Source organism: Triticum urartu, chromosome 5A (assembly GCF_056163025.1).
Source record: "Triticum urartu cultivar PI428250 chromosome 5A, HENAU_Tu73, whole genome shotgun sequence".
NCBI lineage: Eukaryota > Viridiplantae > Streptophyta > Magnoliopsida > Poales > Poaceae > Triticum > Triticum urartu.
Genome location: NC_141877.1, coordinates 564,872,579 through 564,944,476, shown reverse-complemented (window position 1 = coordinate 564,944,476; position 71,898 = coordinate 564,872,579). Strand labels below are relative to the sequence as shown.

The 71,898-nt window shown below is 47.1% G+C and overlaps 3 protein-coding genes across 4 annotated transcripts; 1 reads left to right on the top strand and 2 right to left on the bottom strand.

The window, feature by feature from the left end:
- Window positions 1–33,104: 33,104 nt before the first annotated feature.
- Window positions 33,105–34,868, bottom strand: LOC125510589 (protein DUF642 L-GALACTONO-1,4-LACTONE-RESPONSIVE GENE 2). The gene is made up of 3 exons (XM_048675808.2): window positions 34,564–34,868; window positions 33,949–34,461; window positions 33,105–33,871 (listed from the first exon to the last, which is right to left on the bottom strand). The coding sequence occupies exons 1-3, from the start codon at window positions 34,628–34,630 to the stop codon at window positions 33,318–33,320; spliced, it is 1,134 nt and encodes a 377-aa protein (XP_048531765.2). The 5' UTR covers window positions 34,631–34,868; the 3' UTR covers window positions 33,105–33,317.
- Window positions 34,869–47,461: 12,593 nt separating this feature from the next.
- Window positions 47,462–53,699, top strand: LOC125510587 (uncharacterized). 2 transcript variants are annotated; one of them, XM_087521729.1, is made up of 8 exons: window positions 47,462–47,538; window positions 47,869–48,335; window positions 48,416–48,649; window positions 49,604–49,818; window positions 49,958–50,130; window positions 51,734–52,269; window positions 52,428–52,500; window positions 52,978–53,699. In XM_087521729.1, exons 2-8 carry the CDS (start codon window positions 47,955–47,957, stop codon window positions 53,460–53,462), a joined length of 2,097 nt encoding a protein of 698 aa, XP_087377855.1. In that variant the 5' UTR covers window positions 47,462–47,538; window positions 47,869–47,954; the 3' UTR covers window positions 53,463–53,699. The 2 variants fall into 2 exon arrangements, with proteins under 2 accessions (XP_087377855.1, XP_048531764.2); XM_048675807.2 differs by having other exon boundaries at window positions 47,485–47,771.
- Window positions 53,700–55,955: 2,256 nt separating this feature from the next.
- On the bottom strand, window positions 55,956–57,457 carry LOC125505969 (C-8 sterol isomerase). The gene is made up of 3 exons (XM_048670863.2): window positions 56,671–57,457; window positions 56,436–56,588; window positions 55,956–56,329 (listed from the first exon to the last, which is right to left on the bottom strand). The coding sequence occupies exons 1-3, from the start codon at window positions 57,394–57,396 to the stop codon at window positions 56,063–56,065; spliced, it is 1,146 nt and encodes a 381-aa protein (XP_048526820.2). The 5' UTR covers window positions 57,397–57,457; the 3' UTR covers window positions 55,956–56,062.
- Window positions 57,458–71,898: the final 14,441 nt, after the last annotated feature.

The following is a 71,898-nucleotide window of genomic DNA, read 5'->3' as shown; positions in this document are numbered from 1 at the left end:
CCATAATCGAGCATGTCAGTTAAGTCCTCTACTGTGGCGATGAAGTGGGTGGTGGGTGGGACGTAAAGTTCCCCACTCTCGGCCCCTAGTACGGGCTGGGCGTAGTTCGGACGTTGCTCCTCTGTAATCACAAGGGATCGCATAAAGTCCAGAGCCTCGCTTAAAGGCGAGGTTTGTTGAGGGAGAAAAGAATCCATGGAGTATGGCGGGAAGGGAATTCCTCGGCCGAGCACACACGATGCTGACTCCGAGAGTTCGGAGCCAGCGTTCGGGGAAGAGTCCGGCTTAGTGATGGATGCCGGCGACACTACTTCCTCCGGCTCTCCCGTACTAGGCCTAGTGGCCACAGATAGTCCGGCAGGCTTAGAAATCCCGTCTTCAGTACTGGCGAGGTGCTCCAGCTCTAAGGCCAGAGCGGAGGTTGGGGTCGTGAATCCTTGGCCAAGAGAGTTGGGGCGTAGCTGTCGATCTACTCTAGATGGCCAAGCGAGTTGGCCCGAAGTGCAAAGCCGCCAAATACGAAGATCTGGCCGGGGAGAAAAACCTCCCTTAGGGCAGCATCGTTGTAGATGATGGATGGAGCCATCGAACCTTCTGGTGGCGACATAGTGGAACTCTCAATGAAAGCACCAATGTCGGTGTCAAAACCGGTGAATCTCGGGTAGGGGGTCCCGAACTGTGCGTCTAAGGTTGATGGTAACAGGAGACAGGGTACATGAAGTTTTACCCAGGTTCGGGCCCTCTTGATGGAGGTAATACCCTATGTCCTGCTTGATTGATATTGATGAGTATGGGGGTTACAAGAGTTGATCTACCACGAGATCGTAATGGCTAAAACCCTAGAGGCCTAGCCTGTATGATTATGATTCGCTCTACGGACTAAACTCTCCGGTTTATATAGACACCGGAGGGGACTAGGGTTGTACAAAGTCGGTTACAGGGAAAGGAATCTTCATATCCGCATGCTAGGCTTGCCATCCACGCTAAGGAGAGTCCCATCCGGACACGGGAGAAAGTCTTCTGTCTTGTATCTTCATAGCCCATTAGTCCGGCCCATGTCACACAGGCCGGACGCCCGAGGACCCCTTAATCCAGGACTCCCTCAACTGGCAAAAGCTTCACGGTACTAGAGAGGCAAGCAATGGTGGAAGGGTGAGAGTGTGTATAATCCATGGACTCAACATTAGTCACAAAGAACTCACATACTTATTGCAAAAATCTATTAGTTATCGAAACGAAGTATTACGCGCATGCTCCTAGGGGGTAGATTGGTAGGAAAAGACCATCACTCGTCCCCGACCTCCACTCATAAGGAAGACAATCAAAAAATAAATCATGCTCCGACTTCATCACATAACAGTTCACCATACGTGCATGCTACAGGAATCACAAACTTTAACACAAGTATCTCTCAAATTCACAACTACTCAACTAGCATGACTCTAATATCACCATCTTCATATCTCAAAACAATCATCAAGTATCAAACTTCTCATAGTATTCAATGCACTTTATATGAAAGTTTTTATTATATCCCTCTTGGATGCCCATAATATTAGGACTAAATTCATAACCAAAGAAAATTACCATGCTGTTCTAAAATACTCTCAAAATAATATAAGTGAAGCATGAGAGTTCAACAATTTCTTCAAAATAAAACTACCGCCATGCTCTAAAAAGATATAAGTGAAGTACTAGAGCAAACGACAAACTACTCCAAAAGATATCAGTGAAGATCAATGAATAGTCAAATAATTATGTAACTATGTGAAAACTCTCTAACATTTAAGAATTTCAGATCTTGGGATATTATTCAAACAGCAAGCGAAACAAAATAAAATAAAATGACGCTCCAAGCAAAACACATATCATGTGGTGAATAAAAATATAGCTCCAAGTAAAGTTACCGATGAACGAAGACGAAAGAGGGGATGCCATCCGGGGCATCCCCAAGCTTAGGCTCTTGGTTGTCCTTGAATATTACCTTGGTGTACTTGGGCATCCCCAAGCTTAGGCTCTTGCCACTCCTTATTCCATAGTCCATCGAATCTTTACCCAAAACTTGAAAACTTCAGAACACAAAACTCAACAGAAAACTCGTAAGCTCCGTTAGTATAAGAAAATAAATCACCACTTAGGTACTGTTGTAAACTCATTCTGAATTCATATTTGTGTAATATCTACTGTACTCTAACTTCTCTATGGTTCATACCCTCCGATACTACTCATAGATTCATCAAAATAAGCAAACAACACATAGAAAACAGAATCTGTCAAAAACAGAACAGTCTGTAGCAATCTGGAGGTTTCGAATACTTCTGTAACTCCAAAAATTCTGAAAACTTAGGAAGAGCTAAATAATTTGTATATTGATCTACTACAGTTGGAATTGGTATTTTACCGCTCTCTGGTAAAAAATGAAAATTATTCTCGTGAGCACATACTTTATGTTTTTATCAGCAAGATCAAAAAACAATCACCCAAGAAGATCCTAAAGGCTTTACCTGGCACAAACACTAATTAAAACATAAAAACAAAATCATAAAAAAGGATAGATGATTTATTTATTACTAAACAGGAACAAAAAGAAAAGAACAAAACTAAAATTGGGTTGCGTCCCAACAAGCGCTATCGTTTAACGCCCCTAGCTAGGCATGATGATTTCAAAGATGCTCGCAATAAAAGATAAGAATTGAAACATAAAGAGAGAATCATGAAGCATATTACTAACACATTTAAGTCTAACCCACTTCCTATTCATAGGGATTTTGTGAGCAAACAACTTATGGGAACAATAATCAACTAGTATAGGAAGGCAAAACAAGCATAACTTCAAGATTTAAGCACATAGAGAGGAAACTTGATATTATTGCAATTCCTACAAGCATATATTCCTCCCTCATAAAAAGTTTCAGTAGCATCATGAATGAATTCAACAATATAACTGTAACATAAAGCATTCTTTTCATGAGCCACAAGCATAGAATTTTTATTAGTCTCCACATAAGCAAAATTCTTCTCATTCGGAATGGTGGGAGTATCATAAGAAACTTGAATACTATAAATTGTTGCCACATTAAAAGAGTAATGTTCAGAAAAAGGGTAATCATAATCATGAAAAGTTTTATAAATATAATCACCTCTACTTTTTATAGCATAAGTGTCATCACAATAATCATCATAAGTAGGAGGCATGCTATCATCATAATAAATTTGCATATCAAAACATGGGGGACTAAAAATATCATATTCATTAAACATAACATCCCCAAGCTTGGTACAAACATTAATTGCAGCAAATATATTCTCAAAAACATCATCTTCATCAAACATAGCATCCCCAAGCTTGGGCATTTTCATATCATAAGCATAATCACTCTCATCATTAATAGTATGGACAGCACCAATAGTATAGCAATTATCATCATCACAAGGAGTAATAGGAGCAACATCATTTGGGAGAGATACCTTTTTACCTTTGCTTCTCCGTCTTTTCTTTTTCTTCTTCACATCATGTGTGGGTTTAATCCTCTTTTTAGAGCTCCTTATTAATGAGATTGGTTGAATAGGAGGCTCCTCCTCGTTACCTGATTCATCATAAGAAATAATAGGAGGATATAGGGAAGTCTCTTCCCTTTCATTAGTATTCTCTTCATCCTATATTTGTTTTATTTTCTTTATGTAATTGGAAATATAAGGATTTTCAATGCAATTCACCGCACAATACATATAAATTTCCTCTAGATCAAAATTAAGAACTCTGTGAAGGGAAAATTCTGGAATAACCTTAGATATATGTTTCATTTCTTCATAACCCAAGAGCAAACTAAGTTCATTATGATGTAAAATGGAAATCAAGTCATCACAATTTTTGGACACGATACGATCATGAAACAATTTGCATAGGGTACTGAAATGATCACGTTCATTGCAAAGTTCACAAGTAGGGCCAAGAAAGTTTAAATTTTCAGCACAAACATCTAGCCTTTCTTGCAACCATTTAGTTTCCAAATACTTATGCCTCTTGCAAATTCTATCTTCCCTGTTTGGTATGTAATTGCAAACTCTATGCACTCCACAAAAATCGACATGCTTATAAGAGATATTTTCATCAGGACTAGTGCAATCATCATTAGTACTATGGATATTCAAAGAGTTCATACTAATAACATTGCAATCATGCTCATCATTCAAAGATTTAGTGTCGAACATTTTATAGACTTCTTCTCCTAGCACTTGAGCACAATTTTCCTTTCCATCATTCTCACGAAAGATATTAAAAAGATGAAGCGCATGAGAAAAACTCAATTTCATTTTTTTGTAGTTTTCTTTTATAGACTAAACTAGTGATAAAACAAGAAACAAAAAGATTCGATTGCAAGATCTAAAGATATACCTTCAAGCGCTAACCTCCCCGGCAACGGCGCCAGAAAAGAGCTTGATGTCTACTACACAACCTTCTTGTAGACGTTGTTGGGCCTCCAAGTGCAGAGGTTTGTAGGACAGTAGCAAATTTCCCTCAAGTGGATGACCTAAGGTTTATCAATCTGTGGGAGGCGTAGGATGAAGATGGTCTCTCTCAAACAACTCTGCAACCAAGTAACAAAGAGTCTCTTGTGTCCCCAACACACCCAATACAATGGTAAATTGTATATGTGCACTAGTTCGGAGAAGAGATGGTGATACAAGTGCAATATGGATGGTAGATAACGGTTTTTGTAATCTGAAAATATAAAAACAGCAAGGTAACTAATGATAAAAGTGAGCACAAACGGTATTGTAATGCATTGAAACAAGGCCTAGGGTTCATACTTTCACTAGTGCAAGTTCTCTCAACAATAATAACATAACTGGATCATATAACTATCCCTCGACATGCAACAAAGAGTCACTCCAAAGTCACTAATAGCGGAGAACAAACGAAGAGATTATGGTAGGGTACGAAACCACCTCAAAGTTATCATTTCTGATCGATCTATTCAAGAGTCCGTAGTAAAACAACATGAAGCTATTCTTTCCGTTCAATCTGTCCTAGAGTTCGTACTAGAATAACACCTTAAGACACAAATCAACCAAGACCCTAATGTCACCTAGATACTCCAATGTCACCTCAAGTATCCGTGGGTATGATTATACGATATGCATCACACAATCTCAGATTCATCTATTCAACCAACACAAAGAACTTCAAAGAGTGCCCCAAAGTTTCTACCAGAGGGTCAAGACGAAAACGTGTGCCAACCCCTATGCATAAGTTCATGAGGTCAAGAAACCCGCAAGTTGATCACCAAAACATACATCAAGTAGATCACGTGAATATCCCATTGTCACCACAGATAAGCACATGCAAGACATACATCAAGTGTTCTCAAATCCTTAAAGACTCAATCCAATAAGATAACTTCAAAGGGAAAACTCAACCATTACAAGAGAGTAGAGGGGGAGAAACATCATAAGATCCAACTATAATAGCAAAGCTCGCTGAGGGAGTCCTGGATTAGGGGGTCTCCGGACAGCCCGACTATATTCTTTGGCCGGACTGTTAGACCATGAAGATACAAGATTGAAGACTTCATCTCGTGTCCGGATGGGACTCTAATTGGCGTGGAAGGCAAGCTAGGCAGTACGGATATGGATATCTCGTCCTTTGTAACCGACCTTGTGTAACCCTAACCCCCTCCAGTGTCTCTATAAACCGGAGGATTTTAGTCCGTAGGACAACATACAATCATACCATAGGCTAGCTTCTAGGGTTTAGCCTCTCCGATCTCATGGTAGATCAACTCTTGTAATACTCATATCATCAAGAATAAATCAAGGAGGACGTAGGGTTTTACCTCCATCAAGAGGGCCCAAACCTGGGTAAAACATCGTGTCCCCTGCCTCCTGTTACCATCCGCCTTAGACGCATAGTTCGGGACCCCCTGCCCGAGATCCGCCGGTTTTGACACCAACATTGGTGCTTTCATTTAGAGTTCCTCTATGTCGTCGCCGTTAGGCTTGATGGCTCCTACGATCACCGATAGCGACGCAGTTCCAGGTGAGATTTTTCTCCCCGGACAGATATTTGTGTCCGGTGGCTTCGCACTGCGGGCCAACTCGCTTGGCCATCTGGAGCAGATCGAAAGTTGCGCCCCTGGCCACCAGGCTAGGTTTGGAAGCTTAAACTACACGGCCAATATCCGTGGAGACTTGCTCTTCGACGGATTCGAGCCCCTGCCTTGTGCACCACGCGGTCACGATGAGTACGATCTAGCTCTACCATCGGACAGTGTTCAAGAAATCGCACCGGCAGCCGCTCCGACCCTCAATTCGGAGACAGTTGCGCCATCCATGGACGGGTGGATAGACCCCGTCACGGAGGCCGTATCCTTTGCGGTGATCGAACCGAATATCGACCTTACCCTTCACGACAGCCGTGTTGCTAAACTGCCGGATCCTTCTCCGGCCACGGACTCCGAACCGCCTGCGCCCGTTCCTGTCGAATCCGATTGGGCGCCGATCATGGAGTTTACCTCCGTGGATATTTTTTAGCACTCGCCCTTTGGCGACATACTGAACTCATTAAGGTCTCTCTCCTTGTCAGGAGAGTCCTGGTCGAACTACATCTGGCGGGATTGGGATGCGGATGACGAAGAAATTCACCGCCCACCCACCACCCACTTAGTAGCCACTGTCGATGACTTAACCGACATGCTCGACTTTGACTCCGAAGGCATCGACGGTATGGACGATGATGCGGGAGGCGAAGAGGAACCACTGCCCACAGGGCACTGGACGCCCACTTTGTCACATGACGTATACATGGTGGACACACCCAAAGAAAACAACGACGAGGAACAGAAGGATGCAGCGAAGGGTTGTTCCCTCGAGAAGCAATCAAAGCGGCGGCGTAAACGCCGCTCCAAATCCCGCCTCGGCAGAAATAACAATCATATAGACCCAGCGATAGAGCAGGGTGCACCATCGCCAGACCAGGGCAACACGGGATATCAAACCGAACAACCCGACTCCGTCGAAGATAACAGTCCGGACGACATCACACCGGACAGGCACCAGGAGCAACATAATGCCCATCAAAGGCTTGTTGCCACGGCGAGGAGTCTGAAAAAACAGAAGCAAAGGCTCAAGGCTGCACAAGACACACTCAAAATCAATTGGAGTGAAGTACTCAACACTGCAGCGAAGTATGGCAATAATCGCCACACCAAGAGCTATCCGAAGCGAAAGTTGCTACCTGAATTTGATGAGGAGGCCTTAGATCCTCCACAATTAAAAAATAAAATGGCCATCCAGTTGGATAGACGACCTCATAGCCAACATAAAGCGGCAAACGACGCCGCACATAAACCAGTACACGATCCGCGTAAGGGCTCGCATCAAAAGGACAGCGCAACCAGATCCATCTGTGGACCACGCAGGCGCGCTCCAACATAGAATGCAACACAACAAACATCCGAACACCACGCTACGCCCAAATACAGGGGTGCCGCACACCCTCTATGTTTCACCGACGAGGTGCTGGACCATGAATTTCCAGAGGGATTCAAACCCGTAAACATAGAGGCGTACAACGGAACAACAGACCCTGGGGTCTGGATTGCGGACTACATCCTCCACATTCATATGGCTCGAGGAGACGATCTCCACGCCATCAAGTACTTACCTGTAACGCCCTCCATGCGGCTATATCTCCCACGTGTCGAGGCACGACTTAGAGGCATAACCGCATTGAAAGCAATGTCGCAAGTTAGGCAATCATCACAACATCCCATGTAATATAAATAATAAAAGGGGAAGATACATAGTTGGCTTACACCCGCCATGTCAATCAAAGTACATAAAAAAGCATTACAACATTCAAACACTCATGGCCCGGCTACGGCGCCAAAATAAAAGATAACCCAACATGCGACACGGTCCCGATCACCCCCAACTGGGCACCACTACTGATCATCAGGGAAAGACATGTAGTATCGTTGAGAGTCCTCGTCGAACTCCCACTTGAGCTCAAGCGCGTCACCTGGAGCGGAATCATCAGGCCCTGCATCTAGTTTAATAGTAATCTGTGAGCCACAGGGACTCAGCAATCTCGAACCCTCGCGATCAAGACTATTTAAGCTTAATAGGAAAGGCAAGGTAAATATGTGGAGCTGCAGCAAGCGACTAGCATATATGGTGTCTATCCTGTTCGCAAAAGAGAGCGAGAAGAGGAGGCAAAGCGCGAACGAATAACTAGTGGGCAACCTGCGGCAAGCATTACTCCAACACCGTGTTCACTTCCCGGACTCCGCCAAGAAGAGACCATCACAGTAACTCACACTGTTGATTCATTTAAATTAAGTTAAGGTTCAAGTTATCTACAACCGTACATTAACAAATTCCCATCTGCCCATAACTGCGGGCACGGCTTTCGAAAGTTCAAATCCCTGCAGGGGAGTCCCAACTTAGCCCATGACAAGCTCTCACGGTCAATGAAGGAATAGACCTCCTCCCGAGACATTCCGATCAGACTCGGTATCCCGGTTCTTCAAGACACTTCGACAAGTCAAAACCAATCCAGCAACACCGCCAGAATGTGCCGACAAATCCTGATAGGAGCTGCACATATCTCTTTCTCAGGGCACACTCAGATTGTCCTAGGTACGGTAGGCCAGCCCAGAGTTGCCCCTGGTGGCCACCGGCAGCTGACAGGTGGACCAACACTCCGAGGAGCACTGGCCTGGGGGGGTTTAAATAAGATGACCCTCGGGCTCCGGGAAACCAAGGGAAAAAGAGGCTAGGTGGCAAATGGTAAAACCAAGGTTGGGCATTGCTGGAAAAGCTTTAATCAAGGTGAACTATCAAGGGGTTCCCATTATAACCCAACCGCGTAAGGAACGCAAAATCCGGGAACATAACACCGATATGACGGAAACTAGGGCGGCAAGAGTGGAACAAAACACTAGGCGAGAGGCCGAGCCTTCCAACCTTAACCAAGTATATAGATGCATTAAGATAACAAGGCAATATAATGATATCCCAACAAGTAAATAAATGTTCCAACAAGGAACGGTCTCCAATCTTCACCTGCAACTAGCAACGCTATAAGAGGGGCTGAGCAAAGCGGTAACATAGCCAATCAACGGTTTGCTAGGACATGGTGGGTTAGAGGTTTGACATGGCAATTTGGGAGGCATGATAAGCAAGTGGTAGTCATCGTAGCATAGGCATAGCAAAAGAGAGAGCATCTAGCAAAGCAAAGATAGTAGTGATTTCGAGGGTATGATCATCTTGCCTGCAAAGTTGTCAGAGTTGACTGGATCCTCGAAAGCAAACTCAACGGGCTCCTCGTTAGCGAACTCGTCTCCCGGCTCTACCCAAACAAGACAAACAAGCAAACGTAACACAATCAACCACATGCAAAGCTCAAACAATATGATGCGAGGATGGTATGCTATGAGGAATGTGATGCGGGATGCATATGCAAGATGTGACAAGGAATGCATGAACCTGGCCTCAACTTGGAAATCCAAGTGTGCCACTGGCAAGATGAGATGAAATCTCTTGAAAACGATATAAAGAACACCGGAATCGGAGTTACGGTTTGGAAATGGCAAGCAATTCAAATATGGCCACGTTCTGCGATTTACAGCAAGTAGCCATCTAAATGCGACAAGATGAACATGCTACAACACTCAAACATGGCATAAAAATACATGGCAGGGATGCATTCAAGAAGCTTAACAAAAGTCTAGCACTGAGCTACGGCCAATTCATCCATTAACAGGTCCAAACAAGCATGGCAAAAATGCATTTGACAAACAGATTTCAGACTTAGTGAAATTAACACTTGTCTGGAATTTCAGATCAGATAGCACTCTTCGAAGCATGAAAACTATATGCTACAGGACCTGAACATGGCAAAGTAAAGCATGGCATGGAGCTACTCAAAGAGCTTAACAAAATTCCCTTAGTGACCTTGAGCCAAAAGGGATCAGAAAATACATTTGCAAGCATGTGAACATGGCAAAAACATAATCAGATCACAGACTTAGTGAAAAACTGGAGCATGCTGAAATAGATATCAAGTAGGCGTGTTTACGAGCTCGATGCACTCACTACAGAGCAAGTCATGACAATCTAAGCATACACCCATCAAGAATACACAAAATTCAAGCTAGACATGGCAAGAACAATACCATACCATGCACGAATCAACTACAACATCCTCGGCAAAATTGCTAACAAGTAGACAATATGCCCAGATTCACGAAATGACAAAAGTAGAGCTCGATTGACTCAAGCTAGGGTGCTCCATAATTGCAAACAAAGACATGTATGGATAGATCACTACAAGATTAACAAAACATCCTTACTGATCATCCTCAAAAGAGGCACGGATCACTAGGAAACAACATGAACATATGGCCATATGAGATAAACAGCTCAAGGACTTAGTGGAAATGCTAAGTCCCTGAAATCAGCATTAACAAATGCCTCACTTTGCAAGCTTGTGCTAGTCACCACACACATCACAAAAATACATGGGTTGCACCTCTGGAAATATAGCAAAACCCTTAACAAAACATATGTAGAGCTCAGGGGCATATCATGCACACATTAATCATGGCAAAAATGACAAATATCTAAATGGAGCAGCAGATCTGACAATTATCTCAAATAGCACTCTTCCAACAGCATTTCGGGCATCAAGATGAACTCAAATGACAATGATGCAATGAGATGAAATGAGGTACTCTCTGAGATGAACATTTTGATATGCTATATGCGTGAAACGGAGCTGCGGATGCAGAGTTATAACACGATGAACAGGAGCAAATATTAGGGTTTCGGGCAAAGAAAGTCAAACGGATCCGATCCAGATCTGGATCCGGCGCGGGTGGCACTGTAGCAGGGGTGCGCGTCCCGAGGATGACCGGCCGAAGTTCGCTCGAGCTCGCCGGAGATGTCGTCGGCCGGAGCGGGGAGGAGGAGGCCGGAGAGAGGCAGGAGCTCCTCGGGCGTGCGACGGCGCGGGGGCGTCGGGCTCCGGCGGCCGGAGCTGCTGGGTCGGGTCGCCGGTGACCTGGCACGGCGGCCGGAGGGCACCGACGACGGAGAAGAAGGAGGCGGGCGAGGAGGCGCGGGCGGCGGGGAAATGGCAGTCGGGCGGCGGCTCCCTGGGCCGCGGGGGCTCGCAGCGGGCCGCGCGGGCCGGCGTGGCTGCGTGTGGCGGCACGCCACGTGGCGGCCCCCGGTTGGCTGCGGGCGGCGGCGGACATGTCCGGTGGCGGCGGGCGATTTTTTTAGGGTTTAGAGAGAGGGGATCCGAGATTTGGAATGGGGGGTATATATAGGCATAGAGGGAGCTAGGAGAGTCCAAATGAGGTGCGGTTTTCGGCCACGCGGTCGTGATCGAATGCTCTAGATGATGGAGAGGGTTTTGGTGGGTTTTGGGCCAACTTGGAGGGGTGTTGGGCTGCAACACACACGAGGCCTTTTCGGTCCCTCGGTTAACCGTTGGAGCATCAAACGAAGTCCAAATGGTACGAAACTTGACAGGCGGTCTACCGGTAGTAAACCAAGGCCGCTTGGCAAGTCCCGGTCCAATCCGGAAATGTTTAATCCCCACACACGAAAGAAAGGTAGAAATGACCACCGGAGGAGAACGAAGCGCCGGAATGCAAAACGGACAACGGGGAAAACGCTCGAATGCATGAGATGAACAAGTATGCAAATGCAATGCACATGATGACATGATATGAGATGCATGACAACGATAAAAACACACGGAGAAAAAAACCCGAACCCGAGAAAATAAATAACTTAAGGCCGGAAATGGCAAGAGTTGGAGTACATATTGGGTAAATCACATCCGGGGTGTTACAACACTCCACCACTACGAAAGGATCTCGTCCCGAGATCTAGGACTGAAAGAACGCCGGGTACTCAGAACGGAGGTGATCCTCGCGTTCCCAGGTAGCTTCATGGTCGGAATGGTGTGACCACTTGACTTTGAGGAATTTGATTGACTTGTTGCGAGTCTTGCGTTCAGTCTCTTCAAGAATAGCAACCGGGTGCTCACGATAAGAGAGATCTTCTTGGAGCTCAATGTCCTCGAAGTTGACGGTGCGGTCAGGAGTCTTGAAGCACTTTCGGAGCTGAGAGACATGGAACACGTCATGAACATTTGCAAAGTTTGAAGGAAGCTCGAGTTGATAGGCGAGATCGCCTCTCTTGCTGACAATCTTGAAAGGTCCCACGTATCTAGGGGCAAGCTTCCCTTTGATACCGAAGCGACGAGTACCTTTCATAGGAGAGACGCGGAGGTAAACATGATCTCCGATCTCGAAAGCCAAATCACGGTGCTTACTATCATAGTAGCTCTTCTGGCGGGATTGGGCTGCTTTGAGGTTATCTCGAATGACTTTGCACATTTCCTCTGCCTCTGTGATTAAGTCATTACCCAAAAGCTGACGTTCACCGGTTTCAGACCAGTTGAGAGGGGTACGGCACTTCCTGCCATACAGAATTTCAAATGGGGCCTTGCCCGAACTTTCTTGAAAACTGTTGTTGTAGGAGAATTCAGCATAAGGAAGACAATCCTCCCACTTCATGCCGAAGGAGATCACACAAGCCCTGAGCATATCTTCAAGAATCTGATTGACACGCTCGACTTGACCGCTAGTTTGAGGATGGAAAGCTGTGCTGAAGCGGATGTTGGTGCCCATGGCCTTCTGAAAAGAATCCCAAAACTTGGAGGTAAAGATGCTGCCACGGTCTAAAGAGATCACTTGAGGAATACCGTGCAGAGAGACAATTCGAGGGGTATAGAGCTCCGCCAATTGAGCTGCAGTGATTGACTCTTTGATAGGCAGAAAGTGAGCCACTTTAGTGAGCTTGTCGATGACAACGAATATAGCATCATTGCCACGCTTGGACTTTGGAAACCCAGTCACGAAGTCCATTTCAATGTGGTCAAACTTCCATTCTGGAATGGCAAGAGGTTGGAGGAGACCAGCTAGCCTTTGGTGTTCTGCCTTCACTCTTCTGCAGACATCACATTCATTCACGAATTGAGCAATCTCGTGCTTCATTCGAGTCCACCAATAAGCCTGCTTGAGGTCCTGATACATCTTCGTGCTCCCAGGGTGGATGGAGAGGAGAGAATTGTGATCCTTGTTCATGATCACTTTACGAAGTTCACGTTTGGGCACAACAATATGATCCTTGAAGAAGAGAGTATCCTTGTCATCAAGGCGGTAGCACTTGTATTTGGGTTGACTCTTGCCGATCCCAATCTTCACCTTTTTCACCATAGCATCAAGAAGCTGAGCTTGGCGAATCTGGTCTTCCAAGGTAGGAGAGACTTCAAGGTTGGCGAGGAAACCTTGAGGAACAACTTGCAGATTAAGTTTGCGGAAAGCTTCACAAAGCTCGGGTTGATAAGGCTTGAGAATCAGACTGTTGCAATAAGCCTTCCTGCTCAATGCGTCAGCAATCACATTGGCCTTGCCTGGAGTATACTCGATACTCGGATTATACTTTTGAATCATTTCGACCCATCGAGTTTGCCTGAGGTTGAGATTAGGCTGAGTGAAGATGTACTTGAGACTCTTGTGGTCGGTGAAGATGTCCACTTTTCTTCCCAATAAGAGATGTCTCCAAGTCAAAAGAGCATGCACAACTGCCGCCAACTCGAGATCATGAGTGGGGTAGTTCTTCTCATTGGGCTTCAATTGGCAAGAGGTATAAGCAACAACTTTCTTCTCTTGCATCAACACTGCGCCAAGACCTTGGAGAGAGGCATCACAAAAGACCTCGTACGGCTTGGATTCATCAGGCGGAGTCAAAACTGGAGCAGTGATCAATTTCTCTTTCAAAGTGTTGAAAGCAATGTCACACTCCGGAGACCAAACGTACTTGACGTGCTTCTAGAGAAGATTTGAGAGAGGCTTCGCGATCTTAGAAAAGTTTTCAACGAATCTTCGGCAATAGCTTGCGAGACTGAGGAAGCTACGGAGTTGCTTCACGTTCTGAGGAGGTTCCCAATTCACAATTGCAGACACCTTCTCAGGATTCACCGCAATGCCCTTGGCAGAGATGATATGACCAAGATAAAGAACCTCATCGAGCCAAAATTCACACTTGGAGAACTTGGCGTAGAACTGATGTTCCCTCAGCTTATCGAGTACCAAATGCAAGTGCTTGGCATGATCTTCTTTGTTCTTCGAGAAAACCAGAATGTCGTCGAGATAGACCAGAACGAAGTCATTGGTGTAGGCGTTGAAGATGAAGTTCATCATGCGAGAGAAAGTCGGAGGAGCGTTGACGAGGCCAAAAGACATGACAGTGTATTCATATGAACCATAGCTTGTCCTGAAAGCCGTCTTGGGAATATCTTGCTCACGGATTCGAATCTAATGATAACCCATACGGAGATCAAGCTTGGAGAATACTTGGGCACCTTTGAGTTGTTCGAACAGCTCATTGATGTTGGGAAGTGGGTATTTGTTCTTGATGGTCTTCTTGTTCAATGGACGGTAATCAACACAAAGTCGGTCCGTTCCATCCTTCTTCTTCACAAAAAGAACACCACAACCCCACGGATAAGAACTAGGCCGGATGAGACCCATTCTCTCTTGAATATCGAGTTGCTTCTTCAGCTCCTTCAACTCTTCAGGTCCGAGCTTGTAAGGACACTTGCACACTGGTTCCGTGCCAGGCTCAAGATCGATGACGAATGCAACTGGCCGGTGCGGAGGCATTCCTGGGAGCTCTTCTGGAAAGACGTCTTGATATTCGCAAACGACTGGAATTTGCGAGATAGCATCCAGTTCACCCTTCTCATTGAGAGAAAACAGACGGATGGTATCATCACGAGCGGCAAAGACAATTACATCCTCAAACGAATGAGTCACTTGAATCTACCTGGCTGCACAATCAAGATGTGCCTTGTGCTTAGAAAGCCAATCCATCCCGAGAATAAGATCAATATCCGAGTCACCAAGAACCGTTGGAGAAGCCAGAAACTTGTAGTCACCCAAGGTGATAGTAACATCCGGAACGATGGAGTTAGCATGCATGCGCTTACCGGGAGAGACAATTTCTAACGGACTAGGCAAAACTTGCGAAACCAATTCATGCCTAGATGTAAACGGTCTCGAGATGAAACAATGCGATGCACCAGTGTCAAAAAGAACTCTTGCGGGAATATCATTAACAGGAAGGTTACCCATGATGACATCTGACGAATCCTCTGCCTGAGCTGCGTTCATCAAGTTGACCTTGGCGTGCTTGGGGTTATGCTTAACCACAGCTGTACTTGCCGATCTCACAGGAGGAGGAGGAGGAAGACGCCTCTGGTTGAAACACTTGTTGGCATAGTGACCCTTCTGTTGGCACTTGTTGCACGTGACCTCTGAAAGCGGACGGTGGTACGGAGCACTCGATCTTGGAGCTTGAGACGAAGTCTTGTTCTGAAAGCCAGGGTTGGGTGGGTGGGAAGATCCACTGCCACCTTTGCTCTTCTGCTGATACGGCTGATGGAATGGAGGAGGAGGAAGCCAATACTTCTGCTGCTTGGCCACTTGAGTAGAGGAAGAAGGAGTAGCATCTCTGACTCGCTTCTTGGAAGCATCACACCTTAGTTGAGCGGCCTCTTGCTTCAATGCCATGTTGTAGAACTCATCGTACCTCAAGGGCTCAAAGAGAACAAGAGCTAGCTGGATTTATTCTTTGAGGCCACCCCTGAACTGGTATATCATGCTCTTCTCATCAGGGACGTCCTGCTTGGCAAAGCGGGTGAGCTTCTGAAACAACTTGTTATAGTCATAGACAGACAAAGAGCCTTGCTTCAGGTTGCGGAATTCCTCATGCTTGCTTTCAACCACGCTCTGAGGGATATGATGAGCTTTGAAGTCTTGACGGAATTCATCCCAGGTAATCGCACGTCCACCTCTGGAACCCTTGTACTGCTGGAACCATTCTGCAGCTTGATCTTTGAGTTGGAAGGAAGCGAACTTGACGAAGTCCTCAGGACTGACGTTACTGCACTCGAAATGCTTGCACAGATCCACGAGCCAATCGTCAGCATCGGTTACGTCAACACAATTGATGAAAGTCTTTGGCCCGTTAGCAAGGAACTGGTTCAGTGTAGCAAAGTGATTCTGATTGTTGCCTTGGTTTCCTTGGTTCGCTTGATTGCGCTCTTGAAGAATTTGCAAGATCAACTGTGTGTTTGCATTGGTTGCGGCCATCACAGCTTGCCATGCCTCCGGAGGAGGTGGAGGTGGTGGCGGATCTTGATTCTGATTCTGATTGGTGCTCTTAGCGGGAGCCATCCTGAAGAGGTTGACCACCGTTAGCACATAGACAGATAAAATGAAGCTGAAACCAACGGAATGAAAATTGCAACATAAAGTCTTCACATCCGAACAAAATGAACGAATGCATTCCTCTTGAAATGGTCACATATCCATAAATTGAGAAGCCACTTAGAATTTAGATAGAGAAATAAATCAACAAGGTACGGATCAAGAACGGATACTTGGTAAGAAATCCCAATCTCAAACCAAATATCCGTGGAAGAAGAGCTAGAGCTACAAGAATTCCCACCTATGAAACTCCTGAACCTTTCCGGTTATGCAATCAGGTGTTGGGGATACAGGGGAAGCATAATATCTCACCCAAATCTAGCAATTCCTACATCTAGCTGTATCCATCCTTCAACACATAACCGAGAAAAACTTCGGAAACCATCTACCTTAACCTTCGAAAAGCATCCGTTATACAAGTTATGGCGATACTCCCGAACTCCCGCCCCAGTACTGGGTGGCGTCGAGGTTATCTCACCAACGAACTGCATAAAAGAGATTTTCGATGTCGGCGTACTAAACTTAGGTATTCCAGAATTGCAACAATAAAATTATGACGACAACACCTCGGAGTTCAACTCCCCGGGACACTTCCACAAAACCCCTGACAGGAGGCACCAAGACAATGTTCTCGTCATAAAACCATCGGAACGATTCCAAGATACCCGTGTGATCCTAAAAAAAATTAGTGAAATTTGAGAAGAGAAGAGTCAAAACTCTACGTCAGGATGCCTTACCAGAGCGATGAGGAGACTGGGAAGTAAAAAGAATTCCTAAACTCTCCGATATATGATTCCTAAATGACTCAAAACATTTTTCTAGACACAACTCGGCCGCTAGAAACGATCAAGCAATGGGGCTCCTAAGGTCGGGGAAGGCTCTGATACCAACTTGTAACGCCCTCGATGCGGCTATATCTCCCACGTGTCGAGGCACGACTTAGAGGCATAACCGCATTGAAATCAATGTCGCAAGTTAGGCAATCATCACAACATCCCATGTAATATAAATAATAAAAGGGGAAGATACATAGTTGGCTTACACTCGCCACATCAATCAAAGTACATAAAAAAAGCATTACAACATTCAAACACTCATGGCCCGGCTACGGCGCCAAAATAAAAGATAACCCAACATGCGACACGGTCCCGATCACCCCCAACTGGGCACCACTACTGATCATCAGGGAAAGACACGTAGTATCGTTGAGAGTCCTCGTCGAACTCCCACTTGAGCTCAAGCGCGTCACCTGGAGCGGAATCATCAGGCCCTGCATCTGGTTTAATAGTAATCTGTGAGCCACAGGGACTCAGCAATCTCGCACCCTTGCGATCAAGACTATTTAAGCTTAATAGGAAAGGCAAGGTAAATATGTGGAGCTGCAGCAAGGGACTAGCATATATGGTGGCTATCCTGTTCGCAAAAGAGAGCGAGAAGAGGAGGCAAAGCGTGAATGAATAACTAGTGGGCAACCTGCGGCAAGCATTACTCCAACACCGTGTTCACTTCCCGGACTCCGCCGAGAAGAGACCATCACGGTAACTCACACTGTTGATTCATTTAAATTAAGTTAAGGTTCAAGTTATCTACAACCGTACATTAACAAATTCCCATCTGCCCATAACCGCGGGCATGGCTTTCGAAAGTTCAAATCCCTGTAGGGGAGTCCCAACTTAGCCCATGACAATCTCTCACGGTCAACGAAGGAATAGACCTCCTCCCGAGACATTCCGATCAGACTCGGTATCCCGGTTCTTCAAGACACTTCGACAAGTTAAAACCAATCCAGCAAAACCGCCCGAATGTGCCGACAAATCCCGATAGGAGCTGCACATATCTCTTTCTCAGGGCACACTCAGATTGTCCTAGGTACGGGTAGGCCAGCCCAGAGTTGCCCCTGGTGGCCACCGGCAGCTGACAGGTGGACCAACACTCAGAGGAGCACTGGCCTGGGGGGGGGGTTAAATAAGATGACCCTCGGGCTCCGGAAACCCAAGGGAAAAAGAGGCTAGGTGGCAAATGGTAAAACCAAGGTTGGGCATTGCTAGAAAAGCTTTAATCAAGGCGAACTATCAAGGGGTTCCCATTATAACCCAACCGCGTAAGGAACGCAAAATCCGGGAACATAACACCGATATGACGAAAATTAGGGCGGCAAGAGTGGAACAAAACACTAGGCGAGAGGCCGAGCCTTCCACCCTTAACCAAGTATATAGATGAATTAAGATAACAAGGCAATATAATGATATCCCAACAAGTAAATAAATGTTCCAACAAGGAACGGTCTCCAATCTTCACCTGCAACTAGCAACGCTATAAGAGGGGCTGAGCAAAGCGGTAACATAGCCAATCAACGGTTTGCTAGGACATGGTGGGTTAGAGGTTTGACATGGCAATTTGGGAGGCATGATAAGCAAGTGGTAGGCATCGTAACATAGGCATAGCAAAAGAGCGAGCATCTAGCAAAGCAAAGATAGTAGTGATTTCGAGGGTATGATCATCTTGCCTGCAAAGTTGTCAGAGTTGACTGGATCCTCGAAGGCAAACTCAACGGGCTCCTCGTTAGCGAACTCGTCTCCCGGCTCTACCCAAACAAGACAAACAAGCAAACGGAACACAATCAACCACGTGCAAAGCTCAAACAATATGATGTGAGGATGGTATGCTATGCGGGATGCGATACGGGATGCATATTCAAGATGTGACTAGGAATGCATGAACCTGGCCTCAACTTGGAAATCCAAGTGTTCCACTGGAAAGATGAGATGAAATCGCTTGAAAACGATATAAAGAACGCCGGAATCGGAGTTACGGTTTGGAAATGGCAAGCAATTCAAATATGGCCACGTTCTGCGATTTACAGCAAGTAGCCATCTAAATGCGACAAGATGAACATGCTACAGCACTCAAACATGGCATAAAAATACATGGCAGGTATGCATTCAAGAAGCTTAACAAAAGTCTAGCACTGAGCTACGGCCAATTCATCCATTAACAGGTTCAAACAAGCATGGCAAAAATGCATTTGACAAACAGATTTCAGACTTAGTGAAATTAACACTTGTCTGGAATTTCAGATCAGATGGCACTCTTCGGAGCATGAAAACTATATGCTACAGGACCTTAACATGGCAAAGTAAATCATGGCATGGAGCTACTCAAAGAGCTTAACAAAAGTCCCTTAGTGACCTTGAGCCAAAAGGGATCATAAAATACATTTGCAAGCATGTGAACATGGCAAAAACATAATCAGATCACAGACTTAGTGAAAAACTGGAGCATGCTGAAACAGATATCAAGTAGGCATGTTTACGAGCTCGATGCACTCACTACAGAGCAAGTCATGACAATCTAAGCATACACCCATCAAGAATACACAAAATTCAAGCTAGACATGGCAAGAACAATACCATAGCATGCACGGATCAACTACAACATCCTCGGCAAAATTGCTAACAAGTAGACAATCTGCCCAGATTCACGAAATGACAAAAGTAGAGCTCGATTGACTCAAGCTAGGGTGCTCCATAATTTCAACCAAAGACATGGATGGATTGAGCACTACAAGATTAACAAAACATCCTTACTGATCATCCTCAAAAGAGGCACGGATCACTAGGAAACAACATGAACATATGGCCATATGAGATAAACAGCTCAAGGACTTAGTGGAAATGCTAAGTCCCTGAAATCAGCATTAACAAATGCCTCACTTTGCAAGCTTGTGCTAGTCACCACACACATCACAAAAATACATGGGTTGCACCTCTGGAAAGATGCAAAAACCCTTAACAAAACATATGTAGAGCTCAGGGGCATATCATGCACACATTAATCATGGCAAAAATGACAAATATCTAAATGGAGCAGCAGATCTGACAATTATCTCAAATAGCACTCTTCCAACAGCATTTCGGGCATCAAGATGAACTCAAATGACAATGATGCAATGAGATGAAGTGAGGTACTCTCTGAGATGAACATTCTGATATGCTATATGCGCGAAACGGAGGTACGGATGCGGAGTTATAGCACGATGAACAGGAGCAAATATTAGGGTTTCGGGCAAAGAAAGTCAACCGGATCCGATCCATATCTGGATTCGGCGCGGGTGGCACTGTAGCAGGGGCGCGCGTCCCGAGGATGACCGGCCGGAGTTCTCTTGAGCTCGCCGGAGATGTCGTCGGCCGGAGCAGGGAGGTACTTGGGGCGTGGGAGGAGGAGGCCGGAGAGAGGCCGGAGCTCCTCGGGCGTGCGGCGGTGCGGGGGCGTCGGGCTCCGGCGGCCGGAGCTGCTAGGTCGGGTCGCCGGTGACCTGGCGCGGCGGTCGGAGGGCGCCAACAACGGAGAAGAAGGCGGGGGGCGAGGAGGCGCGGGCGGCAGGGAAATGGCAGCCGGGCGGCAGCTCCCTGGGCCGCGGGGGCTCGCAGCGGGCCGCGCGGGCCGGCGTGGCTGCGGGTGGCGGCGCGCCACGTGGCGGCCCCCGGTTGGCTGCGGGAGGCGGCGGTGGCGTGTCCGTTCAGGTGGCGGACATGTCCGGCGGCGGTGGGCGATTTTTTTTAGGGTTTAGAGAGAGGGGATCCGAGATTTGGAATGGGGGGGTCTATATAGGCATAGAGGGATCTAGGAGAGTCCAAATGAGGTGCGGTTTTCGGCCACGCGATCGTGATCGAACGCTCTAGATGATGGAGAGGGTTTTGGTGGGTTTTGGGCCAACTTGGAGGGGTGTTGGGCTGCAACACACACGAGGCCTTTTCGGTCCCTCGGTTAACCGTTGGAGCATCAAACGAAGTCCAAATGGTACGAAACTTGACAGGCGGTCTACCTGTAGTAAACCAAGGCCGCTTGGCAAGTCTCGGTCCAATCCGTAAATGTTTAATCCCCACACACGAAAGAAAGGTAGAAATGACCACCGGAGGAGAACGAAGCACCGGAATGCAAAACGGACAACGGGGAAAATGCTCGAATGCATGAGATGAACAAGTATGCAAATGCAATGCACATGATGACATGATATGAGATGCATGACAACGATAACAACACATGGAGACAAAAACCCGAACCCGAGAAAATAAATAACTTAAGGCCGGAAACGGCAAGAGTTGGAGTACATATTGGGTAAATCACATCCTGGGTGTTACATTACCCCTCAAGCTCAAAGGGATAGCTCGGCACTGGCTTAAAAGCCTCCCCGAAAACTCCATCGGAAGCTGGGAAGAGTTCGAAGACGCCTTTCGGGCAAATTTTCAAGGGACATATGTCCGATCACCGGATGCGGACGATTTAAGTCATATAACTCAACAGCCCGGTGAGTTAGCCCGAAAACTTTGGAACGGGTTCCTCACTAAAAAGAACCAAATAGTTGACTGTCCGGACGCCGAAGCCTTAGCAGCCTTCAAACATAGCGTTCGAGACGAATGGCTTGCCAGACACCTCGGTCAAGAAAAGCAGAGAACAATGGCAGCATTAACAAGCCTCATGAGCCGTTTTTGCGTGGGCGAGGACAGCTGGTTAGCCCGATGCAGCACCAGCGACCCAAGTACATCCGAAGTCAGGGATGGAAACGGGAAATCACGACGGAGCAAGAATAAGCACTGGAATAAAGAAGACAGCCCGAAGAGCACGGCGGTAAACGCCGGATTTAGAATCTCTCGGCCAGGGCAGCAGAAGCCGCCCTCCAAAGGCAACAGAGACAAATTGCCCAGCCTAAACAAAACTCTGGACCAAATATGTCAGATCCATAGCACCCCGGATAAACCTACAAGTCATACCCACAGAGAATGTTGGGTCTTCAAATAGTCCGGCAAGCTCAACGCCGAACACAAGGGGCAGGATACACCAAGTGAAGACGAGGACGAGCCTCGCAAGCAAAGCACAGGGGAATAGAAGAAATTCCCACCAGAAGTCAAAACAGTCAACGTGTTACATGTGATAAAAGGGAGAAACAAAGCAGCACCTTTAGAGGAACATGCCCCAGGGCCTATCACCGTGGAGCTCCGCCACTGGTCGTCCCAACCGATCACCTTCGACCATCGGGATTACTCGGCAAGTATCCGGCGTGCAGGATGGGCTGCCTTGGTATTAGATCCAATAATTGATGGATACCACTTCACCCGAGTCCTGATGGACGGCGACAGTAGTTTAAATCTGATATATCAGGACACAGTCCGCAAAATGGGGATAGACCCAACAAAAATTTGCCGCAGCAATGCTGTTGGAAATATGCCCTAGAGGCAATAATAAATTAGTTATTATTATATTTCATTGTTCATGATAACCGTTTATTATCCATGCTAGAATTGTATTGATAGGAAACTCAGATACATGTGTGGATACATAGACAACACCATGTCCCTAGTAAGCCTCTAGTTGACTAGCTCGTTGATCAATAGATGGTTACGGTTTCCTGACCATGGACATTGGATGTCGTTGATAATGGGATCACATCATTAGGAGAATGATGTGATGGACAAGACCCAATCCTAAGCCTAGCACAAGATCGTGTAGTTCGTATGCTAAAGCTTTTCTAATGTCAAGTATCATTTCCTTAGACCATGAGATTGTGCAACTCCCGGATACCGTAGGAGTGCTTTGGGTGTTCCAAACGTCACAACGTAACTGGGTGGCTATAAAGGTGCACTACGGGTATCTCCAAAAGTGTCTGTTGGGTTGGCACGAATCGAGACTGGGATTTGTCACTCCGTGTAACGGAGAGGTATCTCTGGGCCCACTCGGTAGGACATCATCATAATGTGCACAATGTGACCAAGGAGTTTATCACGGGATGATGTGTTGCGGAACGAGTAAAGAGACTTGCCGGTAATGAGATTGAACAAGGTATCGGGATACCGATGACCGAATCTCGGGCAAGTATCATACCGATAGACAAAGGGAATTGTATACGGGATTGATTGAATCCTTGACATCGTGGTTCATCCGATGAGATCATCATGGAGCATGTGGGAACCAACATGGGTATCCAGATCCCGCTGTTGGTTATTGACCGGAGAGTTGTCTCGGCCATGTCTGCATGACTCCCGAGCCCGTAGGGTCTACACACTTAAGGTTCGATGATGCTAGGGTTATAGGGAAAGTATGTACGCGGTTACCGAATGTTGTTCGGAGTCCCAGATGAGATCCCAGACGTCACGAGGAGTTCCGGAATGGTCCGGAGGTAAAGATTTATATATGGGAAGTCCCGTTTTGGTCACCGGAAAAGTTTCGGGTGCTATCGGTAACGTACCGGGACCACCGGGAGGGTCCCGGGGGTCCACCGGGTGGGGCCACCAGCCCTAGAAGGCTGCGTGGGCCAAGTGTGGGAGGGAACCAGCCCCAGGTGGGCTGGTGCGCCCCCCACCAAGGCCCAAGGCGCAAGGGAGAGTGGGAGGGGGCAAACCCTAAGTCCAGATGGGCCTTAAGGCCCACCCTAGGTGCGCCCCCCTCTCTCCCCCCTTGGCCGCCACCCTAGATGGGTTTTGGGGCTGCCGCCACCCCTAGGGAGGGAACCCTAGATGGGGGCGCAGCCCCTCCCCTTCCCCTATATATACTTGAGGTATTGGGGGCTGCAAGACACACGAGATCATCTCCCTCTTGGCGCAGCCCTACCTCTCTCCCTCCTCGTCTCTCGTAGTGCTTGGCGAAGCCCTGCTGGAGTTCCGCGCTCCTCCACCACCACCACGCCGTCGTGCTGCTGCTGGATGGAGTCTTCCCCAACCTCTCCTTCTCCCCTTGCTGGATCAAGGCGTGGGAGACGTCATCGGGCTGCACGTGTGTTGAACGCAGAGGCGCCGTTGTTCGGCGCTTAGATCGGAATCAACCGCAATCTGAATCGCTGCGAGTACGACTCCTTCATCCGTGTTCTTACAATGCTTCCGCTTAGCGATCTACTAGGGTATGTAGATGCACTCCCCTTCCCCTCGTTGCTAGATTACTCCATAGATTGATCTTGGTGATGCATAGAAAATTTTAAATTTCTGCTACGATCCCCTACAAATGCTACCTTTAAAGGAGTAACGCCAGGCCCGGAGGCTCACTGCAGGGGCTCCCTGCTACTAGAGGTTATAGTCGGCTTCCCCGATAACTTCCGCAGCAAAAATTTAACTTTCCACGTCGCTCCGTTCCAAAGTGGCTATCAAGCACTACTCGGACGCGAAGCTTTCGCTCGCTTTAATGCAATACCGCATTACGCTTCCCTCAAGCTCAAGATGCCTGGTCCACGCGGCATCATTACAGTAAATGGAAATATTGAGCGCTCCTTGCGCGCCGAAGACGGTGCGGCCGCCTTGGCCGCCGCACACTAAATGGCCTCACCAACTCAAGCATTTGACAGGTCGTTAAGACCACGGACACGGCTAGAGGAGTCTGGCTCAGCTATATGTAATTAATACAGGTTTGATGGCTATACCCCTATTACAATACAAGGGGCTCAACGCGCGCGCAAAAGTGACAATAAGGCTCACCTTTACTCATTTTCAACTATATATTGTTTATTTAGAATAACTTAACTTTTGCATGGTAACTTTTCAATTAAGTTCCTCTCTTTTTCAGATGACCATCGTGCTACACCCGTCCAGGATACGGCACAACGGAGACACAGCGCAGACGTGCAACAGGGACCCGTCCCAAGGATTCTTTGTAGATTAAGACCCTGCGTAAACCTTTTTATTGTCTCTTGTTGATTTACATCCCTCGGATTCTCAGTACAACCGAGAAGGATGCTGACGTCTTGGCATGTGGCCACGCTAGAATAATGCACGTACCTGGACACCAGGGGCTTATTACAAAGGGTACTGTTTAGACCCGGTTTACACCATAAAGACCGAATACCTTAGGGAGTGTTCGGCGAGTTTGGCCTTATATGCATCAGCTCCGAATCATGTCTTTGGTCAAATGTTGGGTCTGCCCGACTCCTGTGTTTTGCTGCCTTACGTTCCGCTCTATCGGCTAAGGCGACACCAGGAGAACTACTGCGATTGTGCCCTGGTTCATCCGGACGAGCACCTCAGTAGAGAAAGCCGAAAACTGACTGTCATGATATAGCGTGAGACTGATCAACCACTCAATGACTTATTGGAATCTTTGGGATTCCTCCGCATGAACGAAGGGTCGTTTCCCGGCCAGGCATGTATGCACCCCGAATCCGGACGAGTGCGGAGCCACCAGGGGCTATATAGTAGCCGCGCTGTCAAACTCCTATGGCTAAGTGAAAGTGTTAAAGCATTATAGTCCGGTTGCCTAGTTCGTTGCGCTATCACCTCCTTATTAGGATCAAGATGTTGGATTAAGTGTGAATACATGTCTTTTGCGAACACCCCCGCATTATATGCGTGGGGGCTGAAGCCGAGGACTGCAATCTTTTAGGTTATATACATGTATACATAAACGGCCGCACAGGAGGCATCACAATACTTTCGGGCAAAAGTATAAATACAACCTTGATAAATTCAATAAAACGTTGTTTTTACAATGGGAATACATGTCACTCAAACATAACATTCTTCGAGCACTGGGCCTCTATCGAACGAGCACCCTCAAGAACTTCTTCAAAATAGTGCTCGGCAGCCACTCGGCCTATGGCCGAACCCTGCGCCGCGACAGTGGTGGCATCCATCTCCGCCCAGTATGTTTTGACACGGGAAAGGGCCATCCGCGAGCCTTCTATGCACGTCGACCTCTTCATCGCATTAATGCATGGCACCGCACCAAGGAACTGCTGCACCAAGCTAAAATAGTTGTTCGGCTTTGGCCTTTCCGGCCACAGATTATCCACGACAGACCTCATGGTGAGTCTGAACAATCTATTGAGTTCGGCCCATTAGGCAAGCTAATCAGTCAATGGAAGCGGACGCTCTGGAACGTTAAATTGCGACCAGAACAGCTTGTCCACTTCACGATCTGTTTGATCTCAGAAGTATTCGGCCGCATCGACAGCGCTCGCCGCCAAGTCCAGATATGCGTCGGCCGAACTCCACAGCCGATCCAGAGGGGCATACCGCAGATCGCCGAACTTCCTCCGCAGCATAAAGAGCTTCCCAGCCACAATATCCCCGGCTTCACGCAGTTCCTCCTTCTTTTCTCTCATTGCAGAGCGGGTGTCTTTGGTCGCCATTGTGGCCTTTTCGAGGTCCGTAGCCTTCGCCCGGCTTTCTTCTTCAAGAAACTGGCAGCGGTCGGCAGTGTCTTTTAACTTCACAGCCATTTTGGCCATTTTCTCTTTGCTCTCACTATGTGCGGCCTTCTCGGCTCTCAACTCTTCGACCGCCTTCAAAGAGGCCGCATTACTACTCCTTGCTTGCTCCTTGGCTCGGGCAAGCTCCGCCCGCAGGGCCTCCACAGTGGCAGCTCCATCTGCAGTCACAACACATTAAAGATACTGGCATCACGCTGCTCTTACTATGTGACATTCACTATAAACATCACCTACCCTGTGCCTTGTCAAGCCGCTTGTTAACAAGCTCGATATCGGCATCCGCTGCATCCAGTCGCCGCTTTAGTTCGGCAACCCCATCAGTCTGGCTAGCCACCGGAGCTTCAGACACCTGCACATAAAGGTGGTCTGGTTATTACCTGGGACTACGATCCTCTGTTCGCCGCCGTTTTCGACGACAACCAGAGTCTCAGAGGCTACTATCTACACAGGGCACACCTAAAAATGTGCGGTTCTACCACAAATGCATATCATTTCACGTACCTCAAAGCCCGTCAGTAGACTCATAAAGGCTTCATGCAACCCGCTTTCGGCGGACGAAATCCTTTCAATCACCGTACCCATCAATGTACGGTGCTCTTCTGAGATAGTGGCTCGCCCTAGCAGATCCCTCAGTGCGTCCGACCGCATACCAGACGGTGTCGGATTCTTTTGGTTGCTCTCTTCAAGAGCCGGATACTGGGGACTTCGGGCGACCATAGGATTATCTTCAGGCCTCACCGGATCAGGGGTGACCCTCGGCGACGACACTTCAAGGTCGCCCGCTTCTTGAGCTGGGGAGTCCGGGGGAGGCGTTTCGCTCTCCATCATCTCCGGAAGAAGATCTCCCAAAGACGAGCTCTGCTGAGAAGGGCTCAGATCCGAACTGCAAGATAAATGCTTCGGTTATTTTTCTCAGATGTAAGGTAGTATATCTTCGCTATTAAGTACTTTTTGATTACTTACAGCTCATTAGAGGGCTGATCCCCGCATGGACTTTGTGCGGCAAGATCACCCCCCGAGGCAGGACCCTCTGGTGGAGTTTTCTTCTCCCGTTTGGAGACCTTGGTTTCCGGATCTTCAGAGGTAGTCCTCTTCCTCCCCCGGGGCGATGGAACGTCAGATTCTTCCCCTTGGTTATCCTCCCTCACGGAGGCGCTCGTTCCCTCGGTTGGAATAGGTAGCGGTGGAGGCCCGCTTTCGCCCTCTTTATTCCCCCCTTCATCTTCCTTTGAGGGCACCGGGCAAGGTGCTGGCTCGAGCATCTTTTCCAGCACCGGATTGTCCAAGCCTTCGGGAAGGGGGGCCGAACACCGGATCATCTTCGCCTTTGTTATCTAGTCCTGGTCAAAAAGCGATTCTTCAGAATGACGTCATGATGAATGAAAGACAGTGTGTTTGGCTAGAGGATTACTTACTTGGGCCGCGGTGCGGTTGCTGCTCAGGCCCACGTCCTCGGAGGTGTCCGGACACTCTATTTGGGGTCCGAAGAACGACTTGTACATCTCCTCGTGCGTTAGGCCGAGGAAATTCTGAATAGCGCGCGGTCCTTCTGGGTTGAATTCCCACAAGCGGAGGGGCCGGCGTTTGCAAGGCTGGACTCGATGAACCAGGATGACTTGCACTACCATAACCAAACTAAAATCTCCCTCGAAGAGATCTCGGATGTGGCTCTGCAGTATGGGCACATCCTTGGTTGGACCCTAGCTCAGCCCCCTGCTGATCCACGACATCAGTTGTGGTGGAGGGCCCGAGCGAAAGGCGGGGGAAGCTACCCACTTGGCACTTCTGGGAGCGGTGACGTAGAACCACTCCCGTTGCCATAATCCGGACATCTCTGGAAAGAAACCCTTTGGCCACGGAGCTCCAGCGATCTTGCTTATTAATGCCCCTCCGCACGCTGCATGCTTCCCCTCAACCATCTTCGGCTTCACATCAAAGGTCTTGAGCCACAGGCCGAAGTGAGGGGTAATGCGGAGGAAGGCCTCACATACGACAATAAATGCCGAGATGTGGAGAAAGGAATCCGGGGCTAGATCGTGGAAATCAAGCCCGTAATAGAACATCAAACCCCTTACGAAGGGATCCAGAGTGAGGCCTAGTCCTCGGAGGAAGTGGGAGATAAACAAGATGTCTTCATTGGGTTCAGGAGTAGGGACGACCTGCCCTCGGGCAGGCAGCCGATGCGAGACTTTGGCGGTCAAGTATCTTGCCTCCCTCAACTTCTTGATATCCTCTTCTGTGACGGAGGAGGGCATCCACTGGCCCTGGAGGCTGGATCCGGACATAATTGAAGGTTCGAAGCACCGGACCTGGGCTTTGGGTGTTAGAACTCGAGGCGGGGGAAGGATTCGATTGAGCACGGGAGGAAAAAAGTAAAAGCCTTGACCCTTTATAAAGAAGGTGAATATCAAGCGTCCTCCTCGTGGCCGTTTGGGACTTGCCTAAAATCTAGGAGTCCTAAACGCGGTTGGGTTACCCACGACCGTATTGATGAGAATCCCGTAATAAGGGGGACACGATCTCTGCTTTGACAAGACGTGTCAAGAAACTGCATCGCGTTATGTGCGGGGCTAGTTAAAGAAAAACGGTTCGAACAATCACCAAGCCATGGCATGATGTCATGTTGCCAAAACGTGTCGGCAGATTAGATTTGTGGAAATGTTATTCTCTCTATGGTGGTATGTGGAACTTATTTTGCAGGGTCGGACACTATCCTTTTATTCGAACTCTTCTGTGGTGTATCCGGAGGAGGAACCCGCCTTGCAATGCCGAAGACAATACTGCGCGCCGGACTGATCGTCATTGAAGCCTGGTTCAGGGGCTACTGAGGGAGTCTTGTATTAGGGGGTCTCCGGACAGCCGGACTATATTCTTTGGCCGGACTGTTGGACCATGAAGATACAAGATTGAAGACTTTGTCTCGTGTCCGGATGGGACTCTACTTGGCGTGGAAGGCAAGCTAGGCAGTACGGATATGGATATCTCCTCCTTTGTAACCGACCTTGTGTAACCCTAACCCCCTCCGGTGTCTATATAAACCGGAGGGTTTTAGTCCATAGGACAACATACAATCATACCATAGGCTAGCTTCTAGGGTTTAGCCTCTCCGATCTCGTGGTAGATCAACTCTTGTAATACTCATATCATTAAGAATAAATCAAGCAGGACGTAGGGTTTTACCTCCATCAAGAGGGCCCGAACCTGGGTAAAACATCGTGTCCCCTACCTCCTGTTACCATCCGCCTTAGACGCACAGTTCGGGACCCCCTACCTGAGATCCGCCGGTTTTGACACCGACACTCGCGATACATAAAGATCGTGTTGAATCAAGAACACGTGAGAGAGAGAGATCAAACACATAGCTACTGGTACATACCCTCAGCCCCGAGGGAGAACTACTCCCTCCTCCTCATGGAGAGCGCTGGGATGATGAAGATGGCCATCGGAGATGGATTCCCCCCTCCGGCAGGGTACCAAAATGGGTCTAGATTGGTTTTCGGTGGCTACAGAGGCTTGCGGCGGCGGAACTCCCAATCTAGGTTATTTTCTGGAGGTTTCTGTATTTATAGGAATTTTTGGCGTCGGGAACAAGTCAGGGGGTCCCCGAGTCGTCCACGAGATAGGGCGGCCCGCCCGGGGGTAGGGCGCGCCTCCCACCCTCGTGGACGGCCCGGGACTCTTCTGGCCCAACTGTTTTACTCCGGGGCTTCTTTTGGTCCATAAAAAATCGTCAAAAATTGGCACATCCATTGAACTCCGTTTGGTATTCCTTTTCTGTAAAACTCAAAAATAAGAAAAAACAGAAACTGCATTCATCGCAAACGTTTTGCATCCTTTTTAACGGTTTTTTACATCACCGTTTGTGATTAATGCATCGCACACAGTTTCGTAAAAGGGTCTCTGATCGTAGTGACGCGTTAGCAGCATCCTGCAGTAGTGGTTTAATCTTGCGGTGCTCTATCCCACTGACAGAAAGGGATAATACACGTATTTGTATTATTGCTATTAAGAATAAAATGACGGGGTTATTCATATTGATTGGGTTTACTTTGTCTACATCATGTCATCTTGCTTAAGGTGTTACTCTATTTTCATTAACTTAATACTCTATATGCATGATGTATAGCGGTCGATGGGTGGAGTTATAGTAGTAGATACAGGCTGGAGTCAGTCTACTTGTCTCGGACATGATGCATATATACATGATCATTGCCTTAAATATCGTCATATCTATGCATTTTTCTACCAATTGACCAACAGTAATTTGTTCATCCACCGTATGCTATGCTCGAGAAAGAAGCCTCTAGTGAAACTATGGCCTCAGGGTCTACTTTATCATATATAAACACAAAAATACTCCACTGAATTTTATTTCTAATTTATTTTTGTAATTATCTGTCTACCACCACAAGATTTAATCTTGCAAGTAACCGCCAAGGGGGTTGAGAACCCTCTTGTTTGCTTTGGGTGCAAGTATTTACTTTTATGTATGTAGGTGTTATTCATTAGGCTTTGTGTGATTCTCTTACTAGATTGATAATCTTGATTCTTAACTGATGAAAATATTTATCTTTATTATACTGCATCTCTCCTTTTCTTCGGAGAAATTCCAACACAGCTCACAAATAGCAATGACGCTGCCGTGGTTCTCGCCGATAGCCAGAGAGACTGCTTCGGCCTACGCTAGCCTTGCCCGAGTCGTGTGTGCTGGTGGATTTGGCCAACGCTAGCCTTGCCCGAGTCGTGTGTGCTGGTGGATTTGGCGAAGCTCTCTGCGTCGGCCGAGCGTGTCCCGACGGCGGTAGGCGCAGGTGTGAATAGTGGACGTGGCCGTGACCATGCTCACCAAGGCATCCGCGTACTGGGTGGCCACGGGTGTGATCGGCCTATTCACTAGGCTATTCTTTTCCCAAGCTTTCTCTTAGGATTATTATTTTTCAGAAAAGAATAAATGCTCTCTAAGCACTTGAGTTGTGAAACAACTACCTCTTCGGCTCTTCTAAAAATTGTCAATCAATTCACATAATCTGTTTAGGTCCTAAAACCACCAAAAATACACCCAAGCCTCTCAGGAGTTTTTGCATTTGAGTCACACCAAAAATTCAGAAAATTTTGGCTGGGTGCTAGCCCAATTTCAAGGTGTTTTTAGTTTGGTAAGTCCAAAAAAGGTAATTCAAGAAAGAATCGGGAAAAGGCAAAGAAAAAAACTCAAAATTCAGGATGTTACAATGGGTATATGCGGGTACGCCATTGCCTCCCTGTGCCATATCCGGCTTAACCGATGGGCACAATATTTTTCCATTTATAAACGTATGGATATTTATTTTTCCAAACCCTTATCCCAATAGGATTTTTACTCGCCGGGTTCGCTGGTTGTGCGTATCTATTGCCATGTTCATGCTAGACTTTGCCCTGTGATAAGGAAAGGAACGCGAGTGGTGTGGAGTGATTTGTATAGGGAAAGAAGTGTATAATAAAAATACATTCGTCACATGCGCTCATATATACGTGCATACACTCATCCTATAAACACACACACGCACACCCTACCTCTATGTGGACTTCCAAAAGACGGAGCCGACATATCATCATAGGATTGATGAAGTCACCAAAAGCGCCTCGTAGTCGACAGGGATGTCTCCTCCCTGAACGTGCATCTCTGAAAATCCAGAAATAAATGTGAGCATCAGGACTTTTTTTCGAGAGTACGCCTAGGCATACCATAGCTTAGAAGGCAGAATATAAGTTACAAGAAAGCCACCACTTGATGCAAACAGCGAGTGTAGCACGAACAACACACACGGCTGGACCAAGGACAAACACCAGGCAAAGCGAGCTACAACACCAAAGAGCCTATCCAAAAAAGATACACCAAACCGCGTCTCGGCCGACGCCGGGCATCTCCGAGACCACCAACTGCTGCAGAACTTCACTTGTCGACGCACCATCCACCTTAAGCGCCTAAGAGAAAGTGACAGATGGATGGCAAGCACGATCCGCTCCGGAAAGCCACCATCTTGGAAACACCGACGACGGGGGTACATAGCACCACGACGGATCAAAAGAGGACAGTGGCGAACACCGGAAGAGAGCAACGAGGAGCCAACGCGTCTCAAGCACAATGCTCCCAACAGAGGAGCGACGTCGAGGACGGCGCCATTGTGCCGATCGAAGAGCCGAATCAAGGCTTTCGCCTTGAGACATCCACCAACTCCAAGAGAGCGAGAGGAAAGGTGAACACGCTAAGCAATGCCTCCAAGGAGGAGAATGACATCAAGGGTGCCATCATCGCCGGCCAGGCAGAAGTTGTGCAAGATTTGCATCCACGCGTAGCCCATCTCCACACCTTCATGGAATTGGGTCACTGTCCAAGAGACCTCACACCGCCGCCACCGCTGACCGACTACCCAGCGACGTAGCTGCAAAGCCGAGGACTGACGACCGACCGCCCGGCAGGTCTTGAACCCGTGAGCATCATGATTTGAAACCTGATGGGTTGAGATACCACTGTCCACCTAGCCATCCAACCACATATTGTTTCGCATAAAAGACATTCGTCCTAGAAGCCGCTTGTTACGTTCATGCTCGTGAATTAAACTGATGATTTGATCTGTTTTCTGTATGCTCCATGAGTATGCAGTAGTTTGTTGTTACGAAACAACGCATGGAGGGTCGACTATTTCTTACGAAAAGAAGGAACAGGAGTGATTTTCCACTTCCCAGCAGCCGCTCTCCCGAAAAAATCACACTCTAGCAGCACGTGCAACGCATCAGCGGAGCAACCGGCGAGCATGCGGGCGTGAAATGCAGACGAGCGAGACGTCGTCGATGACGGGCCCGCAGAGCGTGCCGCTGCCGTCGGACGTGGTGTGGTAGCCCGAGCTGTAGAACACCACCCGCGTGGTGTTGCCGTCCGCCGTGAAGTCGAGCGCGTCGCGCGTGTACCCGCCCGTGCCCTTCGAGTTGTACGGCACGCTCTTGCTCCCGCGCGCCGTGGCCACCTGCACGCGCATGGGCGACGCCACGCACCCGTTGGCCGCGTCGCCCACCGAGAACTGCAGCCTGCACGAGCTGCCGGGGACGGTGGCCACCTCCTGGACCAGCGCGACCTCCACGCCGGCCACCAGCTCCACGGCGCGGGCGCCGTGCGGCACCCGGAAGTGCGCCGAGTCGATGTACTTGACCACCTTGGAGTAGGACATGACCATCCAGCCCGGCAGCGGCGAGGTGTCGTCTTCGTCCATGGGCGGCACCAGGACCCCCCACGGCGAGCCAGGGGTGATGTATGGCCCCTCCTCGAAGTCCCCATTTATCAGCATGTTGTCTGCACAGATCACGTTAATTCCGTCGCAAAGAATCGTTTACTAAGCACAGACGAGATCATCGGAACTTTGTTCTCGCTGCGGGTGGCTCGAGGAGGATTGAGCGCTCTAATGGCGACGCAGTCGATGACGGGACCGCACGCGGGGTCCTCCGCATGGTCGTCCCCGTGGTGGATGATGAACGACACGACGCCCTGCTCGGCCTTGAAGGCCCAGGAGTAGGAGTCCCAGCCGCTGCTGGTGTACACCGTCTGGACGGGGAGCTCGTCGGCCACGACGTCGTCGCCGGGGACGACCGACACCTTAAGCCTCTCGGACTGGGCGCAGGTGCGCGCGGCGCTGAAGGTGATGGAGTAGTACTTGCCGCGCGTCACGCTGAGCTGCTGCCGGATGGAGGAGTCGGTGCCCAGCTGCACGGCGTGCCGGCCTTCCGGCACCGTCAGGACCATGTCGCCCTGCCTCGCGCCGGACTCGATGTACTCCACGAAGCCGGTGACCTTCCAGTACGGGATCGCGTTCGCCGCCATCACCGTCGAGCCGTTCATCTGGGACCTGTTGGGCGCGCACTCGAAGTTCCCGTTCAGCAGCGGGCCTGCAGCTCGCATGGCATCGCGTGTCAGACAATGCTAAGACAATGTACCTAACCTAACTGATTAACCATGCTAGGAATAGCGGTAGCTTTGGAGGCTCTCACCGTCTCCGCCCGAAGCAGCAGCTCGTGCGGCCGCGCAGACGAGCAAGAAGAGGGCGCCATTGAGCATCGTCTCTCCAGGCTCCAGCTATGACGATCCTATCGAGTATCGACGGAGTTACTTGACCGTCGAGGAGGTGGGATCTTATAGGCCGGCCGCTGAGGCGTCGGCCCTATTGGGTTGGGCGTCGCCGAACGGAAGGTTCCGTTTATTCCCATGGTCGGCCGGCGCAATTGCCGGGGACGAGGGTGAGGGTGGGGGTCGTGGCCACCGGGGAAGGCACACCCGCATGGATGCGCGAGATCGAGGCGCCTCTCGGTGCTACTAGGGCGGGCATCTCGCCAGAGGCAAAATAGTGGGGTGTCGTGTCGGCCTCGGTTGGGTCTGGGTAGGGTTGCAACTAGGAACCACCGCGGCTAGGGAAGGCACACCTGCGTTGACTCTGCTCACATGGCCATTCTGCTTCTTTGTCAACGCTCCTCCTCGCCGCGCCGCGCGTCAGGGAGTGGCTATCGCGCGCCGCTGCGCCTGGGCACGTGCCCGGGCTCGATGCCGGCGCATACTTGGAATCCGGCGAGCTCCGGTGGCGTAAGATCGCCGGAATAGCCAACGGGGATCAGTGCTGAAAAAAAGAACAGTGATCGTTAGGGAGAATCGTTTACTTTAACTGGACCAGTTTTCTTTAGGGCCTTTAGGTTCCTGTGCACCGTAGCTAGCAGCAGGCCAGGGGCCCATCACATTCCCTGTTTGGGCCACAGTAGTCTGGCTCTCGCTGAAAAGCTGATTCGATTTTTCCGGGGAAAAAAACAGATTCGATCGCTGTTGTTCGTCTGCTCCAGATCGCAAGCGCGGCAACTGCGTGTCCCTAAGCGTCGCGTGCCCTGCCTCGATCAGAGACGGGCAGGTGGAGCACTGACGGCCGGCGAGTGCCCAACCAGCGAGGGGGGAGAGATGGCGCGGCGCGTGGCCGCGGCCCCAGTTAGGCCACACCTCCGGCGAGCGGCGGTGACAATCTTAAGCGAAAGCACAGGAGCTTTAGACAAACGGTCCTGGCCATGCCCGCCATCATTCACCGGAATGGTGGAGGCGAGTGCCCAACCTGCATACGTAGGGCCAGGAGCCCAGGACAACGAGGCAGAAAGCAACAATGGACAGCTAGGTTAGTTTTTCTCCGTAATTCATAGAGAATTTCTGCAATTAAACTAACTAGCACATATGTCCGTGCGTTGTAACAAGGAAAATTGATGTTTTCCACAAGCATAATGTCCCACAACATCGGATTCATTATGAAGAACATATTGTAACGCAACATCGTCCTTCTACAAAATGAACATAAAAAATACGTCGCAATTTAGTCGTGTTCATATTTTCTTTGCGGGACGTAATGTCCCACTGATTTCATTTAAATACAATCCTTTTTAATGACATTTAAGTATGATTCTTTCATTAATTACCATGAAGTCCTCACCCGTTTTAGGCCTCCTTTGGTTCAGACGATAGAAATGTTGTAGGAATAGGAAAATCATAGGAAGTGAGATGACATGCATCTCAATTCCTATAGAGAAAGAGATGTCATTTGATGCATAGGATAGGAATTTTCCATTGAGTCTTAGGCCTCCTTTGGTTTGGAGGAATTTTGTAGGATTTTCATAGGATAGGATTTCTATATGGAAAATTCCTTCAGAGCTCTTTGGTTTGTAGGAATGAAATCCTATTCCTATGGAGGAATTCTTCCTATCCTTCACATTTCATAGGAAAATAAGGCCTCTTTTGGTTCATAGGATAGGATTATCGTAGGAATAGGAATTTTGTAGGAATGAGATGACGTGTATCTCAGATCCTATGAGTAGGAATAGGAAACGAGATGTCATTTGGTTGACACCAAAGGAATTTTTCCATTGAGTCTAGGCTCATTTTTATTTTCTTATGAAATGTGGAGGATAGGAACCGATCCTATGTAGGAATAGGAATCCATTCCTATGAACCAAAGGGCTCTAAAGAAAAAAATCCTATAAAAATCCTATCCTCTAGAATTCCTATAAAATTTCTCCAAACCAAAGGAGCACTAAACATTAGCCTAGACTCAATGGAAAAAAATCCTATGGTGTGAATCAAAGGGCATCTCCTTTTCTATTCCTATGCATAGGATTTGAGATGCATGTCATCTCATTTCCTATGACTTTCCTATTCCTATGATTTTCCAATCCTATGAACCAAAGGAGGCCTTAGCTAATGTTTTTTTCCTCCAAAATATGAAGGATTGATTCCTATCCTATATAGGAATAGGAATCCATTCCTACAAACCAAAGGGCCTCAAAGGAAATTTTCCTATGCAAATCCTATCCTATAGAAATCCTATGACATTCCTACAAACCAAAGGAGGCCTATTAGTCGGGAATCAAATCCTTCCTTTTCTAGTAGCCCCAACACATTAAGGCCTATAGATCCTTTCTTTTAATTATCCTACCTTTTTACCTCAAATCCTTCATGTAGAATTTATTAAGACCGCAATCTTTCTAATAGTTATTCCACCGATTTACCCATAATCCTTTCTTTAATTAGCCACATTCATTTAAATATTATATTTAAGCCCACAATCCTTCCTTTATTAGCTCATTCGCTTAATTAGCTCTCCCTAAATATGAGCCTTGGACCTCACCCTTCCCCATCTACAGGAACGAAGGGCGATTTGTGCGAACCCCAGGCTCTCCACCTCGCCGTTGCCGAATCGGCGGCTCCATCGCCCTCCGCCGGACGCTCCTGCGGCGGGAGGACGGGGAGGCCCGATTTGCAGCGTGTACATAGTGTAGGAGTGCCTAGGGAGCCAGCCGGTGACGTCGTGGAGGCGGCGGTGCGACTGGATCGGCTTTTTGCAGGTGTTGGTCTCCCCTTCGACGGCGAAGTTCCGATGGAGCTCCGTGGTGGACCAGCTCCTTTTTTCGTGCTCGCTGCTCGGTGGAGAGGCCTTGCACGGTTCCCCCCGTGCCGGAGATCGAGGGATGGCGATTCCGGCAGTTGAAGATCTGGAGAAGGAAGGCGATGTTGAGCGGTGCGACGACGACGACGGCCATGGGTGTAGGTCCTCAGGGACCATTGATCGGAGACTTCTCGTTTCACCTGGGGGCTGCTTCGATCCAAGGCGTCAGCGAGCAGCGCGTCACCGGCTCGTCCACGGCGCCGGCGTAGTCGGGTTGCAGAGGGGCTTGGTTGTAATTTCCTTTTCTGTGTGGACCTTTCAGTAATTTGGCCGTTTTAATATCAACTCCTTTTCTCGCAAAAAAATAAATAAACATGATGACTGTCACTCGTATATTTAGAGTGAGTTGGGATTAGTAAATATGAAAGGTGCATAAGTCTTTGGTTGTTACATCTAAGAGATACACACGAGGTCTTGTGTTCAATTCTCACAATATTGATTTATTTTGACCCAATTATTTTTCGCGGTCTCTTTATGAAAGCCCATAAAAGACCCATCAACATACAAGTAACTGGCACAGATCCCTTAACATGTGTAAACCAAACGTAAAGGACTAAACCAAACCAAGAATACCTATTCCCTTTAATAGTAGGTATAGATATAGATATAGATATAGATAGATTAATTATGACCCTTTCCAGTTAGGCCTGATTATAAATTTGAAATTTTGCGACTTTTTTGGTCGTGTCATCAAGCTTGGTCATGTGAAAAGTATTTAGCGACTTTGTTATTATTTAATTTAATACATCTAGTATGGTCTATTATACTGCACATGATGTTACCAACAACTGGTTTTTGATAGACTATAGTGGAGTACTAGAAGGATTGGGCATGCTTTGCTGCGCCGTTGGTGTTGTTGGGTTAAAAAGAACTACTTCCTCTGTTTCAAAATATAATGTGTATTAGTTTTTTAAAAAGTTAAACATTTAAAGTTTGATCAAATTTGTAGAGAAATGTATCAATGTCCATAATATCAAGTCGATATCATTGAATTAAGCATGGAACAAATTTTCATATTTTATTTTTTAGTATTATGGATATCGATGTTTTTGGTGTGAACTTGGTCAAAGAAACAGATGGAGCATTTGGCTTGGCGGGGTGAGGGAGATGATAAAGTGCATTTTCTTTTTATTTATAATAATGCGGTGTTTTGGTAATCCTTTCGCGGTGTGATTATGAGTTTTTCATTAATCAACCATACCTATGCAGGGACGTTTTCTATGTCGGTGGCTACATGTAATGTATTGATGCTACAATATCATATATTGATGTTTCTTTTTTCTTGGTGGTGAGAGGATGCGCGGGGTTGATACCATCGATCCGGTCAAAATTGTGAACCAACCCTAAAATTGAATATTTCGATCAGATGGGAAAGCTCCAAAATTAGGAAGCATAATGAATTAAAAAATTGAATGAGAGGGCTCTTTGAGAGAGAAAATAACAATTGTTGGCCCTGTCAAAATCCGATGATCCAATTTCAAATTGGAGACCTCAATTGAGTTTTAGGCTTCACAAATTAGGGAGCATAAGGAATTAAATATGTGTTCAGGCTTCGACAATTTGCTAGCTCCGCCACTGTCCATGACTGATAGAACAGGTCCAGCAATAACTTTAACTTGTGCCTTTTTTATATGCATACTTTATACTCCATAAGACCATATGACATGACAATATGTTGGTGTAGAGCATGGCAAAGGAAACACAATTGCTTATTTATAGAACTGAGATTCTATTGATTGGTATGCACCACCGGCCAAAGCATCAGGTTAGGGCATCTCCAACATGGACCCTTAGAGCATATACAACAGGACCTCTCGAACCCACCTCATATGTCTGGATGGGTCGCCCGGTACAATTTTTTTTACCCAGGCGGACGTCTCAAACGGGCCTCAAACACCCAGGCTAACCGGCACCCCTCATATCCAGCCCAAATATGAGGTGCATATGGGGGCATCCGGGCATGCCCACCGACCCCGCTGCAGGTCGTAGCGGTCCCACCAACAGCGATAGAAACTCCTCCATCTCTCATCGGTGCAACCAAATTTTAGTCTCACATGGTTGGCCGAGGCGGACGCCACCCGGCTTAAATAGCTACGACAGTGGATGGCGGCAAGCTTGGTTGTTGTTGTGTAGGTCTATCAATTCTGGCATGTGTGATCGAGATATATTTGATACCAGATTGCATTTCATTGATCGATGATTGTTCATCCAGTGTCAAGTTTGTCTCGATCATATACGTTGATACCTCTACTACAATGATAGTAGATTTTTTTTGTTTTGATGCATGGACGTGATTCAAAAAAAGACAAGCCGACACCAATGTTCCCTATGTGAAGGATATAGACCTTGACTATGAATCTTCTATGTGATAAACATAGAAGATTAATAGTAAGAGTCCATATCCTTAACAAAGGATGCAATGATGTAAGAAGCTTATCCCTTTTGGACGATCCAGATATTTAAGCTGGTCGACTAGCTCATCAGTCGGCGAGGTGGGACTAATATGGGTGTGAAAATGTTAAGTATGAGTAATTTTCGGTGCCCAGCCGGCCCAAGACGGACAGGATGATCGACGTGCATGGCCCTACGTGTAACAGATGTTTTGAAAATAGGATACGTGGTTGTAAATTGTAAAATTTAAGGCACGCCCAGTCACCGTCCGCGGGCGCGTCCGGACGCGTCCGCGAGCATTTGAGGGTCCAAATTTGCAACCTCCGGTTGTAGATGCTCTTAAACCTCCTGCATAAGTCTGGGCCGTGGAGAATAGTTGTACCTAAATAAAGTTTACTGCTGCACATGAGCAGATCCACACGAAGCAGAGAGGAGGTGGAGTAGGCCGATAACTAGGGGAAGGAGCAGAGTGGGAGAAGCTTTAGGCCGCCGTCTCCACTGGATATGGTGTCTCCGCCGCATCTGTGGAGGCGCCACGGCTCCGCCTCGGATGGTGCAGCCGCCATGAGGAAGGTAGGTGTGGTGGCGCTCGTGGCTATGGTGAAGAGGAAGGGCGGTGCATGGGCGAAGAGGCAGGCGCTGCTCGTGGCAAAAAATGTGGGTCGTTTGAGCAACGGGAGGGAGGAGGGGATCTCCGGGAGGCGGCGAGATCGGTGGGCAGCGGCGGCGTCCATGTAGGGGAGTCGAGGTAGGGCGCTGTGTTTTTAAGGGGAATTGCTTGTGAAAATAACGCGCGACGACGACGTAGCGAGCGGATTCCCTTAAAACTGGCAGGAAAGGATACGATTAATGACGGTGATAAATAGTGGTGAATGTTGGCCTAATTTACTATCATCATGCATGGAAACGAATCATCAAGAAAAAGAATACTTCCTATTACTACGCTCATAGGAAGCTTCCTAATCTCTGCTACCAAACAGTTTCCGCCCAAACAAGGAAGGAAAGTTATGGACGTGATGCGGAAGGAAGCAAACGCTATGAAGATTAATTAATTTAGTTTTGATCTTTAGAGATTGATTGTGATTGATTCTTTTACATAAAGACATTACTAAATAACTTGCGTCAGCATGGAAAGTTCTGACCCGTTTAGTTTTTTTCATTGTGTGAGAGGGTGACGCGAAACTAAACCAGTGGGGTGGAGGGAGGGGACAAAAAAAGTCAAAAAAACCCGGGCGAAAGTGGTGGAACGAAAAAAACTTGGAAGCAATCCCACCAACTGCTCCATTTGGAGTAGAGACCTGGACCTCCTTTTCAAATTCCTATGCACGAAGAACGAGACTAAGATTGGTGGCAAAATTACATTATAATTATACTTTTCATGTGTTTGACTTTGATTTGTCCATTAGGATTCCTCTGTTTTTCATATTCTTATGAACTTTGCAAAATGTATGTGTTTTTCAATCCTCTGTTTTGCATCTAGTTTTTGTTTCTATGAGTTTTCTGTTTTGCAAAAGTCCACTTGAATTCCTATTATTTTTCTATGTCTTTTCTATTCCTATGGTTCTTTTTGAATCTTGTGAACCAAAGAGGCCAAGCTCATGATGATAGGAAGCGAGAGAATTAGAGATGCATTCGGTTACTAGAAGATGTCACATACAAGGTTCATGTATAAGGACCAATTAGGTCACTACTTTACTTATTATTTTCCACCTTCACGGGGTGATTGGATGCATGCTCCAAAGTTCGAGAAGCCAACCTCCCATGTTTTCACCGTAGCACCATCACCAACCCTTTTAATCACACCTTCTCCAAGAAGCTGGAGTCATTTGAGGATGTTGCGCCATCATAACAAATTCCCTCCTTGCTACTTCTTACAGAATCAAAGAGTGCGTATAGTACTTGTCCTTCATCACTCTTGCACATAGGGACTCGAGGTTAGCTAGTAATCTCCATCCTTGCTTAGTGAGCATAGCGAGTCTTAAAGCATAGAGATCTCTGTAACTGAATGCCCTTCCCCCTTCTCATATTCTTTGAAAGTCAATATTTCCCAACTAATTAGTGCATGCATGTTATTAGCTTTGTCCTAATTCGCCTAGTGCGTCTAGTGCCCTTGAGGGTTTTGGACGATTCTATGGACAAAATAATTAAGGGACTAATGTATTTGTGAGTTTACACATGTAGTAGTCCATAAGGATTTAGTTTAATAAAGAGTTTGTGATCCCTAAAATGTTGTGGTAGCATTGAAGAACATGATATGACTATTTGAATCAAATGATGATACTCAAGGAGAGTAAAGCTGAAGCATGGACTCTGTTACTTGTTTCTTTTGCTTCTACTTGAGTCAATAGGGCAACCCGTACTATCAATGCAGGACAAAGTGAAAGTTAAATTGAAGTCATCTAGCATGTGCTCAATCCAAACCTAAAATCTTCCAGTGAAGACTTTGAGATATCTACAACGACTGGTTTTGTCTTCTAAGTCAGAGATGTTATTCTTCTGGTCTCCTTACTTCATTTGCCTCGCAGTATAGCTGGTTGTCTTGTGCAGCAAGACAGGCCATGTGAATGACCTACTTTGAATTCTGATTGTTAGCCACATGTCATGTTGACATTGTGAGTGTGACTCCAATGGTCATATCAGAACCTCGGCTTACTCCACCCGCTATAAATAGCCCTACCTCAGCCTTAGATGGTTGGCTGCTTTGCGTGAATCAAGATAGTGATTCTCTGAGCAACTCTTTTTCCTCCCGCGGATCTGAGAAAATCCTAGTGGGGAAAAAATCCAAAGCCTAAAATGTTAAGTGATTGAGCATCACTAAAGAACTTTAGTTTTATTGAACACCCCTTGTGTCCAATGATTCGATGAGTGATGCTAAAATATGGAAATAATTTGTACTAAAAAGATACCATTTTCTCCCACTTTTACATATTATCTCTCATCAACGGTTTGGTGATCTACAAATAGAATTGATATCATCTGTGCCCGCATCAAGTTCTAAACTTATCATATTGCTTACCCCGTGCCCTTATCATCATCAACAAACGCAAGTTGAAAATTCACAACCAAATTGGTATATACAAGAACTCCTATTCCCCAATTGTTTTACTAGCATCAAATATCATAGGTAGCTCATTGTTGAAAATCCATGGGGACTCCTCTAATGCTTGTGTTCCTTGGAGGCTTGATAGAAGGTTAAGAATACATTCTCACAAAGACTTATGGAATCAGGGACACCTAATCCTACACAGAGAATTACCAATCCTTCAGTGAACGCCAACTATTTAGAGAGCTATTTCCTATCACATGAGGTTCCAACATCTCAACTTTACCACTTCCAGCCCATTGATCTTCAAGCCTTTCTTGGGCATCTGACAATTGCAACTTTTGTATCAAGCCCTTCACTGTGTCCATCATTGCTATCAAGGTCACACTAGAGAACAAAACTAGGGAAACAAGAGTATTACGAGCATGCACCATAGATTGTGTGGAAGGCTTTTGGTGGAGGAGGTGAAGGTGGGGTCCCATCACCGTCGTATGTAATTGATATAGATATGTGTTATTGACATCATATGACTCTAGACTAGTCTACATACATCTATATACCATATAACTCTCAACGTGCCCATCGTTCGATTGTAGTCACCATTGTCCCCTACCCAATACGTATCCACCACCCTCCTTTTGTAGATTTCTAGTTCCTTTTTAGGCGTGCAATATGCCTCTCCATGTCTCCCAAAGAACTCGAACTCCACTCCTTCTTTTGGCGCCAACCCCTTAAGTTCTTAGCAATTGTGCTCCCACCCTCACACGATATGCATTCAACCATGCATTGTGAACCGTAGCCTCACAATTTTCTTCTTGCAGCCACTTGGTGTTAGAAAAGCTCCATGACCACCCATCCTAATGTGCATCAGATCCTCTTCAACATGGATTGTGATGGGGTGGTGATCATTGTGACGAGGGTCACCACTAATACGATCAACATTAACCATCTTATAGTTTGGAAACCGAGTGCACCATTCATGTGTAGCCACCACCTCTCAAGACTCTCGTGAATGTACATGGCATTTTCTGGCTATGATGTCTACTTGTAAAAGGATCTTCCACAAAGCACACTAGGGTTTGAGCTACCCCGCCATTCTTTTCACAAGATAACAAGACTTCGCTAAAAATTCCCTAACGCATAGCCAGGGGAGCTTACTATGATGCTTAATATTTCTCAACAATATCTGCGTGGTTTCCCGCTCTTCCATCTTAGGTTATCCATAAAATACTAGTAAACCTCCGTTGGAACCTAAAAAAATTCAAGAATCACCACATCAACATGATATCTCGATATAAACTTGTTTTAGTTGTACAATTCCTCCAAAAATTTCCAAACAAACACTATGCCCCCGACAAATTTTAGCCACCAATTTGACAAGCCAAGATTCCACAAAACAACTATAGACTTCTCTTATCCACCTTTGTCCCAAAAAGGAAAGAAAATTGGGGCCCTCCTTCTAGGTATCCAAAAAACGTTGGGTCATTCCCCAAGCCGAGGTAGTCAGACTGGGCGTTTGGGTTTACCCAAAAATTCGGGTCAGGTAATTTGGGCTTTCGAAAATAATAGTCGATATTTGTCCAAATTTTTTTGATTCTAAGCAATTCAGATATCCAAAAAATCGGGTTTGGGTAATCCCGAATTACCCAAAATACCACACAAAAAACACCATGTTGCAGGGGCAGCGTGAGGGGCTCGTCGTTCAGCGGCTGGATTCTAGCCGGAGCAAGAGGTTGTCGGGGAGGTGACCCGCAGAGGCGGCAAAGCTCGATGGTCGGAGCTCATAGAGACGGCGGCTGGAGGCTAGAGCCGACGAGTGCGTGTCGTTGTGGTTGGTGCTGCATTTGGGAGGTTGGTCGGGCAAGCACAAGAGGAGGAGGGAAGCAACGACATGAGGGAAGCTCGACCGGAGTGGCCTTGCAGGTCACCTGAGCCAAGTGGCAACCATGCATGGTGGCGGCCGTTGGCTTGCTCGGCAAAGCGTGGGTGTGAGGAGGGGAGGAGGAGTGTGCATGACTAAGTGGTAAACGATCTAGGTTTTGCGAGGGTAGCGACTAGCAAGTAGAGATGCCGATTTGGGCCGAGAATTTTCTTGGTTGTCTATGCGTGCGGTAATTATACTGGGTTGTAGAACAAGTCAGGCTATTCAGGTTATTTTGGTACCATGGCCTTATACCTAAATTACCCAAAACATCGGGTTTCCAAAACTTCTATCGATGTAGTGCTCAGGTTTTTCGGGTTTGGGCAATACAAGTTTGGGTTTTTTGGGTTCAAGCTTCGGGTATCAAGTTTTATGCCCACTGTGATCAGGTAGTTCCAGGAGGTAATATGCATTGGTTCTCATAGGGTTGTCCATGCAACCCCAAGTTCAGATTTTCCGTTTTTCTAGACTTCCATGACTCTCTTTTCTTCTTTGCATCAACTTCCATGCCCTCGCATGTAATCGTGTATTTCTATTTAATGACCACATTCAAATTAGCACTGTAACATACCGTCTACCGGCCCTTTTCTTTTATACACCCCAAGTTTTCTTCATTTTCTTTACCTTCCTAATTCAGTACGTTGCATGCCCCATGCAAAAGGTTTTTGTATCCTTTCTCTTGACGTGCATGGCCCATGCAAGTCACTTCCCAAAAAAGTCCTTCCGCCCTCCTATCTCCATTCCTCTATCGCCTTCGCATCCTTCCCATGTGTTGGTTCACTAGGAACCATCTTGTCGTTGCACCACTAGCCTCTTATTGCATTGACAACTTTTCCACTATCATAGTTCCATTCGCTTGCTTCATATCCTTGAAAATTGTTAGCTTTTATGTTTCCAACTCTAGTTAGGCCCTTCCCTACCCTATTTGTCAACTTCATAATGCTCTCTCTCTCCCCCCCCCTCTATCTCTATCTCCCTCTCGTCGCTATGTTGATCAACATTCCAACATGACCAAGATCCATCGTCTTTTCTCCATGAGAGATTGTCACTGCTAGAGCCACAAACCCCACTACCGAAGCTATCATTCCTCATGGAGTCCTCCACTTCCGCTACCCCACAAATTCCTCTCATGCCATAGTCCCCACTTTGGAGGTATAATTTCCAACCATTTACCATATTGTTGCACCTCACATTTCTTCATTTTTATTGAGCAACCCTTAATTGTGTGACCAATAACCCCTCTCATCAACGGTTTAAACATCTAGGCCTTCACCCTAGGTCTGGTTAAAAGAGTGACCCTAATCAGAATGGCCAAATTCTTCCTTTTTAGTTTTTATTAAAAAAAGCATATTATAGTGTATGAGAATACATGCAAGAGGGTATTGCCCTATGACCATTCCAGCTTCACTAGTAGCGGCTTCTTGAACTTCTCCTATTGCTTTACCTCATTCACTTGTTCGCAATCAATAAAGGCAAGCTCAAAATTCACAACCAAATCAATATACATGAAAACTCGTACTCCTCAATGGTTTTAGTAGCATAAAAATCCCCCATCACAAGTAGATCATCGTCGAACATCCAAGGGCCCTCCTCTGATACTTTGTGTTGCTTGAAAGGCTTGATAGAAGGTCAAGAAGACTTTCTGATCGAGACTTTCGTAGTTAGGGGTAACATATCCTGCATAGTGTATTGGTCAATCCTTCAACATTGGCTTTACAAAAAGCAATTTCCACACCGCCTGAGGTTTTATTGTCCCAACATTACCGCTTCCATCCCAAGTGATCTTTTAACCTTTTTTCTTCGATCTGACAATTGCACTTTCTTCATCATGCCTTTCACTCCGTCCATCACTGGCATCAAGGCCGCACTAGACAACCAAGCGAGGAAAACAATTGTATTAGTATCGAGATTGTGTGAAGGGATGTTCATGGATTAGGTGAATGTGGGATCCCGACCCTTCCCTCACAAACCCTGACCAGGATGTTGAAGCGAAGACAAGAAATCGGGAGTATACAGATCACACGGACCAACACATCACAAGAACGGGATGAGTAATATGACAATGATCGGCCTATGGGGCGAAATCAACAACGAAGAGCGAGAACAAAACCCTAGCAAAAGGGTGGGTAGCCACGATTGTGCCAGCTTTTGTTGGTTCAGAAGAGTTTCATTGCTATCCACCACTTTGATACGAAGGACATGTGAAATAGTCGTCCTATGTGGGTTGTTGGTAACCAATGCCAAACACGATGGTTGTTGAGTGTGGAAGATAAGGAAAGAGAGAAGAGAGATATCAAGTCATCTCAAAGATTTTTCGGTGGCCTCGCCCCTATATTGATAATACCATTCATGCAATTAATATTTGCATATACATATGGTTGCTTGCTAAAAATTGACTAACTAGGGACAATCCATGGGTTGTCACCCACATACATCATATACGGTTAGACCCTAGGCTCTGGAGTATTCTACAAGGGCGTCTACATACATGCCCTAGCGCATTCTCAACGTGTCTCTTGGTTCGATTGCAGTTACCAGTGTCTGTACCCCCCACCCCCCACCCCCCTCGCCGTCCCCGTTCCCCTTGTTCATCAGGCTGCCCCGCCCCGCCCCGCCCCGCTCCTCTCCTCTCCCCCCATTCGCTGGTAAGATCACGCGAGTTGCAAATCTCATCCCCTCTCCATCGTTAGGTCCGGCAGATCTCTCCCCCATAGCCGCCCACCGCCGTGCCCTACATCCGCCGCCTTAAGAGTCGCCCGCCGCCCGCCCCAATTCCGCCCGCCCGCCCGCCGACCGCCTCAGCCCCGCCCGCCCTCGCCGTTCCCGTTCTCTCCCGTTCTTCCTCGTCGGCGCGTCGCGTTCCTGCCGTCTATACCCCGTACGCGGTCCTTGTTCATTCGTTTCTTGGTGTGGGGTTTGATTTTATCCAGCGACCGGTTAATAAGTCCCACTGAACCTCGCGACTTCTGTTTCAGCCGCTGCGCGCCCGGCACGCCGTCTAGATCCGCCCCTGGTGCCAGGGGTCGTCGGAGGGGTTCCGCTGGGGTCGGGACCTGGGGAGATGACCAGTATCTCCACCAACCAGTTCGGCTCCGGCGGCAGCAATGGAGGGTCTGCCTCCAGGCCGCACGGCAGGGATATGGTGATTTGGACCGAGGAGATGAACGAGTATCTCATCGATGCGCTCATGCACCAGCAGGACATTGGGAACAGGAGTGCCGAGGGCAGGTTCTTGACGGGCGCCTATGAAAGCGTCATCACCGGGGTCGGCGAGAGGTTCGGGGTGGTGATCGACAGGTCCAACATCAAGAACCGTCTCAAGCATGTCAAGGACATGTTCCATGAGTGCGAGAACCTTTTCGATAAGCAGAGCGGGATTAAATGGAACCCAGCGACCCGGAGGTTCCACGCCGACCCTCAAGTCTGGAGGGAATTCATTGAGGTCTGCGTGCCACCAATCAAATGTATATATGTGTTGCGTTTTGCTGACCTGATGTAATTTTTTTTGCTGTGATCTTGTAGAGAAAACCAGAAGCCAAGAAATGGATGACGAAGACTATTGACCATTACGATAGGTTATTGGAGTTATTTGGTAAGGATAGGGCACCTCCGGCTTCTGAGAACTCGAAAGGTCCTTCGAAAAAAAAGGCGCGAATAGAACCACCAAAGGATAGACCTCAACGTCAGCAGACGTCATCAAATGGCTTTGAGTTAGCAATCGTCCAAGGTCCAAATCAAGTAATGGATAAAAATGAGGTATCGATCCTTGAAGCTTAATAGTTTTCAACCAAATAGTGCATGTTATTTTGTTATGGTTGCTGATCAAAGCAAGCTTACCATGGTGTTGGTCTCAGTGCCTAACTTTAGGTTATCACTTTCTTAGGCAAACCACAAATGTTTGCTTCATTGGTAGATTTGTGGTCTACCATGTTTCCTTAGCGTTATGACCTGCATGTCTTAAATTCAGATGCCACTATTGTGTGACTTGTGATTCGGTTGCCGTAGTTAATATGGCAAGCCATGATTTGCCAAACAGCAAATGTGCCAAAGTTGGCTAGGACCGAGCAGGAGTTGAATCAGGGTCGTTTGCTCACTGGATGCTTATGGGAATATCAGAACATGGATAAATTGAAGCACAATAAGTTACGCCTTTTAGCTTTATGGTGTGACTTCTCTCATAATCTACATGTTCTTGTGCCATTCTGGTACAGTTGCCTGCTTGTACAACAAGTTGTTAATTTGTCAACCTATTTACCCGGGCAAGGTAGCTATCTGAATCGGCCTGTTTGTGTTTCTATATTTGAATATACTTGGTAATTAGGATTCTCCCATGGCACTTTCTATTTGTGAATGAGTTCGCCCTTTGCTCCTAGAAATGAAATTTCACCAGTATTGTTCGGCAGAGCGATACACTTACATAACCTTAAGGCCATGAATAACAACTTACTTGCTTCCATTGTATTTGTATTAATCTTAATGGAGTGAGTGTTATAGTATGTCTCAACTTTATATGGGGAAAAAGCTATTGTATTAAGAAATCCGAACCACCGTAAATATGTCCTAGTGGTAAATGAAATGGAACTTCCTTTTCTCCAATGTATGGATTTCAAGCATTTTCTTAACGTGATTTCTTGGGAAATGTATATCTTAATATCTCCTGAGTTAAGTAGAATTTGAGCTGTGCATTGATTAGATTCTTGTTTCTTTCAGCTGCCTGGTGCTGTGGTAGCAGAAAATAACATAATTGGGGAACTCGATTTATCAGAATTGTGCAAAAGCGAGAATGGCCTTGTTGCCATACCTGTTCATGGTAATGCATATGGCAAGGGTTTGCCCTATGCTCCTGAAAATTGGCCGTCTCCTGGAGATCAGTGGCAATGGAAAGTGGGGAGCAGAATTGCTGCAGGTGGGCACTGGGTGGACAGGTAAATGCTTTTATCAAGGCCTCAATAGGCCGAATTTTAATAGTCTTGCCCAAGCAAAAAATGCATAAATTTATAGAGGGTTAATTTCTCAATTTAGCTTTAGCATATTGACTTACGTTGTGGATTTAACTTTGTACAGATATCTTGCTCCACCCTCGCGTTTTCGTGATGCTACTGGTAAAAAGACGACATTCACAAGTAGACTAAAAGTTGGAGAGTTTATCAAGAGCAACTTTCCAGATGTTGATCCTAGCACATTTTTCTCTATGTTCATATGGAAGATCCCTGCTGCAGAAGGCGGTATTCAAAGAGGTTAGACTTTAAAACCACTGTAGCGTGTAGCATCTAATGAGTAATGGGTGCTTCTGTAAATCAATACATTTGATTTTTACCACTCCAGAGCAATTTCTTCCATGCTGTTCCTTTTTTTTAATGTTTGGCCATCTGTGTGACTTACTTTTGGAAGAAATTTAACTTGGTAGCACTAGTTACTATACATACCTGGGGTGCGAGGTTCTTTATTCTCTTTACTTGTATCTACTAAATAACTTCCTTGAATGTACACACTATTCACCTCGGTTCTTGTATGTCAGTATTAGCTTTTATTTTATATCTTTATGTTTTCGGTGGTTTGTTTCATAAGTGAAGTCCGTTGTTTTCCTGCAACTGTATACGGCTCTGTTACAACTAGCTTGTTGCAGCAGCTCCATCCTATGCATGTCCAGTCCATACTTCTATGCTTCATTGAATCTTCACCATTAACTTTGTTATTTACCACTTAGTGGACCTCTTACTAACAAGATAATCCATTGACACGACATTTGACTGTATATAAAGGATAACAACATGATTCGGCAACATTACCTATGGAATTACATGGGAAAGAATGAAGATAATGAGTATGAGGGTCACACAGACGTGTTGTTACGCATTCCACATCTGCAGTCGCTATTATGAATTGAATCTTCTTGTGCAATTATCTCTATTGTGCAGCCTATTAGCTGTACCCATATAAATTTGACAACGGTCCTTTTTTTAGGTCTATGGCTAACCAGGGAATTTCTTTAAGTTCAGTTAATTTTCAATAGATGCACATGTTTGATTTTATTATGTATGTGCATGTATCAGGATTAATTTTTATCCCATATTGTTTTTACATGTCTTGTTGGGCCCAGAAAATTACGAGGTGGCTGAGCTGGGCTTAAGTGGTTGCTGAGCTGTGTATATTTCAGCAATCTTTCCTCAGTGTGCACTTGACCTGGACCTGGGCTAGAGTCCTCATAGCCCTCTCCTTAGGCCCACCCTTGCTTGCCAACATGTCCACCCTGAGCGGTGGAGCCATTTGTCTGTATAACCTATCTCTTCCTCAAATCCTAAACCCTAGCCACCACTCTAATTCTTACATCTCCTTCCAGCCTACCACTTGTACTGATGGCTCCCTTCTCCTTCAACTTTGTGCGGCACCACCAATTGAAGCGGTGGCGCTTTCCGTCCCTCCCTCCCCTTGCGCAGAGCTCTGCTCGCGCCCTTGTCTTACCTATCACTCTCAACCCAAGTGACGGTGAGCTTTGTTCTCTTCATTCAAGCGGTGCTTTTCCCCCAATCCTAACTCAGATAAAAGGAAGCAAATCATTTCTCCTCATCCAGGACTGTCATTTAAACATAGCATCTGGATTAATCTTCTGCTTTACTTTTCTTTTTTAGTTTTCTTCATATGTAACCTGGAGAATGCGCGAGGATTTGTCTAGTAACGTAGTGGCATGACATAAGGGGGAAAACAGTTTCTTCATTTGATAGGCTGATTCGTCTGTCTTGATGCTAAAAAAAAAGAAGCATCATTGCATTTGCATATTTGCTGTTATGTCAATGTAGATTGTTCATTTTGTGCAGTTCCGTAACACCTTAATATGTGCAGGAGCTCTTCAAGTGGAACGCGTTGAACCTGAAGATGGCCTGGCGGATCCTGATGGACCATGCAAGGCTCGGAATAAGGCGTGCAATCTTGGGAAAGAAGGGTTTATTGAATCATCACCAGCAGGGAATTGTGACATCTGCTGCGTACATCCTGATTTCTGTCGTACATGCTGTTGCATTCTCTGTGGCAAGGCTGTTAACAATTCCTTTGAAGGTTATAGTTACATCAAGTGTGAGGCAGTTGTGGCAGAGAACTACATCTGTGGGCATCTTGCCCACCTTGACTGTGCTCTGAGGATTTTCATGGCTGGAACTGTTGGAGGAAGCATCGGGTTGGATGTGCAATATTACTGCAGGCGGTGTGACAACAAAACTAACCTGATGATGCATGTGGAGAAACTGCTGGAAACATGTCGCTCTCTTGGATCGAAGAGTGAGATTGAGCCAATCCTTAATATGGGCTTGTGCATCTTGCGTGGTTCAAGACAATTGCAAGCGAAAAGTTTGGAGGACTATATGGCATCAGTGATGGAAAAGGTGAGTGATGTATTTTATTAGATCTCAGTAGGATAGTTTGGTACCATGGTTTGGTTAGTACTAGCACTCCTCTGATTGGTGCTAATACTGCGCATGGGTGTACAACTTTGTTTTCAGTAGTCCAAGACTATGGTTTGATAGTGTATTGTTTAATGCAGGTGAATAATGGGGTTGATCTTGCTGAAGTATGGAATATGGAGGATGGTGATGGCATGCCAATACTGAATGCAGGTAAACTTTATTGTTTAGTGCAATTAAGAGAACTTTGAGGGCGAAATGTTTTTGTGGGATTTTCAGATAATCATAAAAGGTCCCAACCTAGTTGTAATGGTTAGGACATCTGGTGTTCAATGTAATTCCAATAAACCAAAACTCTGTAGATTATGCAGAAATTGTAGGATCATGATATTCAAACCCATCTGAGGTTTTGCCTACACGCACCATATTTTACTATGGACAAGTAATGCTTTGGTAGCTTATGTAAGTTGTAACTTGCCGATTTTAGTATTTTCTGTCATACCTGTTCTTTCTTCTTTGATGTAGAAATGATTTAACCTCTATGTTTATTGTAATCTTCAACAACCTCAATTATGACATGTGTCAGAACGTTGTAGAACTCAAAGAACAGTTTGTATCTCTGGTGTTCTGCAGTTGTTGCTTCACATATTGCTTGTCCATAACTGGGTTCTTTTCTTATGGCTCATGCAGAAGAAAGTTCCCCACCTATTGCTGGTGTCACAGTGCTAGGGGCTGAGCCACAGTACCCATATCTGACTGATCCAATGGTTGATAATGAGCTGCAGAAGGCTGCCGAAAGTGTTCCAATTTTCATTACTGGTGATCACACTGAGATGTCTCTCAAATTTGAGGATGAGATAGATAATTCCCTTCTAGAACTGAAGAGATCTCAGGAAGCAGAATACAGGCTGGCAGAGCAGAAGCTTTATTCTCAGAAAGATTATATCCTCAGTCTGTATCGGCAGCTTGAGTCAGACAGGTCCCAGCTTGCAGATCCTAACCCCGTATCCGATATCTCAAGCTACAGCGTGCTTCTCTCCAACATTACTAACCGAGTGGAGCATGTGAAGCGCGAGGAGGAGAAGTTCCAGACCATGCTCAAAATCTCCAAGGGATTCCGGAAAGCACCGGCGAACATCAAGGAGCACTTTGGGTTGCCGCCACCTGCGGAGTAGCTCGAAGTTTGACTAGCTTGAACTTAGATACCATAGTTTACCCTGAACTGTACATTGGGTATGTTGTCTCTTGTGCTGTTGTACTGTTGTATACTTGTCTCCGACAAGGTGCTGCTCTCTCCAGGGCGCACCGTCAGGCTGCTGTTCTAGGAAGAGTCCCCCAACATCTGAATTGCCAGTTCCAGACTTTAATCGTACATTCTGTCCAGTGATGATTCTGCTGGTAATTTGTGTTTATTCTGTGATTTTCCGACAAGATAGCACCACCATGTTACAGGTTGCTGCTGTCGCAACTGCGAGATTGGGAAAATTTGGCGACCTGGAAAAGGGGAGGCTATTTTTTCTGCATCATGCGGTTGCAACAGCAGCAACCTGGGAAAGGGAGGCTATAACCAGAAAAACACACTGCTGCATTTTGTTGTTTCAGTTGCGAGTTCCCGTGATGTTTATCTTGGAATTGTAGTTATGTAGGATTCATTCATGTAGCTGCTGTGATACGAGACTTTGATGCATCTCCTAATAGTATTAGTATATGTTTGGGGTAACGTTTAGAAGGCCTCACTCCTATGGCATGTAGGAACGGATTTGCTCAAACAAACCACACAATTTGTTTTTGACAGTGTTTATTCCTCAAATGTTAATCATATTGTTTACAAGAACATGAGAAATGAAATCAGTGATTGAATCATCCCATAAAGTGGAAGATCTAGTGCTAAAAGGGTTTTTCGCTAAGCTATCGGCAGCCTCATTCGCTTCCCTGAAGCAGTGAGTAAAGGAAACATTAGCAAATTCCATTGCAAGCTGCTTACACTCCAAAATGATCACCAGTCAACATAACCCCCACAGCACACATACAATCCGACTCCACAACCAATCTACTGCATCCAATATTTGCTGCCAGAATAAGCCTGTTCCTGATTGCAGTCATCAGGTGTGTTCAATTGCTAGGGCACCGGAGATTTAGCAAGATTTTGTAAAGTTTAGGCAGCCAAAAGTTGCTAGCAAATGGACGCAGATGTTTAGGCCCCATTGGAACAAAGGAATTAACATCAATTTTCTTTAGGATTATAAACATGAGGAAATTTTTTGCCTAGAGGCATTTGGATCATAGGAACGATGCTCATACTAGTCTTTTTATGTTCCCATTTTACACTGTCATCCTTCGCGTAAACCATGTTTTCTATCCAAACCAGGTTTCCTGATTTTCGATCCGCAAAGGCCTCGAGACGTTGTTTCAGATGAAAATAGCTTCTCCCCTCCCAATTCGGTAATTTATAGTAAGGTATTGGAGTTGTTTCAGGCGTTGTTTCAGATGAAAAAAGTTTCAGAAGATATATCTAATGTAGATGGTGATTGATAGAGCAATTCTTGCTCATAAGTTGCTGTATGAGCATTGTGCCTAACATAAAGCTTGTGGTTGGTAGTAAAACATATTTTATTATTATTTTGAGATAGAGTTTGATCCTCAACTATTTCTCAAGATGTATTCTTTTTAGATAATGGCTATTGCCCGGCCTTAGATTGAGGCCCTCAGATTCAAGATTCGAGAAATACTCCATCCTCATCAAAATATAAGACGAAAAAAAAAATCTTATTAGGGCACCTATTCAAGATTCGATCCTCAACTATTGCTCGCGATATCTTCTTACAAAGTTTTGTTAGGGCATCTATGACTGATGTTGAAGAATCAGCGGATGAGTTGTGGTTAGGGGTGAAATGCCACTCGAGCCGGGAGCTAGTTGGTTCTCCCCGAAATGCGTTGAGGCGCAGCAAAAGGACAGGGATCCGGTGACTTCACTAAGCAAAGTCTCATCGTGACTTTACCTAGGTGAGTGCCATCGGATCAAGATCCAGCGGTCAAGATTGATTCAAATTTTGTACTCAAAACTAAAACTGCCCGAAAAAATTGAAAAAATTCAGGTAAGTCATACATGTTCCATTCCATATTCTGTGAAATTTTTGTTTCATTTGGATAAACGGTCTATGATTAAATAGGGTTTTATATTTCAAGCTCAAAACACAATTAGCTGCTAAACCATTTATCCAAATGGAACGAAAATTTCCCAGAATATTCAATGGAACATATATGACTTAGCTGAATTTTTTCAATTTTTTCTAAACAGTTTGAATTTTGAGCATAAAATTTAGACCAATCTTGTCCATTAGATCTTGATCCGATGGCCCTCACCTAGGTAAAGTCACGATGAGACTTTGCTCAGTGAAGTCACCGAATCCCTGTCCGCAGCAAAAACCTCTGAAATTCCAATGGGATTTTGGAAGAAAACTGTAGTTCTTGGTCACATACCACTGTATATCTTGTGGTTTTCTGTTCCAGTGTTTTTTTAATTCCTATATTCCAAACATGACCAAAGCGTGTCTGAGCGATGCCAGTAAAATTCCCCTGAAATTTTACCAGATTGTATGTTCCAAACATTATGCATTCATACTAGAGGTACTGTGATCAGCCACAGATCAGGGAGCAATCCGATGAAATAGCAGACAGCAGACATCACTACAACCATAAGAAGACGGGATATCCCTACAAATCTCACAGGAAATGAGATGAACCAACCTAAAGCTAAAATCACCCTGGCTGCAGATCAAGTCGGCTTCGCCTGGATCCCGCCGCCGTAGAACCGCTTCTTGGCCAACTTCTGCCGCGCCCGTTTCGCCATTGTCGAGCACCTGGACGCCAGCAGCTCCACCGTGGCCGGCAGCAGCCGTGTGCCCTCGAACACCACGCTCCTCTGGTACTCCAGCACCCACGTCTCTGGTTCCAGCAGCACCGCCGCTGCCCTCCGGCCCCGGTAGCTCCAGGAGCTCCCGTTGCTCGCCCTCACCGTCGGCAATACGCTCCCGTCAGACCACTGCAAACAGATACCGGACGGACATGGATTTCAGTTATCTGATGCTGGTGGTTCGGGTGATGAAGTAATCTTGGCATTGATAGTGGACATTCTGAATGTCGATTACCTCCGTGACCTTGCCGGAGAGGATGGTGATGTGCCGTGTGGAGAGCGTAGACGGGAGCAGGCCGGAGGTCCGGAGAGGGCTCCCCCAGACGCTGACCTCCTCTGCCGCCGACTTGTATAGCGAGCAGCGCCAATGGAACAAATGCTGATCATTCTGAAAGAAAAGAATTCGTCAGTGAAGAACCGTCTCTGCAGCCAAGAGCAAATTAGTTGACTGACACGCAAGAACGGCGAACCTGCTGGAGTCGCCAGACGGAATCCTTGGAGCTGCAGTTGGAGATCCTGTCGGCGCCGACGAGCTGCCCGACCCCTCGCTCCAAGGAGCGCAGTTTGTGGCCCAGAGCTGCAGGCGCAAGGCGCGCCTCCTGGCCCATCCGCGCGACGGCGTCCGAAGACAGCTTGGGGCCGAACCCCCTGGCGGCGACCTCCGGGACGAGGCCCGTGTCCACCCACAGCAGGAGCAAGAACCCAAGAACCGTCAGCGCGTAGAGCGCCCAGTCGGGCGACGAGGATCTCCGGGCCTTGGCGGCCGCCGCCGCATCCCGCCTCGACTTGGCGGTGGAGCGCAGCGGCGGCGTCCACGGCTCGGTGACCGCGGACCCGGGCGTAGCGAGGAAGAGCGAGCGCGTCCCGGGCCTGCGGTCCCTGGTGGCGGCGGCGAAGCAGCGGCGCGCGGAGGCGGCCTCGGGCGGGAGGAGGTCCCGCGTGGCGTTGATGCTGGCGAGGCAGATCTCGCAGGCGCAGTTGGCGTCCTTGCGGCAGCCGGGGTAGTAGCCCCTGCCGCCGCCCTCGGCCCCGCGCGCCCAGGGGACGAGGTAGGCGGGCGGGGGCGTCCGCGCGGCGGGGTCGGAGTTGGAGGAGCAGGAGGAGGCGGTGGAGCCGGGCGTGACGGTGGTGGGGGTGGCGCTGGGGGAGGCGGATCTCCTCGCCATCGGGGTCGCCGCCCTCCCGGTCTCGTCCATGGATCGGGGTTGGGGGTGCGGGCTGGGGTTGGTTTGGGGGGTGGGTTGGGGTTATGAGGGGAGGCGGCGGCGGCGGATTGGGGGCGGAGAGGGAGAGCGAAGGGTTCGAAATTTGAAGTGGATGGAGGGGAAGTGCCCGACGCCAACGGCTTCCGCGAGTAACGGTCGACCCGAGTTTCCTTATGTTCGATGTCGTGGCGCTGACAGGTGGGCCCTGTTGCCCCTTTTAATTTTTCTGGGTTGCGAACACGGGAGAGGAGATGCATCAAGAGGGTGCAGGATGCGGAGGCGTGTGCAATAATGCTATAGCTAGCACCCCCTCAGTTTATTTCTTCCGTAAGAAAAAGTCCAGTTTGTTTCTGTTGCAGTTAAGTTTTTTGAAGTAGTCTCTTGGCATTATATCATGGCGAAGTATCGAGTGAAAACTGATTTTCAGTGAAAATCTGGAAACTTGCCGTGTGAGCCATTAGATCTACAAAGAACGGCATAGACTAAAGGTGGGAATTCTAACTGGCCACTTAAACGTCAATTAGCAGAAACCCCCTCTTATCTCAATGATTAGCAGATTACTTGGCCGTATCCAACCTAACTCGCCCCGTACCATGGCGCTGCTGCCGCGGTGAATGCCACGGACACGGAGGTAGGCGGGCATAGCTGGCGGGGCTCCCAACTGCGGCGACGCAGCCGTGCACCGTGCCGAAGCTCCCCTCGGCGGGAGCGCAGTCCCGAGAAGCCGAGTCAAGGGACGCGCTGGCAAGGGTGCCCGTGGCGTCGGCCCAGGGAGCCTCCCTCACCGACGACGTGGACCTTGCGGCAAGGGATTAGGACTGCGTAGGAGGCGAAGAGCTCGCCGGCGCAGCCCCGGAGGTGAAGTAGAGCGACACAACCACGCATCGCTAACAGCATCTCTGAGCTCCATGCGACGCCGTAACGGTGGAAGCACAGCGGCGTCCGGATGTGGCAACCTCGAAGGGCAACTCGACAGCCGCGGGTTGCCCCCACGCTACGTCGTTCTCTGAAGAATTGTACACTGATTTTGCAGTTCTCTGAAGTACTTTATCTGGATATGTTGAAGCTTGTGCACGGAAAGTTGCTGTTCAGTTGGTGCTGGAGCACACCAGCAAAAAGAAAAAGTTAGTGCTGGAGCTGTGCAATTAAAAAATAGGTACTGGAGTTGTGCAACTTCCTTGTAGTTTTTGAATGTGATTGTTTGCTGGTCATCGACAAACTAAAAATACTTGAAGCTTCTCTCTGCAAATGGTGCCATGAGAGCTCAGGGAGACCAATGTGATGTGTGGCCGTTTTTCTAACTACATGTTCCAGTTCACGGGTAGTGGAAGTAACACTGTGGCTCGTGAGGTCTTAGTAATGTAGGAGTACTAATCATAGATCCGTTGATTATATCAGAAATTCGAAGAGTTGTATGTGAATATATTAGAATAGGAGATGAGGGGAAAGCCACCACACAGAATTGCAACGACCAAAGCAAACAAAAACGAAGATACAAATTACAGAGTTGTACTTTTTTTTTTGACGGAGCTACGGCGGACTTACGTCGGCCTGAACCATTTCATTATAAGATAGAGTATATTTCCAAAGGTTGAGAGTTGGGGCGAGGGTGAGATTACACTCGGCCAATGAAAATTTAATTACAAGACTTGGGTCATCACACAATAGAAAGCAGAACTGAAATAAAAGGTCAGTTTAAATTTTGCTTCTTGAAACAGAGCACTTGATCTTCAGGTAATCTTCATTTGGGGGTTTCCATCTGCTGCCTTTCTTCATAGATGGTCTCTTGTTATTGTTGCTCCAATATTCTGTGATTTCTTTATAGTGGATTTTTGGGGAACTTAAATTTTTCTTTAGGCTGCACGCTGCAGCATTCATTCAGCTAAGGAACTGAATATGAACAGCTAACCAAAAGCTAGCCCAACCCAATTGGCTGCACTAGAATTTGGACGACAGCAAATACAGACCAACAGCTTCGAAGGGCAAGCAGCGCCAAGGTCGGCGGGCTGCCATCGCACTGGGGTGGGACGGGCAGGACGGGCAACGCCAAGGCCGTCAGACTCGTCGTCGCGTCGGAGCAGCCCCGAGGGCGCCGGGTGGTCGTTGCCTGAAGTAGCGCTGAGGCCGCCGAATCACCATTGCGTGGTGCAGCACCCGCCATCGCGCGGGGGCTCGCCTGGTCGCCGTCGTCGCATAGGTCAGATGAGGCGGCGGCGAGATTTGGGTTAGAACTTGGAAGGATAGGAGCGGGTAGAATAAGACAGGGAGTTACCTAATTACTGAAAGAGGGGGTTATGTGAAAAATGGAGTTAAGTGGCTGGTTAGTGCTCCCACCTTTGATCTCTGCCGCTCGCTATTGATCCAAGGTCCCACGATGGAAGTTTCCAAATTTGCACCGAATTTCAATTTTCACTTGATACTTCGCCTTATATCATTGGATTGGAAAAGTTAATCGGCAAACTTCTAAATATTGGGACAGATCCGAACGACTCGATCGCGTGCTTGCTTTATTGGGACACGAGACATGGTGGAGGGCGTGCTGATGGCGTCCGTGGCGGTGGGCGTGTTGGTCGTAGACATAGTGGAGGTCCACAGAACGTATTTTTTTCGGCACTTTATAACCAAACATGGATGGCTTTGTCAGAGTCCGGACACGAGACAAATCGGACTCTTACACTAGTGACGGTGCCAGAAATGTTGTCTTGTGTAGTCAATTTAAAATCATGTAGTCAAATATATGAATTTATACAAATTTGTTTCACTATTCCTACACCTATATGCTAGTTTTATCAAAAAGTTAGGGAGTCAATTGACTACCCAGCTTGTACGTGGCTTCGCCACTGTCTTACACCTATGATCCATCCAAAAGGAAGGCGGTGTCCGCCCTTTTGTAGCATCCCGAGTTGTTTCTGTGACAAAATTCCCCACTCTCTTTTTCCATCCCGCTCTCCATCCAATTTCCGTTCTTTTCTCCGACTTTCTTCTTCGCTGCCGCCGCCGCCGCATGGAACCGGACCAGGACCTAGCGGAGATGGATGTGGTGGAGGTGCAGGAGGATCTGAGCATCACCCTCACTCGGAAGATCAATTCGGCGACGCGGTAAAATTGCTGCGTCAAAGCGAAGGCCGCGAAGGAGGCAATGCTCGCGAAGCGGAAGACCGGTGGAGGGCGTGCTGATGGCGTCCGTGGCGGTGGACGTGCTGGTCGTAGACATGGTGGAGGTCGCGGCCAGGGTCATGGAGCTCAACTGGTGTCGCACACCGTCCAGATGCCGCCATGGACGGGGCATTACAAGGCGGCGTACTACTATGTCGCCAAGCAGCTTGGTAGGCAGTCCACGACAATTGTCGCCGAGCAAGTGACTTAAATCATTGACATCAACGTGGGGCCGCTGCTCTTATGCGAGTCTTCTTTGCCACAACTCGTTCGGGCGCGGACGACGGACGGTGGACACATGGGTGAGGCTCGTAGATACAATTTAGAGCATCTACAACCGGACCTCTCAAACCCGCCTCATATGCCCGGGCGGGCCGCCCGGTCACTGTCCGGTCATAATGTTTTGACCCAGACGGGCTCCTTAAACGAGCCTCAAATGCCCAGGCTGACCGGCAACCATCATATCCAGCCCAAATATGGGGAAGATATAGTGGCGTCCGGGTGCACCCGGGGGCACGCCCTTCATGTTGGACCCGACAGCCCGACCCCTATCCAAATTGCACCAAATCCACCAAACCCTTCCTCCTCCTCCCGCCGCCCTTCAACCTTTCCCACGCCCGGACCCTCACCATCCTCCACCCTTGCTCTCAACCCTCACCTCCTGTCCCTATCCACCGCCAGAGATGTCGTCCAGCCCGACCCACACCGTCGCGACGGAGACACAGTCCGCCTCGTCCGTTGGCAACGTCAATTCATCGGCTACGACTTGCAAGGCGGAGAACATCGCCCGCAAGTTGCGGCAATGCCGGCAACGAGAGAGGGAAGCAGCGGCGACGTCACATGGAGGTTCAGACGTGGTGGAGCAGTTGTCTCCTTCTCTGTGCCGGATCCCCGCACCCCTTCCCTCCGAGCGCCCGCACAAATTACACCGTCCGACCCGATTGGGACAGAGGATGATCCGACCGCCGGCTGGGCCATTCCGGAGAGATTTGCGACCATGCAGATGCTGACGGTTGACGTGTGTGACTCGCCGCAGCTCGTTCGGGCGCGAATGAGCACGGGCATCGGTAGTGCCCGGGCTGCCCTCGACATGTTCGACGGAATGACTGAACAAGAGTCGATGTGTTTTCTTTGCTCTTGTCCGATCAGATTTTAGCATAGACCGGCTGCACGCGAAGGAGGCTGCCCGGATGCAGGCAGAGCAAAACGAGCAGGACACATTCCGCCTGGAGAAGGACGCCTTCCGCCCGGAGCAGGCGCCCGGCCAGTGATCCGAGGCCATCCGTTATGCTCGAACATTGATTTCATTTTGCCATGTCCGGTTTGTTGAACAATGATTTGCTTTGATTTTTTTCAAACTTTGGCATTCAGACAGTTTGTACAGTATGATCGACGTGCATGGACCGCATGGATTTGAGGATCAGAATTTGCGGTATGTGGATGTGCGGCGCAACATTTGAGGGGTGCCCGGTCAGTGCCCGTGCGCGTTCGCGGGCGTTTGAGGGGCCGAATTTGCCAAGTCCGGCTGTAGATGCTCTTACATTACAATCTCTTAGTACTTTGTCCTCTCGATACACTCCAACGCAATAAAGCACAATCAGGATGTAGGCTTTTATCTCCTCTTGAGAGCCTGAATCTGAATAAACTCTGTGTCCTTATTATCATGGTCTCAAGATACCGAACTTAGGATACCCTTCCGAGGGATGTGCTCGATTTAGCTTTGACATTTTGGTATTCAGTTTTTCATATCGTTTGAATAAATTCTAAATTAAGTTTCGTTTGCTCATGCGTGTTTCTTGTGACTAGGGATTTCAAATAAGATCTTCTTTTGCGATGTTTTGACGAGTTTTTAAAATTTCGTCAAGTTTCGACCGCTGAAACTCAGTATGAACGAACGATAAAAAATGCAGGTTTCAAAAACTATAAGTTAAACTTGTTGTGTCCTCACGTGGGATCGAATAACTTTGCGGACCGTGAGGCAATTGAGCAGCCGACAGGCTGGACACGTATGTGCTTTCACACTTGCATGCCCCAACGAGTTTTCCCCCTGGGTTACACTTTTTCGACTCACACACCTAACCCTCCGCATGATCCAAGTTTAATTGTAGTCATACACACATTTCAACACAATTTCGACAAAACGAAATGAGGATTAGAAAAATTTATGGCGCAAGAGAGAGAAACTTCATTGACAAGCTGAAATCTTGGTCGAACCGCTCGACCTTAAGATTTCCGTTAGGCCTTGTTTGACAGCAAGGGATTGTGGAGGTTTTGGGAGGAGAGGATTCCAGGGGATTTGGTGAAAAAATCCCCCTCTTCCACCCAATCCCCTTTAAATCTCAAATCCCCCTCTAGCCACACATCCTTCAAATCCTCCTATGTACAAAACAACGTTTGATAGGAAGGGATTGCCATATTGAATTAAAATAGTGTAAAACAGTTTAAAATCTAATCTTGCAACAGTTCTTCACATGAACAACATAATTCTATTGACTTGGAATCAATATATCATCACATACACATAACAGCAGCATATTCTCTCACATCAGCATGACTTAGAACCAAAAGTGTCTCATAGGTTCTCGGCATTCACATGTCCCAGGCAAGACATGCGTACATGCTGAGAATACATAAGCATGTTGATCTATTTATGCAACATAGAGAAAAGCATCACTTGATGTTCCGCAACGATTGTTGGAAGTGTTGGGGAACGTAGCAATAATTCAAAATTTTCCTACGAGTCACCAAGATCAATCTAGGAGATACTAGCAACGAGAGAGAGGGAGTGCATCTTCACACCCTTGAAGATCGCTAAGCGGAAGCGTTACAAGAACGCGGTTGGTGGAGTCGTACACGCAGCGATTCAGATCGCGGTCGATTCCGATCTAAGCGCCGAACAACGGCGCCTCCGCGTTCAACACACGTACAGCCCGGTGACGTCTCCCGCGCCTTGATCCAGCAAGGAGAGAGGGAGAGGTTGGGGAAGACTCCGTCCAGCAGCAGCACGACGGCGTGGTGATGATGGAAGAGCGTGGCATGCCAGCAGGGCTTCGCCAAGCACTGCAAGAGACGAGGAGGGAGAGGGGTAGGGCTGCGCCAAGAGGGAGAGAGACTCATGTGTTTGGCAGCCCCAAAACCCCCACTATTTATAGGAGGAGGGGAGGAGGGTGCGCCCCCTCTAGGGTTCCCACCCCTAGGGGGGCGGCAGCCCTAGATGGGATGGAGGGGGGCGGCCAAGAGGGGGAGGGGGCGCGCCCTAGGGTGGGCCTTAGGCCCATCTGCGCCTAGGGTTTCCCCCTTCTTCTCCTAGCTGCGCCTTGGGCCCTGGTGAGAGGCGCACCAGCCCACTCAGGGGCTGGTCCCTTCCCACTCTTGGCCCATGCAAGCCTCCGGGGATGGTGGCCCCTCCCGGTGGACCCCCCGAACCCTCCTGTGGTCCCGGTACATTACCGGTGACGCCCGAAACACTTCCAGTGGTCAAAACCTCACTTCCTATATATTATTCTTTACCTCCGGACCATTCCGGAACTCCTCGTGACGTCTGGGATCTCATCCGGGACTCCGAACAACATTCGGTAACCACATACAAACTTTCCCTATAACCCTAGCGTCATCGGACCTTAAGTGTGTAGACCCTACGGGTTCGGGAATCATGCAGACATGACCGAGACAACTCTCCGGCCAATAACCAACAGCGGAATCTGGATACCCATGTTGGATCCCAAATGTTCCACGATGATCTCATCGGATGAACCACGATGTCGAGGATTCAAGCAATCCCGTATGCAATTCCCTTTGTTCACCAGTAATGTTACTTGCCCGAGATTCGATCGTCGGTATCCCAATACCTCATTCAATCTCGTTACCGGCAATTCTCTTTACTCGTTCCGTAATGCATGACCCCGTGGCTAACTCATTAGTCACATTGAGCTCATTATGATGATGCATTACCGAGTGGGCCCAGAGATACCTCTCTGTCATACGGAGTGACAAATCCCAGTCTCGATTCGTGCCAATCCAATAGACACTTTCGGAGATACCTGTAGTGCATCTTTATAGCCACCCAGTTATGTTGTGACATTTGGTGCACCCAAAGCATTCCTACGGTATCCGGGAGTTGCACAATCTCATGGTCTAAGGAAATGATACTTGACATTAGAAAAGCTTTAGCAAACGAACTACACGATCTTGTGCTACGCTTAAGATTGGGTCTTGTCCATCACATCATTCTCCTAATGATGTGATCCCGTTATCAATGACATCCAATGTCCATGGTCAGGAAACCATGACCATCTATTGATCAACGAGCTAGTCAACTAGAGGCTTACTAGGGACATGTTATGGTCTATGTATTCACACATGTATTACGGTTTCCGGTTAATACAATTATAGCATGAACAATAGACAATTATCATGAACAAGGAAATACAATAATAACCATTTTATTATTGCCTCTAGGGCATATTTCCAACAGTCTCCCACTTGCACTAGAGTCAATAATCTAGTTCACATCACTATGTGATTGTAATGAATCCAACACCCATTAGGTTTGTTCATATCTTGCTTGTGAGAGAGGTTTATTAGTCAATGGGTCTGAACCTTTCAGATCCATGTGTGCTTTGCAAATCTCTATGCCATCTTGTAGATGCAGCTACCACGTGCTACTTTGAGCTATTCCAAATAACTGCTCTACTATACGAATCCGGTTTACTACTCAGAGTCATCCAGATTAGTGTCAAAGTTTGCATCGACGTAACCCTTTACGACGAACTCTTTTACCACCTCCATAATCGAGAAAATTCCTTAGTCCACTAGTTACTAAGGATAAGTTCGACCGTTGTCATGTGATCCATTCCTGGATCACTCTTGTACCCCTTGACTGACTCATGGCAAGGCACACTTCAGGTGCGGTACACAGCATAACATACTATAGAGCCTACGTCTAAAGCATAGGGGACGACCTTCGTCCTTTTTCTCTCTTCTGCCGTGGTTAGGTCTTGAGTCTTACTCAATACTCACACCTTGTAACACAGCCAAGAACTCCTTCTTTGCTGATCTATTTTGAACTCCTTCAAAATCTTGTCACGGTATGTATTCATTTGAAAGTACTATTAAGCATTTTTGATCTATCCTTATAGATCTTGATGCTCAATGTTCAAGTAGCTTAATCCAGGTTTTCATTGAAAAACACTTTCCAAATAACCCTGCATGCTTTCCAGAAATTCTACATCATTTCTGATCAACAATATGTTAACAACATATACTCATCAAAAATTCTATAGTGCTCCCACTCACTTCTTTGGAAATACAAGTTTCTCATAAACTTTGTATAAACCCAAAATCTTTGATCATCTCATCAAAGTGTACATTCCAATTCTGAGATGCTTACTCCAGTCCTTAGAAGGATTGCTGGAGCTTTGCATACTTGTTAGCATCTTTCAGGATTGACAAAAGCTTCTGGTTGTATCACATACAACCTTTCCTCAAGAAAAACATCGAGGAAACAATGTTTTGACATCGTATCTGCAAGATTTCATAAATAATGCAGTAACTGCTAACATAATTCCAACAGACTCTTAGCATCGCTACGAGTGAGAAAGTATCATCGTAATCAACTCCTTGAACTTGTCGGGAAACATCTTAACGACAAGTCGAGCTTTCTTAATGGTGACACTTACCATCATTGTCCGTCTTCCTTTTAAAATCCATCTGCACCCAACAGCCTTACGATCATCAAGTAGTTCTTTCAAAGTCTATACTTTGTTTTATACATGGATCCTCTCTCGGATTTTATGGCCTCGAGCCATTCGTCGGAATCCGGGCCCACCATCGCTTCTCCATAGCTCGTAGGTTCATTGTTGTCTAGCAACATGACTTCCAAGACGGGATTACGTACCACTCTGAAGTAGTACACATCCTTGTCGACCTATGAGGTTTGGTAGTGACTTGATCCCAAGTTTCATGATCACTATCACAAGCTTCCACTTCAATTGGTGTAGGTGCCACAGGAACAACTTCCTGTGCCCTGCTACACACTAGTTGAAGTGACGGTTCAATAACCTCATCAAGTCTCCACCATCCTCCCAATCAATTCTTTCGAGAGAAACTTTTCCTCGAGAAAGGACCCGTTTCTAGAAACAATCACTTTTGCCTCCGGATCTGAAATAGGAGGTATGCCCAACTATTTTTGGGTATTCTATGAAGATGCATTTATCCGCTTTGGGTTCGAGCTTATCAGCCTGAAACTTTTTCACATAAGCGTTGCAGCCCCAATAAGAAACGACAGCTTAGGTTTCTCTAAACCATAGTTCATACGGTGTCGTCTCAACGGAATTGTGTGGTGCCCTGTTTAAAGTGAATGCGGTTGTCTCTAATGCCTAACCCATAAACGATAGTGGTAATTCGATAAGAGACATCATGGTATGCACCATATACAATAGGGTGCAGTTATGATGTTCGGACACACATCACACTATGGTGATCCAGGCGGTATTAGTTGTGAAACAATTTCCACAATGTCTTAATTCTGTGCCAAACTCGTAACTCAGATATTCATCTCTATGATCATATCATAGACATTTTATCATCTTGTCACGACGATCTTCAACTTCACTCTGAAATTACTTGAACCTTTCAATAATTCAGACTTGTGTTTCATCAAGTAAATATACTCAGCATCTACTCAAATCATCTGTGAAGTAAGAACATAACGATATCCACTGCGTGCCTCAGCACTCATTGGACTGCACACATCAAAATGTATTACTTCCAACAAGTTGCTTTCTTGTTCCATCTTACTGAAAACGAGGCCTTTCAGTCATCTTGCCCATGTGGTATGATTTGCATGTCTCAAGTGATTCAAAATCAAGTGAGTCCAAACGATCCATTTGTATGGAGTTTCTTCATGCATATCTACCAATAGACATGGTTCGCATGTCTCAATCTTTTCAAAAACGAGTGAGTCCAAAGATCCATCAACATGGAGCTTCTTCATGCGTTTTATACCAACATGACTCAAATGGCAGTGCCACAAGTGTGTGGTACTATCATTACTATCTTATACTTTTGGCATGAACATGTGTATCACTACGATTGAGATTCAATAAACCATTCATTTTAGGTGCAATACCATTGATGGTATTATTCAAATAAACAGAGTAACCATTATTCTCCTTAAATGAATAACCGTATTGCGATAAACATAATCCAATCATGTCTCTGCAAACATCAAATAACAATTATTTAGGTTTAACACCAATATCTATGGTAGAGGGAGCATGCGATGCTTGATCACATCAACCTTGGAAACATTTCCAACACATATCGTCATCTCACCTTCAGCTAGTCTCCGTTTATTCTGTAGCCTTTTATTTCGAGTTACTAACACTTAGCATCTGAACCGGTATTTTAATACCCTGGTGCTACTAGGAGTACTAGTAAAGTACACATTATAATGTATATCCAATATACTTCTGTCGACCTTGCCAGCCTTCTCATCTACCGAGTATCTAGGGTAGTTCTGATTCAGTGACCGTTCCCCTCATTATAGAAGCACTTAGTCTCGGGTTTGGGTTCAACCTTGGGTTTCTTTACTAGAGCAACAACCGATTTGCCGTTTCATGAAGTATCCCTTCTTTCCCTTTCCCTTCTTGAAACTAGTGGTTTAACCATCAACAATTGATGCTCCTTCTTGATTTCTACTTTCGCGGTGTCAAACATCGCGAGTTGCTCAAGGATCATCATGTCTATCCCTGATATGTTATAGTTCATCACGAAGCTCCAATAGCTTGGTGGCAGTGACTATGGAGAACCATCACTATCTCATCTGGAAGATTAACTCCCACTCGATTCAAGCGATTGTAGTACTCAGACAATCTGAGCACATGCTCAATGATTGAGCTTTTCTCCCTTAGTTTGCAGGATTAAGAAACTTGTCAGAGGTCTCATACCTCTTGACGTGGGCACTAGTCTGAAATTCCAATTTCAGTCTTTGGAACATCTCATATGTTCTACGATGTTTCAAAAACGTCTTTGGTGCCACAATTCTAAACTGTTAATATTACACACTGAACTATCACGTAGTCATCAAAACGTGTATGTCAGATGTCTCCCAACATCTACAGACGACGCTCGAGGTTCAACACACTGAGCGGTGCATTAAGGACATAGCCCTTCTGTGCAGCAATGAGGACAATCCTCAGTTCACGGACCCAGTCCGCAAATTGCTACTGTCAACTCTCAACTAAATTTTCTCTAGGAACATATCTAAAACAGTAGAACCAAAGCGTGAGCTACGACATAATTTGCAAAGACCTTTTGACTATGTTCATGATAATTAAGTTCATCTAATCAAATTATTCAATGAACTCCCACTTAGATAGACATCCCTCTAGTCATCTAAGTGATACATGATCCGAGTCAACTAGGCCGTGTCCGATCATCACGTGAGACGGACTAGTCATCATCGGTGAACATCTTTATGTTGATCGTATCCACTATACGACTCATGTTCGACCTTTCGGTCTCTTGTGTTCCGAGGCCATGTCTGTACATGCTAGGCTCGTCAAGTCAACCTAAGTGTTTCCATGTGTAAATATGGCTTACACCCATTGTATGCGAACGTTAGAATCTATCACACCTGAACATCACGTGGTGCTTCAAAACAACGAACCTTCGCAACGGTGCACAGTTAGGGGGAACACTTTCTTGAAATTTTAATGAGGGATCGTCTTATTTATGCTACCGTCGTTCTAAGAAAATAAGATGTAAAAACATGACAAACATCACATGCAAATCATAAAGTGACATGATATGGCCAATATCATTTTGTGCCTTTGATCTCCATCTTCGAGGCGCGGCATGAACACCATCGTCACCGGCATGACACCATGATCTCCATCATCGTGTCTTCATGAAGTTGCCTCGCCAACTATTACTTCTACTACTATGGCTAATGGTTAGCAATAAAGTAAAGTAATTACATGGCGTTTTCATTGACACACAGGTCACAAATAAATTAAGACAACTCCTATGGCTCCTACCGGTTGTCATACTCATCGACATGCAAGTCGTGATTCCTATTTCAAGAACATGATCAATCTCATACATCACATATATCATTCATCACATCCTTTTGGCCATATCACATCACATAGCAAACCCTGCAAAAACAAGTTAGACGTCCTCTAATTGTTGTTGCATGTTTTACATGGCTGCTATGGGTTTCTAGCAAGAACGTTTCTTACCTACGCAAAACCACAACGGTGATATGCCAATTGCTATTTACCCTCCATAAGGACCCTTTTCATCGAATCCGATCCGACTAAAGTGGGAGAGACAGACACCCGCCATCCACCTTATGCATCAAGTGTATGTCAGTCGGTGGAACCAGTCTCACGTAAGCGTACGTGTAAGGTTGGTCTGGGCCGCTTCATCCCACAATGCCGCCGGATCAAGATAAGACAAGTAACGGTAAGCAAATTGAACAAATCATCGCCCACAACTGCTTTGTGTTCTACTCGTGCATAGAATCTACACATAGACCTAGCTCTGATACCACTGTTGGGGAACGTAGCAATAATTCAAAATTTTCCTACGAGTCACCAAGATCAATCTAGGAGATACTAGCAATGAGAGAGAGGGAGTGCATCTTCATACCCTTGAAGATCGCTAAGCGGAAGCGTTACAAGAACGCGGTTGGTGGAGTTGTACACGCAGCGATTCAGATCGCGGTCGATTCCGATCTAAGCGCCGAACAACGGCGCCTCCGCGTTCAACACACGTACAGCCCGGTGACGACTCCCGCGCCTTGATCCAGCAAGGAGAGAGGGAGAGGTTGGGGAAGACTCCGTACAGCAGCAGCACAACGGCGTGGTGATGGTGGAGGAGCGTGGCACGCCAGCAGGGCTTTGCCAAGCACTGCAAGAGACAAGGAGGGAGAGGGGTAGGGCTGCGCCAAGAGGGAGAGAGACTCATGTGTTGGGAAGCCCCCAAAACCCCACTATTTATAGGAGGAGGGGAGGAGGGTGTGCCCCCTCTAGGGTTCCCACCCCTAGGGAGGCCGGCAGCCCTAGATGGGATGGAGGGGGGCGGCCAAGAGGGGAGAGGGGGGGCGCCCTAGGGTGGGCCTTAGGCCCATCTGCGCCTAGGGTTTCCCCCCTTCTCCTCCTAGCCGCGCCTTGGGCCCTGGTGGGAGGCGCACCAGCCCACTCAGGGGCTGGTCCCTTCCCACTCTTGGCCCATGCAAGCCTCCGGGGCTGGTGGCCCCTCCCGGTGGACCCCCCGAACCCTCCTGTGGTCCCGGTACATTACCGGTGACGCCCGAAACACTTCCGGTGGTCAAAACCTCACTTCCTATATATTATTATTTACCTCCGGACCATTCCGGAACTCCTGGTGATGTCTGCGATCTCATCCGGGACTCCGAACAACATCGGTAACCACGTACAAACTTTCCCTATAACCCTAGCGTCATCGGACCTTAAGTGTGTAGACCCTACAGGTTCGGGAATCATGCAGACATGACCAAGACAACTCTCCGGCCAATAACCAATAGCGGGATCTGGATACCCATGTTGGATCCCACATGTTCCATGATGATCTCATCGGATGAACCACGATGTCGAGGATTCAAGCAATCCCGTATACAATTCCCTTTGTTCACCGGTATGTTACTTGCCCAAGATTCGATCGTCGTGTGGGGAACGTAGTAATTTCAAAAAAATTCCTACGCACACACAAGATCATGGTGATGCATAGCAACGAGAGGGGAGAGTGTGATCTACGTACCCTCGTAGACCGACATCGGAAGCATTATGACAGCGCGGTTGATGTAGTCGTACGTCTTCACGGCCTGACCGATCAAGCACCGAAACTACGGCACCTCCGAGTTTTAGCACACGTTCAGCTCGATGACGATCCCCAGACTCCGATCCAGCAAAGTGTCGGGGAAGAGTTCCGTCAGCACGACGGCGTGGTGACGATCTTGATGTTCTACCGTTGCAGGGCTTCGCCTAAGCACCGCTACAATATTATCAGGAGTATGGTGGAAGGGGGCACCGCACACGGCTAAGAAAACGATCACGTGGATCAACTTGTGTGTCTAGGGGTGCCCCCTGCCCCCGTATATAAAGGAGCAAGGGGAGGAGGCCGGCCGGCCCTAGGGCACGCCAAGGAGGAGGAGTCCTCCTCCTTGTAGGAGTAGGACTCCCCTCTTTCCTACTCCTACTAGGAGGGGGAAAGGAAGGGGGAGAGGGAGAAGGAAAGGGGGGCGCCGCCCCCCCTCTCCTAGTCCAATTCGGACCAGAGAGGGAGGGGGCGCGCGGCCCACCCTGGCCG

Coding starts and splice junctions, on each gene's coding strand:
- LOC125510587 (XM_087521729.1), top strand. CDS start 47,955: ATGACCAGTATCTCCACCAACCAGTTCGGCTCCGGCGGCAGCAATGGA. Junction 48,650..49,603: donor AAGTAATGGATAAAAATGAG/GTATCGATCCTT, acceptor TGTTTCTTTCAG/CTGCCTGGTGCTGTGGTAGC. Junction 52,270..52,427: donor TGGCATCAGTGATGGAAAAG/GTGAGTGATGTA, acceptor TGTTTAATGCAG/GTGAATAATGGGGTTGATCT.
- LOC125510589 (XM_048675808.2), bottom strand. CDS start 34,630: ATGCTCAATGGCGCCCTCTTCTTGCTCGTCTGCGCGGCCGCACGAGCT. Junction 34,462..34,563: donor TGCTGCTTCGGGCGGAGACG/GTGAGAGCCTCC, acceptor TGCGAGCTGCAG/GCCCGCTGCTGAACGGGAAC. Junction 33,872..33,948: donor TCCTCCTCGAGCCACCCGCA/GCGAGAACAAAG, acceptor TGATCTGTGCAG/ACAACATGCTGATAAATGGG.
- LOC125505969 (XM_048670863.2), bottom strand. CDS start 57,396: ATGGACGAGACCGGGAGGGCGGCGACCCCGATGGCGAGGAGATCCGCC. Junction 56,589..56,670: donor CCGTCTGGCGACTCCAGCAG/GTTCGCCGTTCT, acceptor CTTTTCTTTCAG/AATGATCAGCATTTGTTCCA. Junction 56,330..56,435: donor TCTCCGGCAAGGTCACGGAG/GTAATCGACATT, acceptor ATCTGTTTGCAG/TGGTCTGACGGGAGCGTATT.